Genomic DNA, 72,089 nt, shown 5'->3' with positions numbered 1-72,089 from the left:
GAATCCCTCTATATGTTACCTAGACAATAAAATACAATAAAAGAAAAGCCTTTGTTTTGGTAGTAATTATAAATAATTTTATGTTATATATTTTGGTTTAGTTTGAAATTATATCATTACAGAAGAAAATAAGTGACAGCAACAACAAATTCATTTTGTTTGTGAAAGGTTTTTGAGGTAGGAAATATGACCAGAGAAGTTGACAGTAGTTTGGATGTGCAGGGAATTCCTTTCCTTCTAAGTTCCTCATGTAATTCTATGCAGATCTTCTGGGCTTAAGGTCACCCTGAGGTTAATCTGAATTTTGACACAGGTAGACTGACAGGAAATGAAGGGCAAACCCTTTTGATTGTTAGAAAGGGGCTAGGGAAAACATCACTGCTTTCTCTGAATGTAGTGTATAGACTTATTTGTGTACCAGCAGCTGGATTGGAAGATTTGAGAGTCAGTGACTAACCTCAAACATACATCAGTCTTAATTTATAATACAATCTCTCAATGTTTTATGATGAACATTTAGGCATGAGGATGCCCTCTTGCTTTTTTTAAATAAAAGATGTGTCAATCTGTGTATTTTAATGTTTGACAAATCTGGTTGCTAATTGTACTTATTTGAATAATCTGTTTATTATCCTTGAGCCTTTGGTACATTGCTAATAAGTTGACTGGGCATAGTCTCAAAAGGAAATGAAGCCATGCCTGTACATCTGCTTTTGGGTAAGACTGACAAAATAGAAATAAATGTTCTTAGGGACTACTGTGGTAAGAAACAGGAGCTTAAGAAGCAGGGAGTATCTGTTCCAGCTGCAGGAGATAATGAGACACACTGCATGTTCAGGGACCATAGATAAAGTAGAATGTGTGAAGTCCAGAGGTACTGGCACAGACCAATGTGTGAATTGATTCAATTCCATGGTATAGTTATTTTTATGCTTTGGTTCTTTGCACAGTGCTGCAAGATCTTTGGTTAGAACCAGGAAAATCTTTTTTGAACTAACTTGAAATAACATGAAATAAAGCTTCTTGATATTGTGAGTTATATTATTCTTCGGTGTCATTATACTATACTATGTATGTATATATAAAGTAATCTTCAACTTACCCTGTGGCATTTTATACAAAAACCTATTTTTCTCATAATAAACCTGCCATAATTGTTTAGTTCTCCATTCATACCTTAAGGTGAAGAACATAATATTTTTCCTCTCTTGCGTATGTTAACTACTCTGAGCATTTTTAAATATCTAGACAATGACTATCATTTGCACAAATCTTTCATCTTTATGACCAGTGTGCTCTTATCAAGCATACACATATAATATCTCCTTCTAAAGAGAAAGAAGAATCTGTAAGGTAGTCACATCCTATGATCTAAATGGATTTTAGAGCTACAAACAACTCAGAGAATTGAGCTGGGGAAAAAAAGTCATGTGAAGTGTTTACCAAGACTAGATCATTGACTGATGCTTAAATGAGAGGCACATAGCAAATACATTGTAAAATGAATTAAATGGTAATTGAAAATTCCTTCAGAAAATTTGATTAGAATCTGAGAAATCTACAAGGGTAACCAGATAATAAGAAATGCATTTCCAAAGTCCATTTAATTCTGTCAAAGTACTTTGTTCGGTAAATCTTCAGTAGTCTCATTAAAAGATTTAATTGAAATACATTAAACTTTTCATAGCCGTGTGGCATTGCAGAAAACTTTGGGTCCAGTCAAAAGTACTTGTTTTTTGGATCCACAGAGATAGGTCATTCCATCAGCCTTTTAGAAACGTTTTATTTTTATTAAACATATCATGCCATATATAGAAAAATTGGCAAGGCTAGAATGTCATTTACTTTTCAAGAATCAACTTATATACTTATGATATATTAAAGAGTTATATGCTCCTGAGACTGTTGCAAAATATTGTCTTGAACCTTAGTGTTATTAGAAATTTAGTGCTGGACTCATTTATAATGAAGACATCAATGTGTGGAAATTGGTCTTATACAAATAAATAGGAAAAAAACATATTTCCCAACATAATATATGGAATTCAATGATGGGAAAGTGGCCAGGACTTTCAAATATAAAGACATCAGTTAGGCCATCAATGAACTTCAGTACACCCAGGTAAAAGTGAATATTATTGAGACAAAAATGACTTCAAGATGCTAGTATTTTCCAATTTAATGAAGTTGCAATTTGTGATTGACTCTTCAAGAATATGGGCAAAAATGCAGAGCAGAATGAATGAGGTAAGATCAAGTTATCTGTATTTGAGGTCCAAGAAAAAAATACAAATTAGATTCAAAATAACAGGGTAAATCAAGGAGAGCAGCTATAACAAGAGGGTTTAAGAAATATAATCTTTATCCATGATCCCTTTTAGAGAGGCTAGAAAATATAGTAGTATTGGCACAAAGGGATGAGGGAAAAGAGATTGAGAGATGCAAGTATGTAGGTTAATAACCATAGATTAATTAGGATCAGGGTGTTAAGGGTTTGAAAATCAGAATTTGTTTCACAATGCAATTAGATGAAAATTTGGGTTGCCAGTTTAGGTGAAACTCAGTTAGTTATGAACCAGTCTTTGTTTGGCCCTGCCTGTAAAATAGAAAGCAGCTGTATTGCCTCACATGTCTTATAAGGATGAAGCACATAAGTCACACCGAATAATGATCATGCTACTTGTATTAAAATAATATTTATGGTGATATAAATTTGAATCAACTCCATTGCAGAGGACAAAGTAAGCTTTAAAGGTTCAGCAACCAAATAGAGAAAAGTATAAAACAAGACTGGCCTCTGAGACGTATTCTGAAAAATATACTGACAAGCTCATGTGTTCTGTCATCTTCTGGGATGCGTCTTAGCTTAGTCTTTATCTGTATGTCCTTGGCCAATTACTTTATTTTTTGTGTCTTTGTATACTTTCAGAATTAGAATATCCTTAACTAATTGCTCTATAGAAAACCTAAGGTAATATTTTGTTGGTTTGGTATTATTATCGTGCTTAAAATTGTTAAGTGTAAAATACTGGTAAGAAAAAAACCAAACAAATCAAAAAATCTTTATGAAAAAATTCTTAATAGTACTACTATATTAATTTCCCCAGGGAAATATCCTATTAAGAAAATATGAGACAACTAAAAGGAACAGAGGACATGACTACAGATAGTGGTTATTAGAATTTCTCTGTGCTAATTCAAATGTAGCCATCCCCAAATCACCAGAATAATTCAATACTTACCAAAGCCAATGACAACAGCTTAACTCTCACAGGGTAATTGCCTAAGCAGGTGAATGAAGTTGTTATTGTCCAGATATAGGAGGCACTGAGGATTCAAACCTGTAAACTTTCAACATAAAAGAATAATTTAAGAGAAAAACAAAACTATCAATGAGGTTGTTTGAACGTTGTATGCAGTAGCAGAAATGGTCAGGTCATAAGGGAGCCACAGGTAGAAATATTGTGAAAACACAGATTGGATAGACACAATTCCTAGTAGAAACTCAGAAAGATACATGAAAACGCAAAAATTCTGTAGAACTGGATTCCTTTTATGTAGTTCATGATAACATTATTTCTTTTTAATATGAAATGAAGAGAAACTCATTTCAAGTTTTTCAATCTAATTTTTTTATTCCTTCATGATTTCTTTGAAGGGATATATGGGTTCCATATTGGTATTGCTATCAGCATTGTTTTACAAAACTAAATTAACATATAGTTTTTATTATATTGTTTGACCTACAAACAGTTCTACGGTAGACTTGTTCTGAACAAGTCTAGCAGGAAATGTTAATTTTAAATAATTTGTAATAAACATATTTGTTTGAATTGAACAAAATAGTTTTTAGTTTAAAACATTATGTAATTTTTCTTTTTCCTGCTAGGTACAGTATCATATACTTTTTAAGTGGTGTTTTTGAGAGTTTAGTTCAGACATGAAATTTATTCTAGCACTAACAAAGTGACCCTAAATAAATTACTTAATCTCTCTATACCTCTGCTTCATAATCTATGAAATAATCATTCATTTAAAATGATTCCTCTGAGAAATGAGCTAGATGTGAACTTATTATGAGTGCAGAGCACAAAATGAGCATACAGCAAACACTGATATTATCATAATTTTAGTCGTGAAAAGAGCTGATTTATCTTCAAAGGCATAATTTAATAGGCTTATCTTTCCATTGTTATGCAATTTAAGGAGCCATGACTTCTTGAGCTTCTATCAAAATTTATGGATTAGAGGATTTTTCTACATGTTATTCAAAGTTCTACACTTTATCATGATTCTTGCTATATGATTGATTATATTAAAAAAAGTTTATATCCAACCTTCTGTCCTTTGCAAGTACTATAAAGATAATTTCATATATATGAAGCAAGAGTAAAATGAAAATTTAGAAAACGTTAAAAAAAAATCCTCATTGAAAAGTGTGCTGATTGCCTGAAGGGTATCACGTTATTTCCAGTGTTCTAGAACTCCAACTAGGCAAGCAAAAATTAACAGCAGTAGCTAAGAATACAATTTAGCAAAACGATTATATCTACAGTGTATTACAGTCCTCTCTTTCTCTCTCTTTTCCCACTACCAACACGTATATTTCATATTTATTCTTCTCGTTCTTCCCACTTTTCCTAGGTGCCACCCAGGGGAATAAGTACTGAAATTATTAAACATTTTTGTCAAGTGATTTTGACATATTTTGACTTGCTACCTACAACTGGAGTTTGTTGGCATCTATGTAGTTGTTTACTAAAAAACTATTTCCCCTAGGTATCTATGTTTTCATGTATAAGCAGCAGGGCATGCTGTTTTACTTTCTTTCTTGGTTATTATTTCAATGCTTTGTGAGTTCTGTAGTGCAAAATACAAAGCAAACCTCAATTTGATTCAGTCTGATTAAACAGCAAATGTACATTTGTAAAAGGCAGAATAGCTGAATAAAATGACAAATTATTTTCATTTACTTTTATTCAGCACGTATATTTTATTATATAGTAGTTAGACTTTTGACATCAAGTTTAGAAAGCAATATAGATTTCTCCCATATTTGCTGTAGACACCCTTCAATACAGTGATGTTTATCATGATAGATGAACTCAAAGGGTTTACCTTTTCCACCCAAAGCACACAGTTAATGCTAAGTTTGTTTTTAGAATCATATCTTCTATGTAATTTGACAATTATATAATGATATGTGTTTAAATTTATAATGCTTTCTTTTTTTCTGTAACACAGCCTTTAAACTTGACATCTAAATCTTTATCCATATACTCAGAAATTTGGACATTTGTCCACATGTCAAAATCTAAAGTATCTTTAAAAAGAATAAGAACATCACAAAATACTTTAAAACGCCATAATGTTCATTTCAGTGAAAAATGCTCAACTGGAAACTTGCCAGTTTTGTGTCCTAAATAATATTGATTACTTCTAAGAAATATGGCATTTTTGAACTTTTTTGGTATATTCTACACATATACAATAGCTCACATTTTGTAGGCTGTGGTTTTTTATTGTAATTAATAGGATTACATTATATATGTCAGATAGAAGGTGAATTACTTAACAATCATTGCTACCCCTTCTCATGTTTTTGTCCCCATTTCCCTACCCCATCCTCTCCCCTCATCTTGTTTTCCCCCTTCCCTATCCTATTTCAAATAAACATATACACAATATATCAGATAACAATGTAAGTTACTGTAACAATATGAGATAACCAAGGGACAACAAAAGAGATGAGAAATAAAATAGTACATTAAGAACATTAAGCTCTTGTTTCTATATCTTGGAGATCCTTTCATTTAGGCTCATCCTATATGACCCTATGTATGTAGGCTGTGTTTTTAGCATGCTAACATAACCTTTATTAAGACTCTTTAAAAAAAATTCATGCTATCTTATTTACCAATTCTCTCTTCTATTGGTGTTGTCCTGGAAAGTTCAGAAAGTTCCTCGCTATACCAAAATATTCAAATGTTATTCCTGTTCTTTCTCATTGTAATTTCAAGGTTTCAGGTCTTACACTGATCCATTTTTAACTAATAGTAGTACAAATTGGAAGATGGATTGGTTTCAGTCATCTGAATGTGAATGTCCAGTTTTCTCAATACCATTTGTTAAAGAATCTGTCTTCCTCCTGCGCTGTTCTTTCTGCTAAGAAGTGTTTTTGCTATACGGGGTCTTTTATTATTCCATATGAAATTTTGGATTGCCTCTTCTATTTCTTTAAAGAATGACATTGGGATATTGATGGGTATTGCGTTGAATTTGTAGATAGCTCTTGGCAAGATTGTCATTTTCACGATGTTGATTCTTCCAATCCAGGAACATGGGAGGTTTTTCCATTTCCTCAGTTCTGATTTAATTTCCTTTTTCAGGGTTTTAAAGTTTTCATCAAAAAGGTCCTTTACATTCTTAGTTAAGGTAATTCCTAGGTACTTTATTTTCTTTGAGGCTATTGCAAAAGGAGTTGCTTTCCTGATTGTTGCCTCATTCCTCTCACTGTTGGTGTAGAGGAAGGCAGTTGATTTTTGAGGGTTAATTTTATACCCTGCTACCCTTCCAAAGTTTTGAATCAGCTCCAGGAACTGGGGAGTAGAGTCTATGGGATTCTTTTAATACAGAATCATGTCATCTGCAAAGAGGGAAAGTTTTACTTCCTCTTTCCCTATTTGGATCCCCTTTATGCTTGCTTCTTACCTTATTGTACTGGCTAGGAATTCTAATACTATGTTAAAGAGGAGTGGAGAGAGTGGGCATCCTTGTCTCGTTCCTGATCTTAGAGGGAACGTTAGACTATATTACAGAGCTATAATTATCAAAACAGCTTGGTACTGGCACAAGAACAGGCCTGAAGACCAATGGAATAGAACTGAGGACCCAGATATTAAACCACAGACCTATGGTCACGTAATCTTTGACAAGGGAGCCAAGAAATAAAATGGAAGAAAGATAGCCTCTCCAATAAGTGGTGCTGGCAGAACTGGTTAAGCACCTGCAGAAAACTAAAGTTGGATCCGTCTTTGTCACCCTCCACTAGAATTAACTCCAAATGGATCAAAGACCTCGAGGTAAAAGCTGACACACTGAAAACTTTACAAGAAGCAATAGGAGATACACTAGGCCTCTTTGGCACAGGTGGAAACTTTCTTAATAAGGACCAAGAATCACAACAAATCAGAGAAAGGCTGGATAAGTGGGACGGCGTTAAAGTGCAGAGTTTTGTATGGCAAAGGACATAGCTAGTAAATTAATTAGGAAGCCTACAAAGTGGGAGAAGATCTTTACCAACCATACAACGGACAAAGGACTCATATCTAAAATATATCAACAGCTCAAAAAATTGAATCAGTCCAAAACTATTCTCCAAAGTAACAACCATCCCATTAAAAGATGGGCCAAAGACTTAAAGAGAGTCTTCTCTGAAGGAGAAACAAAAATGGCCTATAGACACATGAAGAAATGCTCAACATCTCTGGTCATAAAAGAAATGCAAATCAAAACTCTAAGATTCTACCTCACTCCAGTTAGAATGGCCAGGATCAGGAAAACGAATAACAACAGATGCTGGAGGGGATGTGGCCAGGAGGGATCACTACTACACTGTTGGTGGGATCGCAAACTCGTTCAACCACTATGGAAAGCAATATGGCAGTTCCTCAAAAGACTAAATATAGAGCTCCCCTATTACCCTGCAATGCCACTACTTGGCATTTACCCAATCATCCAGAAGCAAAGACATACTACATCCACTAGCACAACAATGTTCATTGCAGCATTATTTACCATAGCAAAGATATGGAACCAACCTAGATGTCCCTCAGTTGATGAATGGATCAACAAGATATAGTATTTGTACACAAAGGAATTCTATGCTGCTGTCACAAAGAATGACATCACCATTTCCCTTTGTTAGGAAATGGAAAGACTTAGAAAAAATGATATTAAGCGAAGTAAGCCAGACTCAAAGGAACTTAGGCTCAATGGTTTCCCTCATTTGTCATAATCAGTAGAAAACTTGGGCTCTCCTAGCAGAGATTTGGAATAGAGCAAAACCTTGATACATAAGGACATATAGTATGACACTAAATGAAATCCCTTGTTTCTAGGATATAGAAACAAAAGCCATGTAATGAATGATTGTTGTCCTGAAGGTACTATGCTATCTCTCATCTCTTTTGCTGTCCCTTGTTTATCTCATATTGTTACAATATCTCACTTTGTTACCTGATATATCAGATATATTTGTATTTGGTTATTTGAAATTGGTTAGGGAAGGGGGGAAAACAAGATGAGGGATGGGGGTGGGAGGAGGAAAATGAGGACCAAAACATGTGAAAGGGTATCAATGTATGTGAATTAATACACCTTCTATCTGGCAAATATCATGTAACCCTTCTATCAATTACAATAAAAATATATGAAAAAAAAAGAATCTGTCTTTCTCATTCACTAAGACACATTGGAAAATAACTTTTATAAGATATTTATTGAACTAATTCTTGAATGAATGATTTTGTTAATATATTTTCTCTAAAAATTCTTATATATTTGAAAAGAAAGTTTTGAAACTTTACCTATGCTCCTCAATTCAACAAAAAACTATGAAATGATAACAATAATTCTGTTTAAACTCCAGATCCTTAAAAATAAAACAAACAAAATGTCCTGTCCAAAAGAATGCACTCTGTAGCATAATTTGACAAGAAAAGACACACTACAAATGAATGTAAAATGTACTATTAGATGCTCTCAAATCTTTATCCTTTTGAAAATCGTATATTTTCTCTTTAATATGAATATTTATATTAATTTTTTTATTTTTCATGCATCATTGATGAAAGCATTGATAGACCTATGAGAAATTTTTTCTCTTTAAATCTGTTAACATTAAGTTGCAGTCATTTGACCTAGAGAGAGATTAGCTTGTAACATCCACCATTTAAAAGTTGCAGATGCCATCTCTAATTTCAATTTGTTCTCTGGAAAAACTGGAAGGGTAGTGCTTGCCACAGCACAGAACCAGTTAACTGCTGCAAAGATCTATTTGCAGGACTTTAACATCAATAATTATTACCTAGCATTTTGGCTGTTGCTTTAATTGTAACTTTTTCTTTCTTTAGAAATCATAGTCCTAGTATAATGCCCCTAAGGTCAAAGGGACAATATATACATGTTTATTTTCTCTATTTCCCCTTCCAGATTCTATTTTTGAGAACAACCTAATGATGATACTGTTAGATCTATATGTAGATTAAGCAGCAGCACTTGGAAGGTAGTATGTTTCTGAATGATAACAGCATACTGTGGGTGGCATTAAAGCATAGCAAGTTGAAGACTCTCAATTTTATCACCCAAGGGTCTGCTAATTACCCAAAAATGCAGAGTCCTTAAGTGGTTGCTTCATTACTGCCAATGAGAAGAGCAGTTGAGTCTTTAGGTTTATCAGTTTCCAAATTGCTGACTGTGGATTTTGAAACACCAACTGTGCTTTCCATTTGCAAGTTTTCTCTTGTATTTAGCTGAAGTGTAAGGTCAGTTAATTACAGAATAGAATATATTAAGCCGTATCAAGTGTCTGGGCATCTGAGTCTGACTTCGGAAACTCAGCTCACTATACTTGTTGGCAGTTTCCCCAGAAGTTTAATTAAAGAAAGCATCTATATAAAATTCAAGATGGATAATTTCTTTGTATATCAGGGCAGAGATTAGTAAGAAGATGCACAGAATACTTTTGATATGTAATTGCTAATATTTTTACTTTGTTTATATTTTTCACATTTGATGCAAATTTTGCTCAGATGATAGATCTATATTGTATATATTAATATTTTTTCCTAATTTCATTGCAAAATATCATTATCTATAGAGTTTTATTAGGTATTTTGTTGAGTCAGTTACTACATTCTCAAGTTTAAGATATTCTCTAAAATGTATCAATAGAATTCTCGCATGCTTATTCCAGTATAAGAAATTTATAGAATTTAGGAAGCAGCCTTACTATATTTTTTGCAATAAATCTTATATCTTATTGAACAGATAACATAAATATTCATGAATTTAATTGCAACCCTGCACCAAAAATGCAAAGGTAATACAGTGCCACCTCTGCTTCATTACTATTTTCCTGGGGCTTGAACTCTGGGCCTGGGCAGTGTCCCTGAGCTCTTCATCTCAAGGCTACTGCACTACCCTTGAGCCAAGCCCCACTTCCCATTTTCTAGAGGTTAATTTGAGATAAGAGTCTCAAGTCCTTTTGTGTCTGGGCTGGCTTTGAACCTTGATTCTCAGTTCTCAGCCTCCTGAGTAGCTAGGATTGCAGGCATGAGCCACCACACCCAATATTTTTTTTTAATGACTGTTTTAGTCTTCAAATAATACAACCAGTGAAACTCACCAGGATTTGTGCCAGCTCATAGGCTGCTACTGCTATAAAACTTCAGTTTGACATCCTAAGTTCTAGTACTTATTCTTTTTTATGATACAGGATGAAATTAGAGCATGATGTAGCCCTGAGAAATCTGCTTGTTGTAATCTCTGGGCAAAGACAAGTCCTACCTTACTCCAATCATAACATATTTTTAGAAGTTTGTAGCAGGGTTCATAAATGACTCATGGCCCTTTTAGAATAAAATGGACAATGTGTTCATCTGTAATTTGGGAATTTTGGTACATCTTTCCTTTCAGTCCCCCTTCCATCTCTACACCCTTTCCTTTCCTTTCCTTCCACGGTGTTTTTCCTTCCTGTCTTGCTTCCTTTCCTCTTTCCTTCCTATGTTTCCCCTACCTTCTTCCTCCTTCTTTTCCTGTTTCAAAACTTCCCTTTGTGTTATGAAATCTGGTTGAACACTACTTACAATGTGAGAAAGTGATCAAGCATCACAAAACATATGTTTATTCTGTATGTTTTATGCTATGCTATGCAGCTACAACTTGCTACAAGTGAACACTGAAAAGTAGAAATGTGGTTCCATGGTGAGATGTACTGTTAATTTAAAGTCCAAACTGAATTTTTAAAATAGAGTATAAACCAATTGTCCAAAAAACAAGGACATACTAAATCCACTAGCACAATGATTTTCATTGCAGTACTATTTACCGTAGCAAAGATATGGAACCAACCCAAATGCCCCTCAGTTGATGAGTGGATCAACAAGATGTGGTATTATATACAATGGAATTCTATGCTACAGTCAGAAAGAATGACATCACCACATTTGTAAGGAAATGGAAAGACTTAGAAAAAATCGTATTAAGTGAAGTAAACCAGACTCAAAGGAACATAGGGCACTCCTAGCAGAGATTTACAATAGAACTAAACCTAGATACATAAGTCCATATAGTATGATGCTAAATGAAAGAACTTCCAGGATATTCAAACAAACACCATAAAATAAGTGATTGTTGTCCTTAATATTCTATGTTATCTCTCATCTCTTTTGCTGTACCTTGGTTATTTCATATTGTTACAGTATTTCACCTTGTTATCTAATATATAGTATATATCTTATTTGGTTATTTGAAGTAGGATAGGGAAGAGGGGAAAACAAGATGAAGGGTGGCGGTGGGGTAGGGAAATGGGGACCAAGACATGAGAAAGGGTATCAATGTTTGTGAAGTAATGCACCTTCTATCTGGTGAATATAATGTAACCCTTCTATTAATTACAATAAAAATATATGGAAAAAATCACAGGTGAGATTTAAGTAGGATTGTTACCAGTTTATTCATCAGAACTAACCAGACATTAATATTATCTAAATATGAAAGATGGAAATAGGGAAATGTTAAATAACTTACTATTGATTTTACTAAAATCCACTAACATGAAAAGATATTTATTTACAATGAAATGGAACAAAACATGTCACTTTAATAAAGCATTATTTTCAGTACTGAAATTCAGTTGTCCTTAGTAATGTTTTAAAACATTGCCAGAAATTCATTCATCTCTTCTAGGTTCTCAAATTTGTTTGTATAAAGTTTTAGAAATATTGCCTTATGATGTTCTGGATCTTGGTAAATTTCTGTCGTGATTTCCATGTGTTTATTTGGGTGTGTTCCCTTCTTTTCTTGGTAAGATTTGTTAAGGGTCTGTTAATTTTGTTAATCTTTTCAAAGAACCAACTCCTTTTTTTTTGTTGATTCTTTCTATGGTATTTAGACTCTAATTCATTTGATTCTGTTTTAATTTTAATAATTTGTTTCCTTCCACTGGATTTATGATTAGTTTGTTGCTCTTTTTCCAAGAGCTTAAGGTGCACCATTAAAATGTTGGTTGAGCCGGGAGTTTGGCCTAGTGGTTAAAGTGCTTGCCTAGCATGCACGAAGACCCGGGTTCAATTCTTCGGTACCACATACCTAGAAAAAAGCCAGTAGTGGTGCTGAGGCTCAAGTGGTAGAGCTCTAGCCTTGAGAAAGTCCAAGGACAGTGCTCAGGCCCTGAGCTCAAGCCCAGGACTGGCAAAAAAAAAAAAAAGTCCAAGGACAGTGCTCAGGTCCTGAGTTCAGGTTCCATGACTGGCACAAAAATAACAAAAAAAATGTTGGTTGAGATTTTTCCAATTTATTAATGTAGGCACTCAGAGTTATAAATTTTCCTGTGGGTACTTCCCTTGCTGTGTCCCAAAGGAGCTGGTATTTTGTGTGTTCCTTTTTGTTAAATACCATAAACTCTTTAATTTCTGTTCTGATCGCTTAAATGACCCACTGGTAATTCAACACTATGTTGTTTAATCTCCATGAGTTACAGGGTTTTCGTTGGTGGAGATTGGTGTTCAGTTCCAATTTGATACTCTTGTGGTCTGAGAGAGTACTGGGAATAATTTCAGTGTTTCTGAATTTGCACAGGGTTTCTTTATGCCCTGAGATGTGGTCTATTTTAGAAAATGTTCCATGTGCTGCTCGGTGGTATTGCTCGGTAGAATAGTCAGCAGATTAGGTCTAGTTGGTCTATGCAATTGTTCAATTCTGAAGTGTTTTTATTGAGTTTTTGCCTAATTGATCTATCCAGGGGTGACAGTGCTATGCTAAACTCATCAACAATCACCGTGTGTTGATCTATGTGTGTTTTTACTACAAGCAAAGTTTTCTTAACCAAAATGGATGATCGGCATTAGATATATAGATATTTAGGATGGTTATATTCCTCTGAAGGAGAGATCCCTTTAGTAGTATGTAATCTTTGTCCCTTCTCACTAATTTCAGTTTGAAGTCCATTTTATCTGATATGACGATGGCAACTCCAGCCTCTTCATGAGGGTCATTTGCTTGATAGATTTCATTCCAGACTCACTCTCAGAATATGTTTGTTTGGAGGGGCAAGATGTATCTCTTGAACACAGCAGAACAATGGATCTTGTTTTTGATTCAGCTAGTCAGTCTATGCCGTTTAAGTGGAGAGTTAAGTCCATTGATATTGAGGGTTAGGAATGAAAAATATTTACTAGTTTCTGCCATTTTTTTTTATTGCTTAGGTCCTGTGACTTATCAATTCTTGCTGCAATTACCTGGTATGTTTGTGTTCATTTTCAGTGTGGAAGACATCTTTTTGAATTTTCTGTAATGCTGGTTTGGTGGCTATGTACTGTTTACATTTTTCCTTGCTGTGGAAGGGTTTTATTTTTCTCTCAGCTATGACTGAGAGATTTTCTTGGTACAATATTTTTGGTTGGTAGCTATTTGTCTTTATGGTATGGCATACTTCATTCCAAGCTCCTCTTGCTGTGTAGTCTCTGCTGAGAAATCTATGGTTATTTTGATTTGTTTCCATTGTAGGTAATTGTTCTCTTCTTCCTGGCCTCTTTTGAAGGATTCTTTCCTTGGTCTCTATAGATCCTGTATGGATATAATTTGGCAGTGGGATATCTTTTTCTGGTCAGGTCTATTTGGGGTTCTAAAAGCTTCTTATATCTGGATGGGCCTGTCCTTCTGGATATTTGGGAAGTTCTCTGAGATGATTCCCTGAAGTATGTTACCAATTCCATTGACCTCCACCTCCAGGCACTCCACAATAGCAATTAGCCTTAATTTAGGCTTCCTAATTATATCTTAGAGCTCCTGAAGTGAACTGTTATATTTCTTGGATTTGGTTTGAATCTTTTTCTGGTCTTTCTCTATAAATTCTAGGCTATCTTCAACTCCGGAGATTCTCTCTAGTGCATTGTCTAATCTACTATCAGTAATCTCTACTCTCTTCTTTGTTCTTCATCTCACTTACTTCTAGTTTGTCATTTCTGTTGGCTTGCATCTCTTGTTTTAGATCTTGTATAAACTGCTTTAATTCCTTAATTTAGATTTGAGTGCTCTCTTTGAAGTTCTTTAGCCCAGAAACTGTATTCTCATTGGACTTTTGTTGGAATTCATCCACGTGTTTGTGGATTCTATGAATTTTTTCATTATTCTTTGATTGGGTTCATCACACTCACGTTCATGTTTATCCTTCTTCCTGCTTTTGAACTTTTCATTGATCATGTTAACCAGTAACATTTGTAGAGCATTTTGAGGATTTTCCTCCAGGTTTTCCATTGACTTCTCTGCTGCCTGTTTATTTGAGTGGAAGATGAGATTCCCTGAAATGCCATTTTTCTTGAATTTCTTGTCAGCCCATTTGGAAATAGGAAGAAGATTAATGCCACACAAGCTTATGTCTTTAAGATAAGAAACAACCTATTTATCTTTCGCTGCCTGGACTATAGAGGTTCGCAGTCTTATACTGATATTCTCTCTCTCTCTCTCTCTCTCTCTCTCTCTCTCTCTCTCTCTCTCTCTCTCTCTCTCTCTCTCTCTCTCCTTTTGTGGACTTACAAACAAATCTAATACCACCACTGAGCAGTTTTATGGCGAAAAAAAACAAAAAACAAAACCAATCCAATCCCTATGAGATTTAAATCACACTGGACCTACAATATGATTCAAAAATATATATATACAGTCTGGGTCAACAACAATCAACTGTAGATCCACAAATTATGGTAATCCAGGAAGGAGCAAAGGATCAGATAGAAATGTATTTTGCAATACAAGAGGGGAAAATAAGAAAAGAGTAATGTAGGGGAGGAAAGGAATAGAGTGAAGTTAACTGTGACTTAAAGAGAGAGAAAGGGACAATAAATGAATTAAAAAAATTAAACTTTAAAGAAAAATAAAAAAATATATAAAAGAAAAAAGAGGAAATATATAAAAGAGATCAATATTAAGAAAGTTTCTACCTGTGCTATGGAGACCTAGTGTATCTCCTAGTGTATCTGCTTTTACCTTGAGGTCTTTGATCTATTTGGAGTTAATTCTGGTGCAGGGTGACAGAAGAATCCAACTTTAGTTTTCTGCAAATGCTTAACCAGTTCTGCCAGCACCACTTGTTGAAGAGGCTGTTTTTCTTCAATTCTATTTTTTGGCTCCTTTATCAAAGATTAGGTGGCCATAGTTCTGTGGGTTAATATCTGGGTCCTCAGTTCTATTTCATTGGTCTTCAGGCCTGTTCTTCAGCCAGTACCAAGCTGTTTTGGTTGCTATAGCTCTGTAATAGAGTCTGAAGTTTGTATTGAAATTCCTTGTATGCTGGTCTTTCTACTAAGAATTGTTTTTGCTATATGGGATCTTTTATTATTCCATATGAAATTTTTTATTGTTTCTTTTATTTCCTTAAAGAATGACATTGCGCTATTGATGGGTGTTGCACTGAATTTGCAGACAGCCCTTGTCACGATTGCCATTTTCACAATGTCAATTCTTCCAGTCCAGGAGCATGGGAGGTTTTCCCATTTCCTCAGTTCTTCTTTAATTTCGTTTTTCAGGATTTTAAAGTTTTTATCATAAAGGTCCTTTACATTCTTAGCTAAGTTAATTCCTAGGTACTTTATTTTCTTTGAGGCTACTGAGAAGGACTCAGAAACAAAACAAACAAAAGGAAGTTTGGATAAGTGGGACTGCATCAAACTGCAGAGCTTCTGTATGGCAAAGGACATAGTTAGCAAGCTAAATAGAAAGCCCATAGAGTAGGAGGAGATCTTTACTAACCAGATAACAAAGGCATCATATCTAAAATGTATCAACAGCTAAAAAAATTGAATCGCTCCAAAACTAATCTCCAAAAAAACAACCATCCTATTAAAAGATGGGCCAAGATTTAAAGAGAGATTTCTCTGAAGAAGAACTAAGAATGGCCTAATAGACACATGAAGAAATTATTGACATATTTGGCCATAAAAGACATGCAAATCAAAACAACTCGGAGATTCCACCTCACTCCAGTTAGAATGGCTATGATCAAGAAATCTAATAACAACAGATGCTGGAGGGGATGTGGCCAGGAAGGATTACTACTACACTGCTGGTGGGAATGCAAACTGTTTTATCCACTGTGGAAAGCAGTATGGCGGTTACTCAAAAGACTAAACATAGAGCTCCTCTATGACCCAGCAATTCCAATGCTTGGCATTTACCCAATTGTACAGAAACAAGGACATCTTAAAGCTACTAGTACAACAATGTTCATTGCAGCCCTATTTACCATAGCAAAGATATGGAGCCAACCCAGATGCCCCTCAGTAGATGATTGGATCAAGAAGATGTGGTATTTATATATAATGGAATTCTATGCTGTCATCAAAAAGAATGACATCACCCCATTGGTAAGGAAATGGAAAGACTTGGAAAAAAGCCTATTAAGTGAAGTAAGCCAGACCCAAAGAACATAGGCTCAATGGTTTCCCTCATTTGTAATAATTAGTACATGTCTAGGAGTCTTCTAGCATAGGATCACAATAGCTGAAAAGCTATGTATATTTGGTAATACAGGATGAAACTAAAGGAAATGAACTCTATGACATGGAAACAAGAGTTTTATCTTTGTTATTGTTGTTCTTAATGTATTATGTTATTTCCTTTCTCTTTTTTCCCTTCATGGTTAATCTCATGTGGTTACTGTATCTGAATTTTTTACCTGGCATATTGAATATGTTTATTTGTTTATTTGAAATAAGGAAGGGAAGGGGGGAAACAAGATGATTGGGAGGGGGTGGGAGATGGAAATGGGGACAAAAAACATGTGAAGGGATATCAATGTGTGAGAAGTAATGTACCCACTACCTGATGAATATAACTGTAACCCCTTGTATATCACTACAACCATAAAATAATAGAATAAATATAAAAATAATGATTTCCAGGGCAATAAAAATAGCATATATTGTATAGACCATATTTTAAGTGTGTCTTTGTTCCTTTATGTGTACATAGGCCTAAAAAGATATATGATTGAATATCCATTTATTTATTGGCACTTTCCTGGTCAAACATTATTATAGATGTCAATACATGAATATGTATGTTCGACATTTAAATTACTCATAAATATTAAAAATTGTACAAATTTGTATGTTTAAATTGAAAGTGATTAACTTAAATGGTTCAATAAAATGTATTTTTGAATACTAAAATATCAGTTTATAAAGGGACAATACTCAAAATTACCAGTATTCAATACAAAATGCTCTAATATTCAATATAATATTCTTTTATATAGAACCTCTTTCTAGGTTCTTACAGCAATTTCTGAAATCAAAGTCAAAATTCTGTACTCTCTCACCCAGGATATAAATCTTTACATGTTGTGCCTTCCTCATGTCATTCTTTTATTCATTGTTTGCGTGCTGAATTTCAAATACTTCTTAAAGACTGCTCAAATAGCAGCTGTTCTCTGAAGCTTTTCTAACTCCATCAGATGAATTAATCATTTTCTCCTTTTAAATTCCCCAGAGACTGTGTACTTACCTGTTTTTCACTGTAATGAGATATCTGCAGTGTCTAGCAAACAGAGGATCCTCAGTAGCAATAATTACCTTTTGTTTTTCTCTACCATGGTACTTGTTCCTCATTACTACATTCTTAAATAGTCCCCTGATTCTCTGTGATCTCCAGATGTCGGTAGTTTTATTCCCATTGCTTTTTCTAGATACTAAAATGTAGCAGGGTTTATTCAATAAATGCTTGCTCAAGAAATATTGGAATCAATGATGTCCTTGCAGGGTTATATGAAAAAGATTACAGAAAATGGCTTGTCTACATGAAATGCCTTCCCATTTTTCAATTGAAGTATTTGTGTTATATTAATAAAGATTCATCATTATGAACATAGAAGTGAATGAAGAAGAAAATAAAGTTACATCTATAAGAACATGGGATTGGAAAATATAACTAGTATGTTATATCAAGTCAATATATTTCTGTTAAAATGAATTGATCATTTATCATGTGGAATACACTGTGTTGATGTGGTAATTTTAAAATTGAATAAAATCTGTGTGGTAATATTTTAAAAACCGAATAAAATGTGCATCTGGATAGGGAGATAAGACACATAGGTACATATTGAAGTCTAATGAAGTATATTATTCATACCATTTTTACCTGTTTGTTGGCAATAAAAGAAAATCTACAAAAGAAACCTGTTGCATATACATATATATATATATAGAGAGAGAGAGAGAGAGAGAGAGACATTTTGCTATCTTTGCCACTTATTTAAACCAAATGAATTAGAATATATCATTGAATGTATGATATGTCCATATATTAGTAATGTATATTTATACCTCTATCTGTTCAAAGAAGCAGATCAACTCTGAAGTATACATTTTTCTAAATTTTTTTAGCAAATTTTGGGTTTATTAATCATATAATATGGATTTGTTCCTAAATGAATAGTTTGTTGTTCCTATTTAAAAAAGGTAGGATAACCTTTGTAGGTTTTGCTACACTAAACACAAACCCAAGATGATGAACTCACATGAACTGAGGCATCAAGGATCCCAGAAGGAGCAAATTAAGTAAATATTCTCTTAACTCCTTTAAAAACATCTCATGTGAGTGATGGAGATCGATAGCTCAATTAGGAAGGCTCTCAGCAATTGTTAAAATAATCTGTTTCTTAAAAGTTTAGGTCCTGAGGGGACAACTTTTTCTAATTTCCTGCTGTCGCAAATGAAAATAAAATGTATACCCATTTATTTGAACAAATAACATCTGCTCAGGTAAAAAGTAAATAGCATTACTTTTTTGACAGGTTCATCCAGAATGAAAAGGGCTCTCACAAAGGAACTCAGAGTATTCAGGTTCTTCACAGCAGCCGAATTCTTCATCATGCTTCGACTCCCAAATTTGTTTCTGAGGCTCAGATATCTCCTCAAACCACACAGGTTAGTCAATTCACTTAACCCTCACCCACTATGCATTTTTCTTTTTTCAAATAAATTCATAATGACTTTATAGTATTTTTTGAGGTCCCTGGCAAGGTAGTGTAAATTGTCAATAGTAAACTACCTTGTTCCTTTCCTTTTCCTCTCTTCAGCTTTTTCTTTTCTTTGTCTTTTTATTTTGCAATGCTGAGGATCAAACCCAGGACCTCACATATCCTAGCTAAGTACTCTACCACTGAAATATATCCGTGTGTCATCTGTTGATTTTCTTCTTCTTTTCTTTTTTACATTGAGAAAAATATTGTTTTTAATTCTAGGAGGTCATTTTTAATAAGCATCATCTAATATGGTCCTATGCACTTAGCTGTTGAACCATTGTGATCCTCTCCTAAGAAAATCCTCCTTTCTTCTAACTATGTGAATATATAAAGTGCTGTTTAACTACACTTGAACATCCAAGTGTAATTGTCTGTCTTTTACTATCTATTGGATCTAATTGTAGATTTACAGACTTATAGAATTACTATCAATTTGTACTTATTACAAATGAGTGAAACCAAACAACCTGTTTTGTGAGTCTTGCTTACTCTACTTAGTATTTATTTTTTCCAAGTTTTCCATTTCCTTATGAATGGGCAAAACCACTCTTCCTGACTGAAGCATAGAATTTCATTGTTCATATATACCATATTTTCTCTTTTTTAAGAATTTATTTATTTTATTGTTATTATGAAGGTGATATACAGAGGAACTGCAATCCCATGAGTTGGGAAATGAGTACATTTACTTTTGCACAGAGGCTTCTGTCCTCTCACTCTCTTTCCGTCCCAGTCTCCATCACTATCCATGAGTTGCATAGTTCATTTTCATCAGTGTTCCGTGAATTCCACTTTTTCATCCTTTTACTCTCGTTTTTATATTAGATTCAAAAGTAGAAAACTTAAAAATAGTTACATGAAGCTGTTGGTAAATATAAAATCAAACAAAATTTTCCTTATTCATTGATCAACCATTCTGGAAAACAGTCTAGAGGCTCCTCACAGACTAACCATAGAGATTTCCTATGATCTAGCAATTGCACTCCTGGACATTTACCCAAATGACCATAAACCAGCTCTCACTAGAGCCACCAGCACAGCAGCCAACCATGCTCATTACAACATTATTTACCATAGCAAAGATGTGGAATCAACTCACTGATTTTCTTTGATAACTTCCTTTGCAAGTGTTTCATTCACAGATATTGGATTCATTTCCCATTATACCTTGAATGATTGAGCAAGTCATTAAAGAGACAATCACCATATATCTTTCTGAGGAAAGTTCTCTTGTATGCTAGCCAACCTGATGTAATTATTAGCATCTCTTCTTTTCCCTTCTCGTTATGGTCTCTATATGCTTATATACACACTAGCTAACACTGAAATGTGTTTTAAAAGGTGAGAGATCTCACTACATCTTGATTTGATTAATTAAAAGCTGCTTTTATGATATAATTCCAATAATTCCTATTCAAGTATTTCTAAGTATTATTATCATATAAATATTTGAAAATCAAAGCCTGTTCATGCTACTCTAAAAGTTTAAAGGATTACATGAAGTCCACATGGTAAATTTAAATTCTATATTCATTGTTACTAAGATGTAAGTTTTCTGATAACATACAAATATTTCTTGCTTCTCTAATAATTCCTTAAGCATATAAACTGCAGGCATATTTAATAGCTGTGCAATATCAATCATACTTTATTCCCCAGCTTCTGGGTTTTTCTCTTGCAAACCTGTCTTGAATTGCCTTCAGTCTGGTCTATATTCTTTCTTATTATTGACCTTTAAGACTTGACGCAAAAGACACCATTTTTACTACTTTTAAATTTAATTATTTTTAACTAGTTGTACAAAGTGGTTACCAAGAGTAGTCCACCATAAACATTTTGGTCCTGGGATTTGAACTCTGGGTCTGGGCACTGTCCTTGAGCTTTCTAGCTCAAAGTTACTGCCCTATTCCTGAGCCACAGTGCCACCTCTGGTTTTCTGGTGGTTAATTGGACTTTTGTGCCTGGGGTTGGCTTTGAACCGTGATCCTCAGATCTCAGCTTCCTGAGTAGCTAGAAACACAGGTGTGAGCCACTGAACCTGGCTAAGATGAAATCTTGTAAGTTTTCTACCAAAGGTAGCCTGGTATAGTGAGTCTTCTAATCTCAGCTTACCATGAAGGCAGGATGACAACCATGGGCCACTGTAAACAGCTATGGATTGAGAAGGGATGTTGTGCACATTTATACACTGGCTGATCTTAAATCATGATCCCCCAAGTTTCAGCAACCCACATAACTAGGATTACAGAACTGACCCACCTTTGACAGAGTATTTAAATATTATGTATTAAATTGTTTTTACTTTTAAAGACAAAATATATGCTGGTCTACATTGCAGGTAGTTCAATTTATTACAGATTTGGTGTAGTGTATCCAAAAACAAGCTACAGAGAAACATACTGAGGCATCCTGTTCATCTCAATGTGCATAGCTCTGCTGTTTCCTAGAACACATAGACCTTGCACATTTTTTGTTAATAGTTTTTGTATTTTTGATGAAGGAATATGCTTTTATTCTGTTTCCTGTTCACTAGAGAAATGGAACAATTAAACTATATGATAACATGTTCTGGACAAGAATTTATCAGGAAAAATAGGTTAAGGTGAATCAATGACAAGAAGAATCAGTGAAATAATGTAAACATTTGATAATACAAATGAGGAATAGATAAATAGAGAAAATATCCCAAATTGAATATAGGTTCCCAAAACTTGGCTAAAATGATCTATGAGTTATACATGAAGACCACCGAAAAATCATGAAATGTTAATGGAATTGAACATAGTAAAGGTATCAAAATTGTGGTTATTTGCTATTCTATCACTCCAAGGATTATGAAATTTCCCATATTACCCAAATCATAAATTCTTTGGACACAGAGACAATATTTCTGGATCTATTATCATACATGCTTATTATGTTTTGCAAATTGTTCCATAAACACATGAAGAGAAAGTTAAAAACAATTTCCCATGAAATAGCTACAGGACAAATTCAGGACAACAGTGTTTTAATATTTGAAAAAAATCACTGGAGAAACACAGACATGAGAAAGGGTATCAATGTATGTGAAGTGATACACCTATCTGGCGAATGTAATATAACTCTTCTATTAATTACAATAAAAATATATGGAAAAAAACACAGGCAGTTTAATTTAATTCAGTGATAAGATACCACTACACAGAACTATACCTATACCAGTATTTTTTTAAATAGCATTGTTACATCCTTAAAAATATGTGTCCATGGGAGAAAAATCATTGGAAAGGGTTCAAGAAGTAATGTACTCACTACATCACGAATGTACCTGTAGCCTCTATAAAAAATAAACCAAAACAAACCAAACAAGAAAGCAACAAAATTCTCTCCATTTTCAGTTGACCAACATATAGACAGACAGACAGACAGATAGATAGATAGATAGATAGATAGATAGATAGATAGATAGATAGATAGATAGAAAGATAGATAGATAGAGATATATCCATGCCCTGGTGGTAGAGATATTTCTGATTCATACTTGGCATATGCCTTAGGCCTGTGGAGCCAAGAAAGAAACATCAATAATATTCCATTTTAATTAACTGAATAATATTCTTATTTTAAGAAACCCTGCATATTATTCTTTTCCCTGTATTTGAAACATACCCTTTCCAGAACAAGATCAAGGACTTTTCTGAGGCCCTTACACAGTCCATAAATAGTTACTAGGGCTGGATGGGAAAGCAGATGTGCAAGGAAATTGTTTTGCATCTGAATCTAGATTTTTATGAAGCTACATAGCTTTTGTAAATAAACCTGGAAAAATCCCACACCTGCCTTCTCAGAACGTTGTGAGAACTCTTAGGTGGCATTTTTTTTTCTTTTTTTGGGCCATAATGTACTATTGCAAACTTGCTTTGAGACAGATCTTTTTTTCCTTGGCATTGTCCCATGTGTTTGAGAACTGTAAACTCTCAAACAAATGGCTCAACAAATCTTGAAAATGCTAATGGCAGGAAAGAAGCATCACAACATTTCAAGGACAGGATAGGAAAATGTGATGCTGTAAAAAAGACTTCTCAGTGAACAGAATAAAAATGTATTTTTATTAGCTTCAAGAAAGTACATTGCAAAAATGGCAAAACAATGCTCTGGGATAATGTGCCCTGGGTTCAGAAGTTAATTACATTCAAAACTCCCCTATGTGCAAACTACCATGTTAACTTCAACCTAGTTAAATATCCTGTTTTTTTTATTTCCAATATCTTGTCCATAGCATTGGGTATGGAAATATTGAGTCCTCGCTCTTGTATTGTTTGGATCTAATAGCCACATACTAAGGATACCATGAGCCTTTTGTTCCTTTGGTCTTGACTTGTCTCACTCAACATGATTCATTCTAGATTCATCCACTTCCCTGCAAGTGCCATTGTTTTATCTTGTCTGTTGGCTATGTAGAATTCCATTATATAATATATATATATATATATATCACATTTTCTGTATCCATTCATATGCAGTATGGCATCTGGATTGTTTCCATCGCCTGGCTATTAGGCAGAGATAAACATAGCTGAGCAGGTGTCCTTATCATATGTTGGGTTATGATGTTCAGGGTAGATGCCCAGAAGTGATATGGTGGGATCGTAGGGAAGGTCAATTTTCAGTTCTTTAAGAAACCTCCACATTGCTTTACCGAGTGGCTGAACTAGTTTACAATCCCACCAGCAGTGTAGTAGGGTTCCTTTTTCTCCACAATTCCACCAGCAACTGTCATTGTCTCAATTCAAAATCTTGGCCATTCTTCATGGGGTAAGGTTAAATATGTTATTTTTTAAAGTGTCTGTTAACTCCTTTTAATTTGCCATGAATAGTTTGTATTATATTAATTTAAATGAAACCAAGTCTCAAACTCAGTGTTGTTAGCCAATAAATCACATATTTTTATTTTTGCCAGTCTCTGATGATCATGTGATTTTAATTTTTTTGCAGTAATTAACCATGCCTGGCATGGTACTCTGGAAGAACTTGGCATCTTTACTGCTTACATCCTTCTCTATCCTATGGTACTAAGGTGGTGTGCTTCCTTCACTACTATGGAATTTTCCTTTCCATCAAGTTAGGAATTTTGCACAGAATATTAATGTTTGGAGCTTATAAACCTATTATCATAAGATATAGTTGGATGATAACTGCTGATTTCCTCTAGGGTATAGATTTATAAATTCATTTTTAGAGTTACTATATACTTTCTCTATGTATCTAATATATATGTATATCTAATTTTTTTATTCTTGCATACTTTTTGATGAATTGTGATCCTTAACTCCTGTTTTTGAATAGTTATCATTATTGTTAGTTACATCTTCTCTTTATGCTTTACTAGACACACTGAAAATCTTAACATGGATTTTAAAATACAAGATTACATTTTAATTGTTTTCCCATGATAAATGCACTATTTAATTAAGTGAACTTATTTCCATAGGTTAAGCAACCTATAATCCTAGGTTTATTTGTCTTATGTGTGAATTATTTAGCCAAACAATTACAGTTTAATTACTGTAATACTTTTGTCTTTATACTCTTGGACATAACATTTCTCATTTTTACTATATTTTGAGTATCTGTTTATGTTAAACAGAATCCATAACTGGCTCCTAATGATTCTATTCCTATTATATTTCTCTTGTCTTTGCATGTGCTTAAACTCATAAATAGGATGAAATACCTTGCCTATTATTATTAAAGTAAGCCCTTAGACTGTACCTAGGGATAGGCATTTCTCACAGGTATTTATCATTTTATATTACGAGGCAACAGCTGGCCACGAGACAAGGAAAATGCAAAAGGGCCTCAAAATGTTGAATGAAAGGACAGATCCTCAGAAAAATAGTGGAATTAAAATTCTCAACTCCTAGCCCTTATATGGGACTTAAAGATAGGAATTTCTTTTAGGCAATCTCAATAATACTTAAAATCTGAACAGATACTGTAGTTCTTACTGTAGAGTCACACCACTTCTAATTTGTTCAACTTATCTTTTAGCAAGTACTTACACTGTTCTTTCTGCTACAAATTAACTGAAAGCATCAGAAAAGGCTAGGAGTCTCTTCTTCCATTTTCTAAATTCTTTCCCAGTCACTTTGCAATCACCTTAGGTTACAGTGGGGACAGAAATGATCAATAACTCCTATATGAGAAGGACTGAAACAATTCCTAAGGAACAATGGAGTGTCTGTCACAAGACAGATCATCCTCATATGAGGATAATTATCCATAATGATCAGGCTGCACCTTGCAACCAGAAAAATCATCTTAGGAGAGCCAGATTGCTCACTTCAAATGATGACAGCAATAACAACTTTTGTTCCTGAAAAAAACAGAACTGAGATAATGGCTGTCCATGCTACATCTGTACCCCACCTTTAAGTCTTCTTCTATTTAAATTTAACACTCATGTTTGTACCCAGAAGGTGGCCAATGATTATCTGAAGTGCTGTCTTTCTGTGGCATCATGCTACACAATCTTTTTCTGTGCTATACTTCTTTCCTAATGAACTTTCCTATCATTTTTGCTATATTTGGGGTTTGTCTGCAATTTCCTCATTCTAGATAAAAAGGTTGAGATTGATGAGTGGCACAAAATTCCTGGTTAAAAATATGACACAGATAATTTAGAAAAGAAAGCCTTAAGATGTCTTTCGGTGATTGCAAATGTTGGAATTCAGAGATTCAGAATGTGATGGGGAGTTGATATCAGTATTTTGAGTAGGCTCCTTGCTCAATACTATATGCTGGAGTTGGCCACTAGATAGAGAAGAAAGGGAGAAACATCTAAGAGGAAAGAGCAACCCCTAACCAAGAGAAAATGGGGACGCCAGTGCTACAGTAGGAAGGGTTGAATTCTGCACAAAAGACAATGATCATAGAAGTAGATTCCTTAGAGTCTAGCTGAAATATCAATTCTAATCTTGTGAGAGAGCCTGGAGAGGAAAATACACTCAAGCCTTTATGTTCCATGCACTACGCTAAAATTTATGCTCACACTTGGGGTTGTTCTAAGATCCTAAGTTAGGGCAATTTGTCATAAAGCAATAGAAACTAACACATCTATAGCTATTGCCAAGAGATAACTTAAGAATCGTATAAAGTCAATACAGAATTTCTATTGGCACCTTTATGGCTGTATTTGTTAACTATTTTGGACCATTTTATTGATTATATGACAATATCAGTAAGTATAAATTTCCTTTGCTGTCTTTCTTTTCCTATCTCCATTATACTTTCTGGTTTTCTTTTTCTTCTTTCCTTCCTACCTTCTTTTTATCTTCCTTCCTTCATTATTTCTTTTCCCTCTCTCCCTCCCTCGCTTCCCTCCCTCCCTCCCTTTCTTCCCTCCCTTTTTTCATTGTTTCTTCTTCCTTTCTCTCTATTTCCGTTCATCTCCATATCTCCTTTCTTTTTTTTTCATGTATTATATTTGACATTTATACATTTTAGCTCAGAAATTTCCCTGCAATTAGTAAATAAAGTATATTGTATTGTCTAAAATTCCCCTAATTTAGGAAATAGTTTCCAAATTTAACTTAGTTTCATGCCTATTTTTCAAGTTTTTATTTATTGTCTGTTATGCTGGCTTCTAGCAATCTGCGTCTTTAGAATTGTTTGTGGTCTCTCAGAAAACCCCTTACTTTTTTTCCAGATCACTGATAGCTGAAATAAAATGTTTCACTAAAATGGTTTCTGACATGAAGCTTTCAAGTTATCTATTATTTCTATATTAACAGATGTAGCAAAGACATTGTTTTCCATTTGCTTTATAGGCAGGTTATACAGAAGTTTTACTTATCTTCTCTTTTTGGCCCTTTGGTTAATCTCATATTGTTACTGTGTCTAACTTTGTTACATGGTATATCATATATATGTTTATTCGATTATTTGAAATAGGAAAGGAAAGGGGAGAAAACAAAATGATTGGGAGGGATTGGGGGAAGGAAATGGGGATAAAAGCATGAGTAGGGGTATCAATGTGTGAGAAGTAATGCACCTACTATCTGGTGAATGTAACTGTAACCCAAAAATAAAAAATAAAAATAACAAAAATTAAAACCAAGGAATAAAATAACCACAACCCCATTTTTTCCAGTTCCAGGGCCTGTGCACTGTCCTTGGCCTTTCTGAAGGCTAGAGTTCTACCACTTGAGCCAGAGCACCACTCCTGGCTTTTTCTATGTATGTGGTACCCAGGAATTGTACTCGGGTCTTGGTGCATATTAGGCAATCACTCTTGCCATTAGGCCAAACTGCCAGTCCACAACCACATTTTTAAAGTCACAATATCAGTAATGTGGAGATCAAGATGTAAAACAACTCCAAATGTGGTAAACTCAACAAAAATTTTTACATTATTGGGTTGAAATGTCAGGAGAAGTCAATTTGCTCATATTTTATTTTTTTCTTTAAGTAGTTGCACTAAGAAGAAATTTAGGGGTAAAATGTACCTGATGAATGTCACCTCTTTGAACTGTCTCATCTGCCTCTCCCCTAATAACTCCTTCCTTAACTCCCCCTCATTTTGTAGAATGTACCTTGATTCTTGTCTACAATTTTTCCCTCTTCCAATCTGCCCATACTTAAACTCCCCAATCCAGGATTTACATTAGAACAAGTCAGTGACCTCAGAATAACTATCTTACTAAGAATGTGTTGATAGGACTGTGGTAGCAAACAAATTATAAATATTGTAGTACAGAAGAGAAAACAATGCACAAGTGAGGTTTTTTGTTATTTTGAAACTTTAGAAATACAATATATACTAGGAAATGGTACTTGTAAGAATGGGAGGGTGGTCAGTGGACAGGAGTAGAACATGAAGGGGAAGAAAAGAGGAGGAACACTGTCCAGAACTCATTGTGTATATTACAAACTTGAGAAATATAAGGGAAGGGGGTGAGTTGAAGGAGAGTGAGGATGTTGTTCCTGAGTGATATTGCCACTCTTTGTGTTTAGAATAAACACAAAGATGCAAATGTTTCTATACTATCAACATATATTAATTATACTTTATACAACAAAGATTTGACCACAAGGAATGTGAAGAAAGTGAGATTTCTCTATTCACTCTTCATTTATGCCTAAAGAGTCCCACTGTTCTCATTTTCTTTCTGTTCTTTATGTTTTCATGCCATTGTTCTTCCAGAATGTTTCCACACCTTCCAATAAAACACTGGAACCCATGAGATGCAGCTTTACATGTTTTGAACTGATTTTTCTCAAGAACATTTTATATTGAAACAGTGCTTTGGAACTGTGTTTTATCTCATTATTTGAAAGTTCAGTTCTAGATCCCAATGAAATCTGTGAATAAATTGCACATTCTTGTGGACAGTGATAGTCTGTATTTTTCTGTAATCAAAGCAGGGTGTTTTCCATGGAAACACTGTATTTCCACACTTGTCATGAATTCTGTGGAAGAGAATTACTACTGCTCTTGCGAAGCAGGATAATTTATCCCACTGCTAAAAATACACTGAACTTGTTTCTCCCATCCATAATTGATTAGAAATATTGTTCAGAGGACATTTGATCTCTGAAATTAAGTAAACCTTATAATTATAAAATTAAAGATGATAGTAATATAATGCAAAGAGAAATATTAATAGCTTTAACCCTTATTTCCCATTTTTGAATAGCATATGTTTAACTTTTTTATAGGTTTTTCTAGCAGATGCTACTAATATATAACATCATCTACTGAAGTTAATTGATGTTTTTCTACTCTCTCAAATAATAACAACAGTCACCTCCTTTCATAAAACTTCTTGTCAACTTACAATTGTACAACCTAATATACCACAGGAAACCAAAACTTCTTTCAAGACTGAGAATATTTTGTTCAATAAAATATATGTGCCATCTTAAAGTAAGAGCAAGAGCCAGAGCTGGGCATAGTGACATTCACTGTAGCCCCAGCTATCCTAGCTTCTGAGGCAAAAGGAACCAACATGATGTTTTTGTGTGGTTTGTATTTTTCTTAAAAGAACTCAGATTAATCTTTTTAGTTTTTTAAAACAATATTCTCTCAGAGGATTACCTTAAGACAAAGACGGGTGAGAGTTTCATATTTAATTCTAAGAAACACCATCAAGTACATCAGATATATGGATGCCTGGGGCAGGGGCAGGAAATTGATGGGATAATTTTAAAGTCAGTTTTCAGTATAGAAACTGAAGCCAGTACACCATTTTAATTTTAAAAACAGTGAAGAATGCACCCTGGAGTTATATTGAATGAAAATCAAAGAGTTTGTGTGTATCTTACAACTGTCCTCTCATTAATTCAGTGTCCCTGGACTACCACATTACCGGTTCTTATTCAGGGTTCTCCTATAAGAAAAAAATATCCTGTGTCTGACATTTGCAGCCATTTGTAAAATCGACACAGGTACCATGAATGACCAAGATTACTCTAGGCGTTTCTGAGGATACAAATACAATACATCATTTTCCCTCTATTGTTACAAAACATTCACTCATTTGAATTTTAGCAATCAAAAAGAATACATGCTTGTTGTAGTAATGAGGCTTATAAAATAAATTGTCCATTCATATCAGATATAAATAGATAACTTGCCCCTTTTCCATTCTTCTGCTGTAATGATTTAGATGTTGCAGTCTGTAACTGTAGTATGTACAACCATGATCTAGCTCTTGTACTCAGAATCACCCTGTAAATGACAGCTGTGCAACATCTGTCACCTTATTTCTTTCAGTTTGCCAAGTGTTGGGCACCATGAGTGTTGCTCCTCTCTGGGGCAGCAACACAGGAACGGGGAGGGACACACAGGGCCAGCCTGTAGTCCCCCGGGGGCCGAGCAAGATGGTAAGTGTCGAAGACCCAGCCCTCCCCCAATCACCGGGGAAGAAAAAACCACGCTGAGTCAGAAGCAGTGTTAACCATGAAAGCGCATCAGATCTCTCTGCTGATCTCTGCTGATCTCTCGTTCTCTCTGATGCTCTCCCTCTTTATTGCGTCCGACAATTAGTTATATACTGTTAGGGTAGGAGAAGGTGGGCACTGGGAAGCTAGCCAATAGGAAGAGGGCCCCTGTGCTACCACTAAGGGTCTGGGTGGGGCTTTCAGGTAGTGGGCAGGACAGGTGCAGGAAAGCGCGCGAGACTTGAGCTGCTGCGAGACCCGCGAAACTGCGGGGGGTTCAATCGAGTCACGTACACAGAAATGCCTTAAGAGAGGTATGCAAAAGACCGAATGCCTAGACAAAGCCCTTTAATTGCAGCTGAGCCAGAATCAGGCCTCAGAGATGGAGGCTAGGCCCCAACACATGAGCCTTTTCACTATTTCACATTCAGAAAGAGAACTAGAGTTGTGCTCTTCCTTCCTAATCACTGATAAACTTGCATGTCATCTTATTAAAAAAGACTAACTGGAAGAAGAAATGTACCAAAAATAATACAAGAGTAGCCATGACACAAAAATTGACATCAAATTGAAATGGAGCTTGAATAGAGTAGGAGATGAATGGATGTCCAAGGAATATTGGCACTTCCAGAAATGCTTGTAGAAATAAGTAGAAATGTGCTTTTGTGGAGAAGCCTGATGCTCTAGAATAAAGGATATCATTAGATATTTCTTCAGCTATATATGAGGAAAAAGATTCACAGGTAGAAATTAGATTATTATTTACCAACACTAGACCAGATGCTCACTATCTGTCACATTTTGAGCAAGAAACAAACCAGTCATCTTCAAACTGTTCTTAGCAAATTTTACAAAGAAACCAATTTATCAATGATATTAAGTGAAGTAAGCCAGACTCAAAGGAACTTAGGCTCAATGGTTTCCCTCATTTGTCATAATCAGTAGAAACCTTGGGCTCTCCTATCAGAAATTCACAATAGAACAAATCCTAGATACATAAGGCCATATAGTATGATGCTAAATGAAAGGACCTCCAGGGTATAGAAACAAAAGCCATATAATGAGTGATTGTTTTCCTTAATGTACTATGTTATCTCTCATCTCTTTTGCTGTCCCTTGGTTATCTCATATTGTTACAGTATTTCACCTTATAATCTGATGTATTGTATGTATGCTTATTTGGTTATTTGAAATAGGATAGGGAAGGGGGTAAAACAAGATGAGGGGCAAGGTGGGGGCAGGGAAATGGGGACCAAGACATGAGAAAGAGTATCAGTGTTTGTGAAGTAATGCACCTTCTATCTGGTGAATATAATGTAACCCTTCTATTAATTACAATAAAAAATATGTGAAAAAATAGAAACCAATTCAATATTTGTACTACAATCTAAAATTAGATATAGTTGTGATAATTTTCATTTTATTATATATAATTACCAATTAGAATGTTATTAAAGTCTTGTCTAGACATTTTAATGACTATAAACAATTAATTTTTAGAATATTTTTTGTTTCCATGCAATTTTTATTTATTTTTATTATGCCTTTTGTTGTACATACTCATTAATCATAGTAGCATTTTTACTACTGTTATTAAATGCTGTGATCATTTTAGAATATTTTTATTGTATGTTTGGAGGGGTTACAGTTACATTTTCAGGTAATAGGTTCATTAGTTCTTGTACCTTGATACCCCTTTTCATGTTTTTTCCCCCTTTTCATCTCCCAACCCCCTCCCCTTTATATAAAGGAATCATCATTCACAAAGCAGTTATGAATGCAATGCACTTTGATCAATGTCACCTCTTTCAACATTTAACCCATCCTTCTCAACCCACCACCTTCCCTCACTGTTCTTAATCTTGTAGGGTATATATTCACCTCCCCTTCTCTTCATTCTTCTAACCCTCTCTCCTTGATTCCACCCCATTCCTTTCAAGTACTTGTTTCCTGATGTTTATTTTTGTTGACATTTATACTACAATTATAATTATTCCCAGTAAGGTATCTGAACCAATCAACTTTCACTACTATGTTTTTGATCATGCACCAATATACAGGAAGGTAGAATACTGTCTAAATAAAAAGTTATTACTTTGTGGCCTCAGTGGCTGCCACCTGTAATCCTAGCTATTTCAGGAGCTGACATCTCAGGATCACAGCTTGAAGCCAGTCCAGGCAACAAAGACAAAGAGAATCCAATAAGTCACCAGAAAACTGGAAGTGGTGCTGTGACTCAAATTTGTAGAGCTAGCCTTAAGCGAAAAACTCAAGGACAGCACCCAAACCTTGAGCTCAAGCCCCATAACTGAAAAAAAGAAGAGTCATTATTATACATTTTCTTTTTTCTATGTACATACATCTGTGTGTGCACATAAGTGCATTTAAAAACAAATATTTTTTTTCCATCTCCCTGACTTTCAAACCCCTATTCTTCTTCCAACTAATTTTTAATTGGTCTGGTATAAAGTAGACATTTTCTGTTAATATAAAAATATATATCTCATCTTATTTGCTTTTAACAATTGAAAAATGGTAAGTTATGGTATAATTTTCATTGCTTTACTAATTTACAAGAATATCATAAAAATACACATCTGCTGTAACTTTCTTGATATTTGTCTATATTGCAAACAAATATCACTTATTTACATATATATTCCTAATGATTTTGTTATGGTTAATAAAGGGGAATCATATACACATTCATATAATTTAAATATCAGTAATAATCTGTTATGGGTACCATAACTCTCCCTGAGACACTCAGTATTAACTTAAAAAATAATCTCTATAACTCTATTTTCAACAAGTAATTATAATTTAAGTAATTTTCTGCCAAAGGGCATTAACATACAATTTTATTATTAACAATAATCAATAATCTTTGATTTCACTATAAAGAAATATGTATATATGTTTCTCTCCATATATTTTATATATTCATATGTACATGTATTTTCCTTTTCCAAAACACTTTTTACAATTTACAATATGATATAATTATATAATATTTATAGTATAATTTAAACATTGTTCTGCTATACTTAATCTCAAACTCATTCTGTATTGATTATATACAAATTTTGCTAAACTTCTTTTCAATTTTAATGGATTTTTTTCTTTATGCACAATTATTTTTCAATTTATATACAATCAAATTTATATAGAATTCGTTTGCAATTCGTTGCATAGTTTTTAAATTCATTTTAGTAGTCTTAATCTGGTGATTATATCCATTTTCAAAATTATGTTTACAATTGGATATGTTTCAAATGATACATCCTTGACCTAGCAAGCAGGAGGACATAGGTTCAATCCCCAGTACCTCAAGATAAAACAAAGAAAAACTTACAATTATGTTCATTTACTAGATTTGTTCCATTATGATCAAGGCATACAGTGTGTTCCATCACAAATGTATTTAAAGAAGAACCCTTTGTATATCTGACACATTTCACTGCAGCATTCACCTAATAATTTGATGTATTCACTGGTAAGATTTCTCAAGTATTTTATGAGCCTCTGAAGAAATTCAGGACTTGTTATTTCAAAGTTTTACTATAGTGTTAAAGAGCCACTCTTTAAATATTTACAAAGTTTCATTATATAGTAACTCTGGATTAATCTGGAGTGTAACCACAAGTTTCACTTCCATTGACATTATCTTCTAGCTCTTTCTTTTGCAGAAGGAATAAGGTCCCACTACAATGTGGACCAAGCATGTAAACAATAACCTAAGAATATTGTTCTTTAAGAAGCTGAAGTATAGCTATATTGTTATAATGTTTACTAAATGTACTTACAGGGACAGTTGAATCTGAAACATGCCTAAATCACCTTTTATTTTTCTTTCTGGTATTTCCTAGCAGGCTTACTTTTCTCCAATTTTTCTTCTGAATCATTTTATTATTAAATCTTCTTACTTGGATACTGAGAAGATATTACAAATCTAAGGATTTTATGATATACATCAAATTAGTTATCTGACTTTAAATATTTTGTGTAAACACATAGAATCTTTTATTTCTTATTCATTCCTGAATGAATCTCCTCAAAAGTATTGTTCCCATGTTAGTCAGGATTTTAGAACAAAGAAAGATTTTAAGTTTTCTATCTATACCTGTCACCTATTATCTATTTGTCTGTGTGTCCATGTGTGTATCTATGTATCTATCTGTTTCTATGTATAAATGTATGTATGTATGTATTTATTTGTCTGTCTTTCTATCAATCTATGAATCACTTATCTGTCTACCCATTACCTAATTTATCTCTCATGTATTTATCTCTCATTGTCTATCAGCTACCTATCTCTGATCTATCAATCTACATATCTATAATTATTATCTACCTGTATATTATCTATCATTGTTTGTCTCTCTTTAGTCTATTCTTTTAAATGATTATCTATTTGGTTACCTTTTGGTATATTGTTCATTTTCTCATAGTGCAAAATCCTTCTGAGATTCAGAAGAGAAAGGACTGTTACCTTAACATATCTCCTGCCCGGAAGGTCAGCTACACGCTGAAACAGTCACTGCAGAATGTGCCAAAACAACTACATTCCAATTTGTTCACTTCCTTATAGATGTTTAACTTTTATTATTAAACAAGTACCATAATAATTCTTCTCCCTGATGGTCATAGAAAACTTCTTTTTTTATTGAAGGAAAAGCCATAAAATAATATAATCATCACATTTATAACATTGTTATTCACCATGCTTTTATTAAGTTTGCTTGTACAACTTTCACTAAAATGGTTTTGCAGTGCATTTGGTTTTGGCAAATGCTCGATAATTTCGTAACATAGATGGAAATACAAAATAACACTTTCAACCTTTAAGGCCACACACTTCGGTAAATGCCACAGATGCCAAATTGCTCTAGCAGGTGCTAAATTGCTACTGGTGTATCACCTTGGGATATGATGAAGATAAATGGAACACTGCACATTTCCCCAGTATTCTACAATTACTGGAACACCTGTGCTAAGCAATGTGGTGCTAATGCACTATAAACATCTTTGCAAGGCTCAAAGGACCTTGTAGTCTCACATTTCAACTTGCTTAGCAGGGCCTTAATTTAATGGAGGTGCTGGAAATGTTTCACCTATCCCTGACACTGCTACCACAGGCTAACACATCAGTGGCTCTTCTCTTTGTCCAGTTTTATTTCTCTCTTCCCTTGCCTGTTCATTCTCATTTACTCTTAATCAGTTTATTTCCCTGTGTTTTTCTAGAGGAATATTCATATCTTCTTTTCTTTTGTCAGATGAATTATCTTTATCCCTGTGTTTAACCGGAAACACCTGTATCATAATCAGCAGCGAGTGTTGCTCTTACTGTGATCTCAACACCACTATTTCTGAGCAAACTGACTTTGACATAAGAAAGCTTTCACAAGTAATATGGAGGCTTCAGAAATGATATACAAGTTGGACTGCAAACCTATTTGTGGTAGTTATGGATCTAGCAATTGCTTTAATATATGGCTTTATTTTACCAACTGTAGCCATTATGGGAGTCTCTTTGTGTTTGTGTACGTGTGTGTGTGTGTGTGTGTGCATGCACACGTGTGTGTGTGTGCATGTGTGTGTAGCAAAATGTCTATGTCTGCAATGTCAGTTAATTTGAAGCTAGCTTCTGTTCTATATCATAGATCACTTAGAGAGCTTTATTGACATATAATTTGTATGCCACATATTTTATTATTTCTAACTGAATATTATAGTGATTTTAGTGTACTTACCAAATATGAGAATCTAACTTTAAAATATTTTTGTCTTAGAAGGAATATTCTAATTTCCCCTTAGAGTCACTCTTCGATTTCTCAAAGGCTGTCTCCTTCAGCCCTAGGCAAATAAAACAGGTCTTAACCCAGAAATGATGAATTTAATAGTGTCCTTACCAGCTTAGATCTATCATTTCAGGATTGAGCTCTATCTTATTTTGAATACTCCATTTCTATCAGGATATGAAACAGCAGTGTAAAAGCCAGAGAAATTCTGCAAAGCTGTATGTTTTATGCAGGCTAAATTACAAACTATTTTTATGGATTAAGTTTGAAATACTCTCATAGAATTTGCAGTATTCTCTGAAATAAACACAAAGAGATCTCTGTCTCAAAGACTTCTCAAGTGTTTGTCTGTAATTGTGTATGTTGCATTTTTTGTTGATCAATCATGATTTTTAAAAAGCAACTTTTGTAGCTTTCTATACAATGTTAACATGTACAGTAGCAAGAGTTAGTTCATAAATGCAGTTGTCAATACTATTAAAAGCTGAACTATTTTTAAAAGTCATGTTCCATACTCACCATCAAGGATAATCTAGAAAGTAATGATTCTTCCAAATTGATGATCCAGAGTAGATGAAATATAAAGACAGATTTGACCATCCCTGAATCTACAGTGCTACCCAAACCTTGAAAACATTGAACTCTAAATACTATTCGGAATCCACAAATATAGACCAAATACCCAATTTATGGAATAACAATAATCTCTTTTTCTCTCTGCCTCTGTCTGTCTGTCTCTCTCGATCCAATGTCTCTGTTTCTACTCTGTCTGTCTGTCTGTCTGTTCATCTGTCTTATCCTGGTACTGTCCCAGAGGAGATTTTGTGTACAAGAGTAGTCCTCTCTTACTAGAGCTATGGCTCTACATACAGATTGTTGGTGGGTACTTCGAGACAAGTATCTCTAGGTCTTTCCTGTGAGGGCTGGCTTCGAACTGTGTTCCTCAGATCTCAGCATCCTGAATGGCCTGGATTATTAGGATGAGCCACCAGCACCTGGCTCTAATCTCTTCTCAGTTAGTTGAAGCATTTTAATTTTGGATTCTAATATCTGAGACTTGTCTTTGTAAACTATTGTTTGGAATGAATAATACTTAAATAAGGATTTTGCCATATACTCATGAAAACATAAAGAGGTATAAGAAACTCATGAGAACGTAGTGGAATTTTGTTTGAAGATAGTATGTATTGGTATTTATTTGAAAGCAAAACCTGCTCTCTTTAGACACCACAGACACTTGAAGCAAACACATATGATTCATGGTTTATGAACTAGTCTGTTATGCCAAATTACTGCTTTTTGAGTCTGCTTTAAGAAATGATGGATGAACCAGGTCAGTTCACATAAAGGTCTATGATCAAACAAGCAAATGACTATAAGCTGAGTTGTTAGAGCAGAACTGACAGGCCTATCCTGTATTTTATCACCATAATGCTGCTCTTTTTCTGAAGAAACATCCATTTCCTGAGTGAATTTTAATGACTTAATCATGTTAAGGAATGACATGAGTCAAAATAACCACCTTGGAAAGTTAAACATATTCAACTAAAAAGGTAATGAAGTGAAAAGAAGTCGAGGATTCAATTCTAGTCTGGGAAGTCTGCCCAAGTTTTCAATAAATGAATAATGGAAATGTTTGCATAATAATAATCAATCCTTCCAATAATGAGTTTGCTGTCAGTGTATAATCATGTTGAGTAATTAAATTCCAATGAATTCAGTTACTAAGTCAGGCATATGTTTTGAGTTATCAGAGTAGCAGGGACCTCTCCTATTGGCCTGCCTGGAGCCATTGGCTGGGTCAGAGTAGGAAAGATTCTTCTCTAGTTGCAGCAGTTCTTTTTCAGTGGCTTTGCTCATTAGATCATTTTTCATCACTACTTATGATGAGGAGACAGATGGATGAATCTGTTAGTTTGGCAATCTGGCCACCTCAGAGGTCCCAGCCTGAATCTGAGTACTAGTTCTGTATCATGTCTCAGGATAAAATGAATACTTTCCTCTTATAATCCCCAGCCCTTCCCTTTACTTTAATATGTTCCATCTCTTTCAGAATATCTTGAAAATTTCCCTTCTGTAGATTTTGTCTGTTTATGACTGTATAGTCTGTCTGCATATGAGTCTGCATCCATGTCTGGCCTTCTCTCTCTCTGTCTCTCTGTCTCTGTCTCCCTCTCTCAGTCTCTCTCTCTCTGTTTCTCTCAATCTCTCTTTCTCTCCCCCCATGTCTCTGTCATACCCTCAGACATATATAAACAAATCACCCCCACTGCTTGTAATTTTCTCAGACTCACACTCTTTATTCTTCATGGAATTACCTAAATCAAAATACCTTTCTACACAAAATTCATTATACTAAAAGAGAAATGCTGATGGAAATTCACAGTTAGCATCAAACTTCATACGTTTTAACTCTAAATATCCAAACACATTGCAGTTCTGAGCATGCATTCGCCTAAATAGGCCAGTGTTCAAGACATTGTCCTACCACTGATTAGATGGACAATTTGACAAAGTTATTTCAAAGACACTCAGCTTCATTAAGTGCATTATTAGGAAAATCATGCTATTACTTGGTACAGTCATTTGGAAAATTAATAGTAATAATGTATGAGAGACCCTAGCTCATTGTTTGAAACAAAAGAAATGTTTATCTTAGCTAGTAATCTACTTAATCAACTCCAACTGTATATGCTATAACAATGAAAGTAACTCATTTGAAATGCAATCAAATTTCATTCAATGTTCTTGTTTAAGTAAATATGAAATTATTTTTTTAATTTTTTATTAATTTATTAACATTGATTTTTTACATTATATTTCAAATGACATGTTTAATAAGTATTCAAGAAGGGACTCTCTATATACAATCACTGGCCCTTAGTTTTTAGAACATAATCAAAATTAGGCTAAGGGTTTGTATATCATAGATACATATTAATTTATGAAATAAAACATTATGTCTATAGAGTCATAAGTTTTTATGTCTATGTAGTTATGTTTATATTTCCAATACCATTATTTTTAAATATGTTTTAGTAGTTAATGCCTTTACTGAGACTTAGGAAAGAATTGTTTTTTTTCTCATATGTAATTATCCCTTTACTTTCCTAGAATATTAAATAAGTGAGCTTATATTGTGTACATTTTGATGTCTAATTTCTATACATCACATAAAAGAAAACAAATTTTGATTAATACATTTTTATTAATTTGGGGTTAAAATGTTTATTGTAAAGGGTGTGTACCATTGTACAAGCCAGGTAATGAGTACATTTCTTTTAAGTCAGTATCACCCTTCCCTTCAATCTCTCACAATTTTATCCTGCCATCCTCTCCCACAAGTAGTTTAGCTCATTCTCAACACAGTGTCTACTGAGTAAGTACAACTGCTGGATTTGTTCATCTTCTGTCCCTCCATTTCTATTTCCCACTCTTACTACCCCAAAATGCAGATGAATGAACAAACAAAACAGAACAAAAAGAAAAAATAAACTCTTATTTCCATTTTTTGGAGTTGATTTTGATAAATGTGATTTTATATGGTCAAAGGCACAGAGACATTGTGTCTTTCTGTTCCTCCTCTAAATGTATCCTCCTTTTATTCCCTGTGGGTGAGTGCCTATAGTCTTATATAATTTATCATGTCCCAGTGTATTTTAGATCTAGCTTCCTCATATAAGAGAAAACATGCAGTGTTGGTCTCCCTGAGCTTGGCTTACCTCACTTTGTATGATTTGTTTTAGGACCATCCATTTTCCCTGCAAATGACATGTCATTCTTCCTAAAGGCTGTGTAAAATTCCATTTGTATAGGTACCACATTGCTTTTTTTTTTTTTTTTTTTTTTTGCTGATCTTGGGCTTGAGTACAGGGCCTGAGCACTGTCCTTGGACTTTCTCAAGGCTAGGCTCTACCACTTGAGCCACAGAACCACTTCTGGCTTTTATGTATGTGGTACCAAGGAATCAAACGTGGGTCTTCATGCATGCTAGGCAAGCACTCTACCACTAGGCCAAACTCCCAGTCCTGTACCACATTTTTTTTAGATCCATTCATGTATTGTAAGGCAAAAGTTGGGATTGTGAATAGTGCAGCAATTAAAACAGATGTGCAAGTGTCTTTATGGAATCCTGGCTTGTGATGTTCTGGTGAAATACCCAGGAATGGTTTTGCCAGGCCATTCTTTTAAGGAACCTCCAGACTGCTGCACTAACAGTGCAACATGGTTCCTTTTTCTCCACATCTCTACTAGAATTTTTTTGTTCAAATTCAAATTGTTGGCCAATATTATTGGGGTGAGATGGAATATCAGATTTATTTTGATTTGCATTTCCTTTATACTCAGCAATGTTGAGCATCTCCTCATGTATTTATTTGCCAGAGAAGTTGTTCCTTAGCTCCTTTGCCCATTTGTGATTGGCTTACTAGCTTTGCTAGGGGTTAGTGTTTTAGGTCAATGTCTATGTTGGATATTCGGTCTTTGTAGGGTGAATTGTTCTTTGGTCTTTGTAGGGTGCAAAGTATTTATCCCAGGCTGTTGGCTGTCTTTCTAGTTTGGTAACTATTTCCTTTGCTATGTAGAACCTTTCTTTTTTATGTAATCCCATTTACCAAGACTCTCTCCTTTCTGCTGTGCCCCTGTAACTCTTCAGAAAAGTTTCTGCCTATGCCTATGAGTTCTAGTGTTTCTCGTAATCCCTCTTACAGAATTTAAGTTTCATGTTTGACATTAAGGTGTTTGATATTAGTTCATAGTTACAAACAAGGATCTGCTTTTCGTTTCCTGCACATGATGTCCAGTTTTCTCAACACTGGTTATTGAAGAGGCTTTTTCCATTACATATCTTTGGCTCCTTATCTAACTGCAAGTATATGGTTTTTCCCCAGGACTTCGAGTCTGTTTAGTTGATCTTTTGGTCTAGTTTTGTTTCAATACAAAGTTGTATTTTTTATAATAGCTCTGTAGGAAAAATTGTGATACCACCAGCATTGCCTTTTAAATTTTCATCTTATTTTATTTCACCTAGAATATCTTTGGCTGAGATCTTTTGTTGTTCCATATAAACTTTAGGATTGCTTTATCTATCTCCATAAAGAATGTGTTTGGAATTTTAATTGAGATTTTCCTAAATTTGTAGATCATTTTTGCCAGTATTACCACTTTTCACAGTATTACTTATACTTTTTCCTGAAAGGAAAGACATTTACATTTCCTCAACAGCTGATACCCTGTTTTCTACTTCATTTATTCTACTACCCATGCTTTTAACTATGCTTTGCAATAGGGACATGGATCTTTTCATGTTTCCAGGCTCTTCTTTTTTTATGCCAGTATCATGATGTTAATTTTGTCTTTCATTTCCTTCATTGAGGTGTATTGAGCTTCTATCATCTTTCTGATGTCTTCTTGGAGATTCTGCGCTTTCTTCATCATTTCCGGCCTGTATTCTTCTATTTGCTTATGGATCTATCCTTTTACTTTATCAGCCAATTCTATCATTGGTTTAATAATGTTTTGTTCTTCCTCTCTTCTTTCCTCTCACTAGCATCCCCTAGAAGTGCTGTTTTTTGAGAGTGGCCCATTGTCTTGGTTACTCATGAATTTGCTGAACTTTTCCTGTGATTTATGCTTCCCCGTTCAGGCTTTGTAAAGTCCATTAAGATTAGCTATTAGGATTTGTGGTAATGGGCTGTAGTTTTTCTGGCTATCTTGCAGGTGCTGGGCTATTGGTGTTCCCCAGAAAGGTGTTTGGGTGGAGCTGAGTGAGGGCATTCTCTGTGGCTGTGTACAGGGGTGGGAGGATTCACACCAGGCTTTTGTGCCTGGTTAGGCATGGACCATCGCGCTGGGGCTGTCAGCATCTTTCCATGCTCCAAGGAGGGCTTCTGGGGTTGATTGGGCCTGGATCTCATGCTGTGGACAAGGTCGTGGGCACAGTAAAGCCTAGACCAGTTTTGGGGTCCTGGCTAAGCGTAGCCCTTAGATGCTCTGGACAGAGATGTCTTTCATAGGGATGCCCCAGCAGACTTCTGAGGTAGTCTGGGCATCACCCTCCATGCTATAGGCAGGAGCTTCTCTGAAGGGAGTGCAGGAGCCATTCCTTCTGGCGCAATATGCCACTGGAAGCATCCTGCCCAGATGCAAGGGCAAGCTCTGGGGCCTGATTGAGCACAGACCCTCGGATCCTTGGCCGCTGGAGGCATGGCTCTTGATGCTGCTCAGGTGAGCTGTGTGCACATCAGGAGGATGTGCCTGCAGAGCCCTGCAAGGTGAGGCATGTCTTCCAACTCTGTCTGCTTGCCCACATGATTTTCCTGGCTTTAGAGGTGCCTACCAAGACTGGTCTCCGTGTTAGACATCAAAACCTCCACACCCCAACCCCCAGTCCATTCCAGAGTTAGGGGACCCGCTGTTCCACTCGGGGTTAGAGGCTTCACCAGACTTCTATACTTATCTTGTGGAATTTCTTTGTCTCTGAACATGGAATTCCCATGCGTGCTGCTGTGGCTACTTTATTCGGTTTGCAGCTTCCGTTGTGGATTACAAGAGGTGTTTTTGATGTCTTCTGGGGAGGTTGAGTCACTAGAGGGTAGAGATGGGAAAAGGTGCGATGGAGAGGAAAAGAAAACAGATTGGGATAATGCTTCAGCTAAAGCCTGTGGCTGCAGCTCATCCACACGGGGTGCCTGAGATATGTTTGCTCGGTTTCTCTCCCCTGCTAGTGTCATTTACATGGGAATCTCTTTGTTAGGTGCCGAACTCTGATAGTTTCTCGTTTATGTGGTGCAGTCTTTGGAAATAAAATAGTCTCAATGAAATGATGAGAAAGTAAATTTACTCATATAGTCAGATTATTGAAACAGCCCAGATGCCTTTCAAAGGATGAATGGATCAAGAACATGTAACACACACACACACACACACACATCCCATCCTTTAGTCAGCCCTTGGGAAGAATATTATATTATTGACAGAAAAATGGACAGACCTGAAAAAATTATATGAAGTGAAGTCAGACCAGAGAAACAAAAGACATATATGCTCCACTACATTAATTTATAATTGTTTACGAACACTCATTTCCATATGACCCCGTCTGTGTTCACAAACAATTATAAAGTATGGTATACGCAGAGGAGAAATCCATATCTGTAATTCATTTGAACAACTAAGCTTACTAACAAAATGGATATCAGGAAGCTGGGACTTGAATTGTCCATGGGAGGGGTTAGACAAAAGAAGAGAGGAAACGGGTGAGTGAACATAATCGTAGTGTCCAATGTAGATATGTGAAAATGGAATTAGAAAAATTGTTGCAATGGGTGGGCTTGGGAAAAAATGGGGGAAAATGATAAAAAGAGTGACCAGTCAAGATGTAACATAAACTGACATATTAAGCAGAAACTCCTTCTACAACTATTTAAAGATAATAAAAAAAATCTTAAAAAAAATAAAAATATTAATAAGTTAAAATAGAAGGATTTCAATACAGAATTTCATATATGATATAATATGCATGTGGGTGGGTATATCATTTTTAAATGATTAACGTCTCTGATAGGTATGTAGCAGCATCATTTTATAATTTTTAAAGCAAATTTCCCTGATAATCATTGCATTTTATCTAGGTATTAAATTATATTTATATGTTATAGAGATTAAATAAATAAAATAGTTATCAAATTTTATAAACATTGAGTTTGGGGCTATGATTTTTGTTTTTTTTTTCTTCTACACATGTCCAGGTGCTTCAGGAATACTGAGTGAACTAGCTATTGTCCTTGCATCAAATTTCTTGAGTAATTTTGGTTTAAAATTATTTGAACATAATTATGTGAAGTTGAACTATTTGTGGTTTCTTTATCCCCAAAATATTTCTTATAGTATTCTGAATGAGAGGAGGCAATCTATGTACTATAGTAATTCAATTATGATCCTTGTCTTTAAAGTACTCACCACAGAAGTATGGTATGGACTTCAGCAGAAGGAGCAGGCAAAAGAGAACAGGGCATTCTATAGAATACCTCTAAAGAATATGAATGATGGCTGACCAAAAGAGAGAAAGCAATTTAGGTACATGAAGAAGCTCATATGTACAAAGCTGTAAATATACCCATTTACAAAGGTCTGAAATAGGTCTGGGAATCTTGCAGGTGATCCAGGATGTTCCCAACACAGAGTCCATGAGGAACTGATGCGAAATGAAGCTGAAAGAAGGGAACAAATCATGGTATATGTGAGTGACATTCTGAGGACCTTGGCTGAAAGGAGAGAGAAAATAAATTCAATTTAGAAAGGCAGAACAAAGGAAATTGAACAGGGTTTATAGTAATTTCTTAAAAATCAATTGCAGCATGTGTTCTTTCCATTTCATTTTTTCCTAAATGTATTTCCTTAGCTTTTGCATTTTCTTGGTTTTTCCATACAAACAGGTCTCCCCATGGCTATGAAAAGTAAACACATACAAAGCAGAAGATACAGAAAAGATGACTGATTTTGGCACAATAACAAGGATATTCAAAATGAGAGCTTATTAAAAATAATATTTTAAGCAAAAATCAGAATAGCACATTATCCATTAATCAGTAGAAACCTTGGGCTCTCCTAGCAGAGATTTACAATAGAACAAAATCTAGAGACATTAGCCAAATCGTATGACACTAAATGTAAGGACCTCCAGGATAAGGAAACAAAGGCATATAATGAATGACTGTTGTCCTTAATGTACTATGTTATCGCTCATCTCTTTTGCCATCCTTTGGTTATCTCATATTGTTACAATATTTCACCTTGTTATCTGATATATTTTATATCTGCTTAATTAGTTATTTGAAATTGGATAGGGAAGGGGAAAATCAAGATAATCGGGGGGAGGGTGAGAGGGAAATGGGGACCATGCCATGAGAAAGGGTATCAATGTTTGTGAAGTTATGCACCTTCTGTCTGGTGAATATAAGGTGACCCGTCTATTAATCACAATAAAAAATTATTAAAAAACAAAGTTAATTATATCCTGTATTTAGGAGCCATAGTCCTTCCAAAAAATCTGTAAAAAACTTCAGACATAAATCTTAGTGTTTGTATGAAATTATTCAGTTCCTAACTGATCAACACTATTCATTTTTGGCTTTTCTTTGTGTTAGTTTTCCCAAGAGAAGGGTTATCACAGTTAAGAAATTTTCACGCAATCGGTTTTTACTTCATGGAAGTACCATATGTAAAGTCTTTATCAAACCGCTTGGGTGATTGTGTCCACACAGAAAAGTGTTCAAATCCCAAGAAGACCGTATGGGCATCTGTATGTTACCTGTACTTGGATAAAGAAATTACCAGCATCTCAAAGGCTTCATTCTTGCCTCCTATAAAGCTATACACTAACCTAATTTCCAACATCTTTGAATAATCTTATTTTTTATCTATCTGCAAATAGAATCACTTGACATTATTTGCTCATCAGAGGTATTTTCCATATCTTCTTAGCAGTTCTAAAAGTGAAATATTAACATCCAGATTTGTGACAGTAATTAGAAATCCTCAAGCAATTATCTGCACGTTCTCATGCCTCACACATAGACTATCATTTATTTTGATGTGATGATTGCAAAAACCTTTGCAGGCTCAAACTCAGTGGAGACAAAAATGCCTTGAAAAACAGGCTCATAATTTGTCTTCATCAAAATATATAGGTCTTCTTTTTGCAAAGGTATGTGTAGTGGCAAGGACAACTAAAATAAATTGCCGAGTCTAGGTCAGATTTCTGTATGTATCAGCTGAGGAGCCTGAAGGTACAGTAATGATTTTGGACATGCTGTTTCTAACGAGAATTCTGAGATTGTCTCATGAATTCTTATGTTCTAAATATACAGTGTAATTTGCAAAATCCCAAGTGCATAAGTCACTGGGAAACTTGTATTAAAATTTAGCTCTGGGGAGTGCTACACATTAAACCCAAATTTGATAAATTTGTAGATGATTTTAAAATGGTTCTGGTTCATTTTAAGACTATATATTTTAGAGAAAAGAATAATAAATGTCAGATTACCTAGTTGATACATATGATGTTTCTATCCTCAAAATGGTAAAGATAAATATTATGCTAATCCTGTAGGGCATTCTTGTTTCCTGCCTCCTTGATAACACAGGACTTTTGACATCAGTAGCTCTAACACTGTGTTTTGCTGTCAAGCAGAATGTGACAGCAATAGATCTAACAATAGATCTCAGGCACAGATCTCAGGACTAGAGATCTAAGAGGTTGTATAGGCAACTAGAAAAGTCTGGCAGCATTTACGTAAGAACTACAAGCTGGGTGCTGGTGGCTCACACCTATCATTGTAGCTACTCAGGAGGCTGATATCTGAGGATCACAGTTCAAAGCCAGTTGCAGCAGGAAATTCCCTGAGTCTCTTATCTGCAGTTCAGTACCAGAGAACCAGAAGTGGAGCTGTGGAAGCACTGGCCTTCTAAAAGTGCTCAGGAACAGTTCCCCGGTCCTGAATTCAGGTCCCAAGAGTAACCAAAAATCAGTAAATAAAACAACTACAGGTAAATATGTCCTATGGCCTTGGGCAGGAGAAAGGCACACAGATGCAAGAAAATGTGTTTCTTCCTTTACTAAATAGTACACATTGTCTTCATAATCTCTGAGTCAGTTCTGTGTTGCTGTTACAAAATACTCGAGAGTAGTTAATTTGTTAAAAGAAATAGATGCTTATGTGGCTCATGATTCTGAAGAGTGGAAAGCCCATAAGCATGGTGAAAGAGTCACTTGTGCTGCATTGTACAGCAGAGGAAAGCAGAAGAGCAATCAGGAATGAAACCTGATTCCACTACTGGGATCATTAGCTTACTTCCCATGATAATGATACTGCCCCTGAACAACTAGCACGCTGTTACTAGGTGCTTCTTCCAACAGCATTGCTTTGGGGATCGTTTCTAACACATGAAATTTGGAGGAATACTTCAAACCAAAGTTGTTTTAATTTTTTACTTAAAATTTTGTAACTCCATGACCAAAGGCCATACAAATGACCAGAAGTTCTTTTCCTGTTGTCTCTGAATTATACAATACTCTGATTTACCTCTGGATGATTTTGAATAATTAGTGAAGTGGATAAGCTTTTATTCTATCGCAGTTTTGATAGGTTAAAATATATGAAGTTGAATGATCTTTTGTGTATTTGGGAAAATTTTCTGTGGAAAATGCCTATAAATTAGTCCTCTAGTATCATCTTGAGGACTCACTTTACTGATGACAAAATTGGAAGATTCATAATATATAATTTGGTTAGAGTGTATAACTTTCATGAGACAAAGCATAATTTGTGAGCCAAATAAAAATGCCTGGTCATTATAGTACATTGTATATTCTGGAGAACATGATTTGGCTTTACAGAATTATGTTTTATATATAAAATTTTTGGTCTAATGGCTCAGAAATTCATGAAACAAATACTACAACTATCTATGCCCTTTCAGCCTAAAAGTCCACAAAAACAACTTTTTAAAATACCTACTCAAGCCAGTGCTTGTGGCTCATGTCTGTAATATTAACTATTCAGGAGGCAGAGGTCTGAGGATTGCTGTTCAAAGCCAGCCCCTGAAGTGAAGTCCATGAGATTCTTATCTCCAATTAAACACCAGAAACCTGAAAATGGCGCTGTGGCTTAAGTGGTAGAGCACTAGCCCTGAGCTGAGGAGCTCAGAGACAGTGCCGAGACCCAGAGATCAAGCCCTACCATACCACCAAAACAATAACAACAACAACAACAAAAACTACTCATTGGACTGGAAGTATGGTTTCTATGATAAAAGGCTTATTTAGCAAGTGTGAAGGCTTGAGTTCAAATCCAAGCATGTGTCCCTCAAACACAAATTTATAGCACATAGCAATAGCAAGTAAATAATCTTGAAAATGCACTTGTACACGTCTTCACTATTTGGAAATACAAGTGTACATTTCAAAATCATTTGTTAATTAAGATATAAAGTCTCACAGTAGTTCAATGTTGCATATTTCCCTTCTACTTTTTCTCTATATTTTTGACTGAGAGATGTTGATGGCTTGGACTCTGAAAAGAAGCAGTCAGCATTTTCATCTTTGAGTAGTTTGGAAAAGACAATTTTGGTAGCTAACAATGAAAAAGGATTAACAGATGAATTATGTACACTTCTTTTATTGGTATAAACACTATGCAAATATTCTTTGATATTAGCTGAGTTAATCAATGTCTGATTGCTTCCCTTTTCACCTTTTTTCTTTTTAGCATTTCAATGAACAATATGGATTTTTCTTTACAACTCTTGATAGTTCTCAATAAGTTAGGATGATTTCTAAATCATTAAGATTCAATATTAAATATGTGTATATATATATATATAAAACAACTCTGGAACAAACTGAAAATAGACCATCATTTGTAGAAGTGTAGAAGAGTAGTCAATATACTTAATTTTAATTTTTTCTCATATCCACCATCCATTTTTACATCACAAAGCAACTTTTTGTATGTGAACCTTATTTTTGCTCATTCACATAGTAATTATGAGTGGAAATGACTAATTACTCTGACTGTTTTTGGACTTCAGTCAGCACAAGTGTAGGAATTCTGTTTTTGATATCCCTTCAATATGTCCTTACTGCTATTGCTCTCACTACATTAAAAAGCTTCAATTTATATGCTCTGAGTATTCCAGAACCTCCTTTGTTTAAGAAAATCTATTCAATGCCTGGTTAAACAGCTCTTGGGTTCAGAATTTTCTCCTTTTCCAGATTTAGATGAGACAGTATATTTCTGAATGCCAGATATGACAGTTTGTAATTCTCACTAGGAGCCAAATGACAGAAACAGAATAGAAATCTCTCCACATGGTAAAAATCTAATGAATAGAAATGAGGAGAGAAATATCCACCCTCCTTCTACCTACCTGCCATAGACTATACCTTGAACTTCCTCTTATAAAACAAAAAAAACTAGAACTATATAAGGTCCAGCAATATCATTCATAGGCATTTACTTGAAGGAATGTAAGTCTGGATATAGCTGAGGCACTTGCACATCCAGGTTCATTGAAGCATTAGTTACAATAGCCAAACTACAGAAACAGGACTCATAGTTAGCCTGCAATGGTGAGTGGATCAGAAGGATGTATTCACTTAGACATTAATTCATTTTCAAGAAAATGGGTAGATCCAGGAGACAATCATAATAAAAAAGTAAGAAAGGTTAAGAGGGCAAAGTTTTAGGTCTTCTTTCATGTTAAGCTTAATAGACCTATAAATATTGTGTGTGTCTGTGTGTGTGTGTATGCATCACATACAAGTGTAGAGGGCAATTTTAGCAATTATCATACCATGAGTTTGGGTATTAGTGGGAGAGAATTGGGCAAATGGAGAGGGTAAAACAATTTGTATATTATCAAAATATGTTATGTCCATGCAGAAAAATTCAACAATGTCACTTGTTAAGAATGCATTGGGGAAAGCAGAAGGAGGAGAAGGGATAATGAAAGAGAGGTGACAGATCAAAAATATTAGATGCATAAATGGATATGCCAAAATGAAATCCCCTTAACCACCTAATGATTCTAAACAAGAGACATGAACACACAAAAGAAATGTAAACTGAAAATCTGGGGCTAGGGGTTTTTTTTGGGTTTGATTTACACAAAGATGTAAGAAGCCAAATCTAAGGAGATAAAGCAAGAACCATTTTTCTTAGCTTTCTCACATTATGCTGTTCTATTTCATAGAGCTAAACTCACTGTGGTAGGTGACCCATAAGGAAACCAATGAATTGCATCTGCAGAATTACCAGTATCCCTCATTGTTTTAATGAGCTGTAACAACTGTGCAATGAATCCATTGAATCCATTGGCTATGGGGAAAAGATGCCCTGGGGGGTGAGCAGCAGAGCCTGAGTCAGATCTCTTAAATGAAATGAAATCTTCAAAGCCTACTAATAATTTGAAGAAAGAGCAGTGTGGAAAAATGTAAAAAAAAAATTCCTATAACTGAAGTAAGCAATTCAGAAGTAGAATGCAGGGTGGTATTGGGTGGACTTTTTCAGATTTTTTTCACTAGACTTTTAATGATCTTGTAAGAAAGTATGACTTGATGGGGCCGGGAGTTTGGCCTCGTGATAGAGTGCTTGCCTAGCATGCAGGAAGCCATGGGTTCAATTCCTCGGTACCATATACATAGAAAAAGCTGAAAGTGGTGCTGTGGCTCAAGTGGCAGAGTGCAAGCCTTGAGCAAAAAAGTGTTCAAGGGCAGTGCCCAGACCTGATTTCAAGCCCTAGGACTTGCCAAAAAAGAGTGGCTTGAAAATAAATATTTTTTTAACAATTATGAAGGAAAGATAACACTTTGAGTACTATCAGAGGAACCTATAGAACTCCTCTATGACCCAGCAATTCCACTACTTAGCATTTACCCAACCATCCAGAATCTAGGGCATACTAAATCCACTAGCACAACAATGTTCATTGCAGCATTATTCACCATAGCAAAGATATGGAACCAACCTAGATGTCCCTCAGGTGATGAGTGGATCAACAAGTTGTGGTATTTGTACACAATGGAATTCTATGCTGCTGTCAGAAAGAATGACATCGCCCCATTTGTTAGGAAATGGAAAGACTTAGAAAAAATCATATTAAGTGAAGTAAGCCAGACTCAAAGGAACTTAGGCTCAATGGTTTCCCTCATTTATCATAACCAGTAGAAACCTTGGGCTCTACTAGCAGAGATCTGCAATAGAGCAAAACCTTGATAAATAAGGCCATATAGTATGAAGCTAATTGAAAGGACCTCCAGGATACTGAAACAAAAGTCATATAATGAATGATTATTGTCCTTAATCTACTATGTTATCTTTCATCTCCTTTGCTGTCTCTTGGGTATCTCATATTGTTACAGTATCTCACTTTGTTATCTGATATATTGAATTTATTTGTATTTGGTTATTTGAAATTTGATAGGGAAGGGGGGAAAACCAAGACGGGGGGTGGGTGGTGGGTGGGGGGGAGGATGATGGTTACCAAGACATGTGAAAGGGTATCAATGTATGTGAATTAATGCACCTTCTATCTGGCAAATATCATGTAACCCTTTTATTAATTACAATAAAAAATTATAAAAAAATAAAACATTATATCTATAAAAAAATAAAGTGTCTATTAATGCTTAGGAAGGCTTATGCCAGAGATTCACCACTGTATATACCATGAGCAAACTAATCATGTAAAGAAGCCTATGTCTCTATATATGATTACAGAGAGGTTGTACTTTGAGTCTAAAAGCCACATATAAGATAACTCGTGTGTCCTTTGTCCTGTCTTTGTGTGCCTGGTTCACTTCACTTACTATGGGATTTTCCAGATCCATCCATTCCTTTCAAGTATGGAAACAATTTGCCTCACAATTGCTAAATAGGTAAAAAAGATGATGCAGCTATTTTTAAATAAAATGTTTTTGTAAATGTAAAAAAAAAAAAAAGGAACCTAAACTTTTTTTTCAGAGATCTTCACAATCACAAGGCAGATATATTTTGCCATTTTAGATTTCTCACATTTTATAGCCTTATAGTATTTGAATTTGTATACTGGTATACTCTATATACACTTATTCGTTTATTTGAAATAGAGAAGGGAAGGTGGAAAACAAGATGACTGGAGAGGGAGAGGCGAAGGAAAGGGGGACAAAAACATGAGAAGGGCTGTCAAGGTTTGAGACACTACCTGACAATAAAATACAATAAAAATGATGAAGCCTACATTCAATCATACATTTGTGTGAATCCAAAATTTACTTCATTATATCCCATAGGTTTTGCATTTTCATTTATTCCTTTGAAACAATGAATAATTTGCTAGGAATGAACAGGATTTCAAATGAAATTGATTTAGTATATTTTAAAGTTAATGAATGAGTTGTTCAGCCATTGCCAATTTGTCGGGGTCCTTCATCTCCAGTCCCTCTTGTGGAGGGATGGGAAAAACACACCCCAACCAGTCCAAGCTGCGAGAGGAGAGGGCCCACTGTCCTCCCATACTCAGCCTTGCTTCTCTGGAGCACGAACAGAGACGCCATGCAGCTTCATCAAGGCAGGAATCGCTCTCTAAAACTCCCCTCCTTATATTGGGTGCGGGAGCCTATCAGCACAACAGGTGGGCAGGATAAAGAGGTCCACTTGTTTACCCCTACTACAGGTCTCAGCAGAAAGTTATTAGAATGGCGTTACTCGGCCCCCAACATCTCCCCGTTTTTACCTTAAAGAAAAAACTTAGTATATGTGGGGCTACCACCATATTAGACCGGCTGTGCCTGTCTTAGGTGTCTCCAAGCTCATTAGTCTTCTTACCCATCATGGGATCACCAAGTCCTTTTTACTTGGCTCCTGTCTTAGGTTGATTAGCTAACGGCTGGGACTTTCCAGTCTTTGACTACCAGCTGTCTATTTAAGCAAATCAGACCTGAGGGGATGCACCTATTTCCATGGGAGCAGATGCCTGTCGCAGTAGCATTCACTTTCTGCGTTGACTTTGTAGGCAGGCAATAGACATATTACAATTATAGTGCATAAAAACAAATCCAAACTGATCAATCCCAAAATAGTGTCAAGATAACAATCACCCAAAGTTAGAATATTGTCATTTGTGCACATAACAATTCCAGTCCTCACATTCAAGGCATTCACTGTAGGAACCACAATGGCAAGGACAATACTCGCAGCAGTAAGGGCAGGAAAATACCAAAGCATTCTCCTCTGCCTGTACAGGCACTAGTACATACTGAGTGGCTCTGACTACAACAGAGAAAATAGGGAAACAAGCCATAGGGAATAGCAGGGCAATGGAAGAATTAGAGGAGTCTTCCAGTCCCCCCGCCCCGCTTTTTGTTTTAAAAATGACTCTGGTCCCTTCATTTTTAGGAGGTTATGGGCGAATATCTATTTTCTGTAACTTCTTCAAGCTGACTCAGGGGCGTCGTCTCTGTATTTTGTCAGGGACTTTAAGAAGCTTTAGCCTGTTTTCAATTAATCTGAACCTGAGCACAGGCTTTCTACATCACTACCACTTAATTCTCTTTCTCAAGTCTGCGCTTTTCACCTGTTCTTAAACTGTTTACTCCCGTATAGACTTAGATTTACCTTTCACACACACATTCGCGGTCGTTCCAGTCTGAACCCATTCGGTTCTATCTAAAATCTCTTTCATTGAAAAATAGAAAATAGGGGCCTGGAGTTTGGCCTAGTGGTTAAAGTGCTTGCCTAGCATGCACGAAGACCCAGGTTCGATTCCACGGTACCACATACATAGAATAAAGCCGGAAGTGGTGCTGAGGCTCAAGTGGTAGAGCTCTAGCCTTGAGAGTCCAAGGACAGTGCTCAGGCCCTGAGCTCAAGCCCAGGACTGGCAAAAAAAAAAAAATAGAAAATAGGCCTCGCCCTCCGCGAGGTAAATTTTTTTTTTTGACATTTCATTAGAAAATAGGCCTCGCCCTACTGCTCTGGCCAGAGACTTCCGCGAGGTTCCTCCCTTCCTGGGACATTGCCTCGCCCTCCGCGAGGTTCCTCCCAAAGTGACCTGCGCTTTGGAGGTGATCTGGGACATTGCCTTGCCCTCCGCGAGGTTCCGCCCTACCATACCCGAAGTGACCTGTGCTTCAGAGGTGATCTGGGAATGATTAAAATCTCTTTCACACACATTCACTGGTTTTTCAGTCTTTGAGGAGTTTTGTCTTGGTCTTTCTCTTTGTTCTAAAATCTCTTTCATACATTCGTTGGTTTTCTTCCTCCCTGTCTTTTTCTCTTTCCTTGTAATTTCAGCCTGCATTTTCCCTTCAGGTTTTCCTGGCCTTTCAGTCCCTTTTTCCTTTCAGGTTTCTCTGGTTTTTCAGTCGTTTTTCTTCTTTGACTTTTGCAGGTAGTTGCTTCCCTTTCTCCTGTTTATCATCTTTTTCTTTTTCTTTCTCTTTGTTTCTCCTTGTCTTCCTGTCATTTTCTTTTTCCCTGTGAGCAACTTCAGCCTGCATTTTCTCTTCAGGTTTCCCTGGTTGTTCAGTCTTTTTGTGCCTTTCAGGTTTTCTCTGGTTTTTCAGTCTTTCCTCCGTGTATCTCTCACTTGGCTCAACTCACAGTCGTGCCTCTTTCGTGCCCCACGGCGGGCACCAATATGTCGGGGTCCTTCATCCCCAGTCCCTCTTGAGGAGGGATGGGAAAAACACACCCCAACCAGTCCAAGCCGTGAGAGGAGAGGGCTCACTGTCCTCCCGCACTCAGCCTTGCTTCTCCGGAGCACGAACAGAGACGCCACGCAGCTTCATCAAGGCAGGAATCTCTCTCCAAACTCCCCTCCTTATATTGGGTGCGGGAGCCTATCAGCACAACAGGTGGGCAGGATAAAGAGGTCCACTTGTTTACCCCTACTACAGGTCTCAGCAGAAAGTTATTAGACATGGCGTTACTCGGCCCCCAACACCAATTAATTCTGCAGTATTGACTGCAATGATTATTTACTATGGAAAGAAGGTAAATACATTTTAGGGAAAACATTATAGATTAGATATTTATTGGAAAGCTGACATTTTTGTAATTACACAAAAGAATCTATTTAACATCATGCTTTACTGTTATCCTTATCCAAGTACAGGTTGTGATTTCTCAGAACCACAGAAGGTAAAAACAGCACACATTTGCCTCCATGAATTATTTCTTACACTTTCATGCCTTAAAGTTCAAGGAATATTGTTTGGGTTTCCAGTTTCCATTCTTATCCTTATTATTACCTTCCAAAAGAATGAGAGCTTTCTAAATTCAAGTTCCTATGATGGGGAAGAGGCCAGAAGAGGATGGTAGAGAAAGGATGAAGGGGGGGGGAGGAGGAGAATATAGTCAAAGTAGTCAATTCATATCCTATGGAACTAAGAAAATTGAGGGGAGGGGATGGACTGGGAGGGATGGGAGAGAAATATGAATGGGATGACATAGAACAGGATGCATTATACTGATGAACTGACTTGTTGGATCGTAACTCCTTTGCACAATATCTTAAAGATAACCAAATAAAAATGTTTAAAATTCCATGGTCATTATAATTTTTCAATAAAATCACAATTGAAAAATGAAAATGTTTGTAATAAGGGAAATATAGAATATTTCTTGTCTCCCAAAGAGTACAGGGCAAGATGGTCCCTTCAATTGACAGCATATCTTTTCTTTTGCTGTATTACATATCTATCTTTCATCCCATGTTTAGGAAAAGCGGGAAAGTACAGTTCAGGACTGATAAGGTGGCTATTAACTTTGGACTTTGTTGAGATATGAAAAAGATTTTACTATAAGTTTACAGGTTGGTGAAATGTTTATGTTTCTTTAATGGGAAATGTGTTGGTGTTCAGAGCATAACAACACAATATGCATACTCACTGTCTCTAGCTTGTCACAGCAGGCTCCATCCTGCCTTTGGCTGTTTCTTTCTACTAGCATATAATCATAGAAATTCTTCCCTCGAATTCCCTTATCATCCCCAACTAGTTGGTATAAGTAAGTACTTCTTTCCCAACATGGCTCACAGCTGGTCCACAAGATCTACTCAGTCATTATCTTCCTGAGACGTTGCTAGAAAAACAGGTGAACTTCAGTAAGTATTCCCATCTAATTATGGAGCAAATAACTTCACAATACAGCTTGCATTCTCTCTTTTTTTAACCCAATCAAAATGTAATATCAGCAATTCTTATTCAGACTACCACTTAAAGATAATGCAATGTGACAACACTTTTTCTCCTACTAGCCTAGTTTTTTTTCTTTCATTGTTTGCCTAGATAATTCTGTCAACTTTTTCATTAGTCTTTCTGCTTTTGTGCTTGGCACAATCACCTGCCACCCATCATTTGTAATTGACTTGCATTACTCACAATGGACTTTAAAAATATGTGAAATGTTATCATTCTTAATTTTGTAAACATCTTATGTTTCCCCATTACCCTTTTTGATAGCACCCAAAACTCCAAATTAAAAATTGCTTGTCTGACTAATCATACTTATCCCTCCTCAGCCTCATCTACTTTCTAGTCACAGTAACTCTCGCATATTTCCATAAAAAATACCAAACACTTTTATCTCACAGACTTTTACTTGATATGCTGTCACTTTGTACATTTCCCTCCAGGATTACCATGATACTCATTTTGTAGTCAAGTCTCAATTAATATGACATTACCACGAGGATGATCGCCAATTAGTATTCAAGTCTCAATTAATCTGGCATTAATTTCAAGAGCCCTGATAATCTAAAACAAAGCACCTTCTTTAGAACCAGTTATTCCCTATTGCATCTATCCATTTTCCCCTCTCTTCCTAATAACTATCACATTTATAAAGCATTTTGAATAGTTTAGATTTACATTTCTTTGTTCATTTCTCCTCACTAGTAAGTTCAATTTTCAAAGACACCTTTGCCATTGAAAACTGCTATTCCAGTCATATTTCCATTTGTAAGCTGTATATTTCCATTTTAACTGTAAACACAGATAACTCGTATATATTTCGTTCTGTTAAAAAAAAACCAAATCTTTTTGTAGTGTGTTCACATGTTACAGATGAATACCTTTCATTATTGTAATTTAAGGAATTCATTTATTTTATACATTCACACTCATATTATACATGTATCATAAAATAAATACTGTATAAACACTTCCTGTTTTATATAATACGATGAAAAAATGAGAAAGATGCATAGATGCTATGAAAATTAATACATGAATAAATGATGAACATGATGGTAGATCAGATAGAGTTACATGCTTTCATTAATCAGAATTAATTACTCTACAGTGACTATCAAAATAAAAATTGGTTAGGATCATTCTAAATAATGAAATAAGGATTTACAGGAAATAAAATATACACGGTTTTTTCTTTGTTTCCAGGCCTAGATTACTTTAATGGTGTATTATTCTTTATGATTAAGGAAGATTAACACCAAGTTATTAAGTTTTGCCAGTATACAAAGGAAACTAACTTCCCTATTATTTTAGCGAGCAACAAATCCCTGACATCACAACTGGATAAGAATAGTATGAGAAAGTTGTATCAAATATAAATTTAAGTATCTTAAATAAAATATTGTATATGATGTCATGTTTACAGTTGTATATGATGCATTTTGGCCTTTTCACCTCCCATTAACATACTGTGCTCTTCCTACCTCTTTTCTCTTCCTCCTTCCTTCTAATTTCTCATTCCAATGGAAGTTAGTAGAACAACAGGAAGTGATAACAGAAATAATTTTTAAAGTTGCTTGAGACACATACTAACTAGAGAACTCACAGAGTGGGAGATCACTAACCATACAACAGACAAAGGCCTCATATCTAAAATGTATCAACAGCTAAAAAAATTGAATCTCTCCAAAACTAATCTCCAAAGAAACAACCATCCTATTAAAAGTTGGGCCAAAGATTTAAAGAGAGTCTTCTCTGAAGAAGAAATAAGAATGGCCTATAGACACATGAAGAAATGCTCGACATCTCTGGCCACAATAGAAATGCAAATCAAAACAATTCTAAGATTCCACCTCACTCCAGTTAGAATGGCCAGGATCAAGAAAACTAATAACAACAGATGCTGGAGGGGATGTGGCCAGGAGAGATCACTACTACACTGTTGGTGGAAGTGCAAACTCGTTCAACCACTATGGAAAGCAGTATGGCAGTTCCTCAAAAGACTAAACATAGAGCTCTCCTATTGTTGCTCCTCTCTGGGCAGCAACACAGGAACGGGGAGGGACACACAGGGCCAGCCTGTAGTCCCCCGGGAGCCGAGCGAGATGGTAAGTGTCGAAGACCCAGCCCTCCCCCAATCACCGGGGAAGAAAAAACCACGCTGAGTCAGAAGCAGTGTTAACCATGGAAGCGCATCAGATCTCTCTGCTCATCTCTCGTTCTCTCTGATGCTCTCCTTCTTTATTGCGTCCGACAATTAGTTATATACTGTTAGGGTAGGAGAAGGTGGGCACTGGGAAGCTAGCCAATAGGAAGAGGGCCTCTGTGCTACCACTAAGGGTCTGGGTGGGGCTTTCAGGTAGTGGGCAGGACAGGTGCAGGAAAGCTCGCGAGACTTGAGCTGCTGCGAGACCCGCGAAACTGCGGGGGGTTCAATCGAGTCACGTACACAGAAATGCCTTAAGAGAGGTATGCAAAAGACCGAATGCCTGGACAAAGCCCTTTAATTGCAGCTGAGCCAGAATCAGGCTTCAGGGATGGAGGCTAGGCCCCAACATCCTATGACCCAGCAATTCCACTACTAGGCATTTACCCAATTGTCCAGAAACAAGGACATACTAAATCCACTAGCACAATCATGTTCATTGCAGCACTATTTACCATAGCAATGATATGGATCCAACCCAGATGCCCCTCAGTTGATGAGTGGATCAAGAAGATTTGGTATTTGTACACAATGGAATTCTGTGCTACTGTCAGAAAGAATGACATTGTCCCATTTGTAAGGAAATAGAAAGACTAAGAAAATATCCTATTAAGTGAAGTAAGCCAGACTCAAAGGAACATAGGCTCAATGGTTTCCCTCATTTGTCATAATCAGTAGAAACCCTGGGGGTCTCCTAGCAGAGATTTACAGTAGAGCAAAACCTAGATAAATAAGGCCATATAGGATGACGCTAAATGAAAGGGCCTCCAGGATATAGAAACAAAAGCCATATAATGAGTGATTGATGTCCTTAATGTACTATGTTATCTCTCATCTCTTTTGCTGTCCCTTGGTTATCTCATATTTTTACAATATTTTACCTTGTTATCTTATATATTGTATATGTGCGCATTTGTTTATTTGAAATTGGATAGGGAAGGGAGGGGAAACAATATGAGAAACTGGGGTGAGGGGAGGGAAATGGGGACCAAGACATGAGAAAGGGCATCAATGTATATGAAGTAACGTTCCTTCTATCTGGTGAATATAATGTAACTCTTATATTAATTACAATAAAAATACATTGGAAAAAGTTGCTTAAAACATAAATATATCCAATATGTCAGATAACAAAGTGAGATACTGTAACGATATAAGATAACCAAGGAACAGCAAAAGAGATGAGAGATAACATAGTACATTAAGGACAACAATCACTCATCATATGGCTTTTGTTTCTATTTCCTAGAGGTCCTTTCATTTAGCATCATACTGTATGGCCTTATGTATCTAGGTTTTGCTATATTTGAAAATGGATAGGGAAGAGGGGAAAACAAGATGAGGGGTGGGTGTGGGGGGGAGGGAAATGGGGACCAAGACATGAGAAAGGGTATCAATGTATGTGAATTAATGCACCTTTTATCTGGTGAATATAATGTAATCCATTAATTACAATAAAAATATGTGAAAAAAACATAAATATAGAAAAAATGTATCCCATGATTTCATGTAAATTGTATCTGACTCATTTGCTCTTCAACTAAACTACCAAGAAGCTCCTGAATATCTCTTCAATGATGCCTACCATTGAAAAGTGCTTCAGTAACCTAAGGATGAAGACACCAGGTGAGCTGATTGCCTAGATGTGGAAAGAAAGTCAAGGCATACTCCTAACACTCAAAATTTTAAGTTGGGGTTATTACTAGGCTTCAAAAATGACAGAAAGATCAAGGACTGAAGATTAGTTTGTGGCTGGTAGAACACCTCACTGTGAGAAGGGGGTCACTTTTAAACATATTTTTGGTGTGCTGAGATTGATGGCTCAGTGATAAAGCATTTGCCTTTGCACCTCAAAAAATGAAGTAAAATAAAATGAGATAAAATATGACAAAATGGACAGGAAACCTGAGGGTAATTTGGTAATGTATTTGATTATTGAGGAAGGGTAACTCTAGAAGACCAAAATTAATAGTCAACACCACACGAGAATGGATGCTAGTTTACAGAAAAAATCTAGATGGTCTCTTTAACTAAAATTTGAAAATTAATGGTTTGAAATCTGAACAGCTATTTTAAGCATATTATCTGTAACTTCAACACTCGAAAGGGTCATATGGGTGAAGAACTTTTCTAGAAAATTCCAGAATTTGTGTTCTCAGGAAAAGATTACTAGATTTTATTGTAGCAATTTATCTGCGTGTTTCTAGAGTGGAGTGTGCTATATGAATGAAAAGTGTAATGTAGCACGATGGTTAAGAACATATATATGCATATATGTATAAGCATATTTTATAATAAATTTTATTAAGGTAAACATGAGTTGTGAGTTTTAGTAGAATGACGCTGAAGCCAGCAGCAGTACCTATATACCAAATGCAATTGTTCAAACTTAAATCACAGATTTGCAAGTATTTTGTGAAATTTATTAGTAAAAATCATAGTAGGAAGTAAAATAGCAATACTATTCACCATCATTGTAGCACTCCATTTTAATGAAAGAAGATTACTCATTTTACATAATTTCATCTTGGCTACATTTTACATAATTTCATAAAAAACTTTTATACTTATCTTTGGTCATAAAGTTTCTCCCTTGAGCAAAGAATAATCATCTTTTCCATTTTTAATCGAAGAGAAAATCACATAACATTAAATTAGCTTATCTAATATGAACACATTGGTGGTATTGGGACAGTCACAAACACAATCTCTATCTAATTCTGAAGGATTTGCATTATTAAAATAATACTGCATACTCATTAAGCTATTATTTGAAGTTTTCTTTGCCTTAGATGGCAACAAGCAACCTACTGTTTGTCTCTACGGAATCAAACAGTTACTGATACCAGTTAGTGATGGTATCACATAAACTTAATGATATGTATGGCATTTTATATTTACCTTTTTCATTTAGAAAAATGCTTTTAAGGGTCAGTGTTCTTATGCCATATATTTGTGCCGCAACTCTATTTCATCAGCGAATACTCTTTATAATATTACTTGGCATGCCTATACCAAGCTTCTTGACCCTTCCATTAACAAATGAATATTTTGGGTGATTTTCAGCATTGGTTATTATTAGTAGTACTTTTATAAATAATTGTGTGCTAGTATTCACTAGAATTCATTGAACTATTTGCCTAAGAATGAGATTTCTGGTATCATGGCAATTTTGTTTTATTTTTGGAGAACTAACAAATTATTTTCTACCGTAGTGGAAATAATCCAATACAGATTCACACCAATAATATACTGAGTTCAAATTTCAATTCACTTGTTTATTTCAATTTTGGTTTCCTTAAATAGCCATGCTAATTAGGTTCATAGCAGAATGAAATGCAAAGAACAAAACTTTGCTTTTTACTAGTGACTAATGTTAAGCACCCTATACATGTTTCTTTGTAATTAAAGTGTCACTTTTAAGGAAAGATGTTTTCATTTCCTTTGCCAAGTTTTAATTAGATTGTTCAAATTTTTCTGATTCAGATGGTTGTGTTTTTACATTCTTCTGAACAGGGACACACATACAAAGAAAACTGGGATGTTCTTACAAACATGAAGGTGAATAGATTTTGGAGAACCAAACAGACACTTGATATGCCGCCCTAATGTTAGACTTTCCTGCCTCATTTAATACAGGATCTGTTTTAGTATATGTTTTGCCAAATTGTTTTCTTTCAACTTAATAGTTGCTCTAAAATTCCTATACAGTTTTACTTTTAACAATAATGCTTTTATTTCATACTACATAATGTTGATTTGCTTGTTGATTTAGCAGAGATTAGATTACTCTTTGTGATAGTTGTGGATAGCTTTCTGTAAAGATTATTTTATCAGAATAGATAAATTCTTTACCATAAATGTCAATTCCTTCATTGAAAGAGCAGACATATTAGTGAAAAGTTTCAATAGAGAAATAACTGTATTGTAAACGTTATCTATTGGTTATTTATAGATGAACTTGGAAATTATGAGATGCTTGAATATGTAACTTGCATAGTGACAGGTGGCCAGGGCACTGAGCTACAGGGAATTATAGGAGCCTGTATGGAGAGGAGACTCTTTTAAGGTTGTAAGTGATTTTATATTGCATCAATAGAAAAGACTTTGAAATGTCCATCTGTGACAACCACAGATATTATAACACTGAAATTAGCTCAAACAGTTCTCACAATGCAATTTTTCTGAGTTTGTTGAAGTCTCTAAATTTTATTCAACCATAGAAGGAAATTCTAAATCAATTTAATAAGCCTGCCTTTTTATTTACACATACCTTTCCTCTTGCTGTGTAGATAAGTGAATTCAATACACCAGAACATTGCTTTTATGGGCTGTCATTACTATTCTAAACATAACCAGGTTAATTTTCAAAAGTTAAATCTTTATTGTGAAGGAAAAATGCAATTAATAAAATATTTTTATATGTTCATGGGTATTTTTTCATATATTCTTATTGTAATTAATAGAAGGGTTACATGATATTTGCCAGATAGATGGTGCATTAATTCCCATACATTGATACCCTTTCACATGTCTTGGTCCCCATTTCCCTCCCCCCACCCTCACCCCTCATCTTGTTTTCCTCTGTTCCCTATCCAATTTCAAGTAACTAAATACAAATATAACCGATATATCAGGTAACAAAGTGAGATACTGTAACAGTATAAGATAACCAAGGAAAAGCAAAAGAGATGAGAGATAACATAGTACCTTAAGAACAACAATCATTCATTATATGGCTTATGTTTCTATATCCTAGAGATCCTTTCATTTAGCGTCCTACTATATGGCCTTTTGTATCAAGGTTTTGCTCTATTGCAAATCTCTGCTAGGAGAGCCCAAGGTTTCTACTGATTATGACAAATGAGGGAAACCATTTAGCCTAAGTTCCTCTGAGTCTGGCTTACTTCACTTAATATGATCTTTTCTAAGTCTTTCCATTTCCTAACAAATGGGGCGATGTCATTCTTTCTGACAGCAGCATAGAATTCCATTGTGTACAAATACCACATCTTGTTGATCCACTCATCAACTGAGGGGCATCTAGGTTGGTTCCACATCTTTGCTATGTTCATGGGTATTTTAAAAATAAAATACCTATCAATAAATCAATGTTTTTCCCTGTTATTGAGATTTTAAAAATATTGTTATATTCCGCAAATCTATGTCTGACTTTAACAGCTACTAGTAAGCTCAGCAATTAGTCAATTCCCACAGACAAATGGCTAATATACTTTAGTGTTTGGAATTGGTACATCATGCTTGTGTGAATATTCTTGTTCTTTATCTTTACATTTATTTATTCCAATGTTTGCTTTTTTTTTCCTTTTAAAACTCTTATATCTTGAACTCACTACCTAGATACTGTTCCTGAGCTTCTTTTTCAAGGCCAGCACTTTACTAATTGAGCCACAACTCTACTTCTGGCTTTGTTCTGTTTATGTGGTACTGAGGAATCAAATACAGTGAAATATACATGGCAAGCAAGCACTCTACAACTAAGTCACATTCCCAATCCCAAATATTGGCTTTTTAGTTACTCTTAAGCAAGGAATGATATGGTTATCTAACATGGTAAAACAGATAGCATAATTTCCTGACTGTAAGAGGTTAATTTTTCAATTCTTAATATTTCGCAGCTTTGTAACATTGACGGATTACTTTCTCCAAAGTCTATTTTTTGACTGTTTAGGAAGAAATTCCTAGCTGGAAAACAGTTTGGAGGTTTCTTAAAGAACTGAAAATAGACCTTCCCTATGATCTGGCCTTACCACTCCTGGGTATCTATCCTAAACATCACAACCCAGGATATGATCAGGACAACTGCTCAGCTATGTTCATCTCTGCACTATTCACAACAGCCAAGCAATGGAAACAGCTAAGATGCCCTACTGCAGATGAATGGATACAGAAAACGTGATATATATATATATATATATATACATGAATTCTACATAGCCAACAGACAAGTTAAAATAATGGCATTCACGGGAAAGTGGATGAATCTAGAGCATATCATGTTGAGTGAGATAAGTCAAGACCAAAGGAACAAAAGGCACATGGTATCCTTAATACATGGCTATTAGATACAAATAGTATAAGAGCGAGGACTCAATATTTGCATACTCAATCCTATGAACATGGTATTGGAAATATAAACACAACTACATACATAAAAATTTATGACTCTATAGACATAATGTTTTATTACATAGATTTATATGTATCTATGACATATAAACCCTCAGCCTAATTTTAATTGTGCTCTAAAATCTAAGTGCCAGTGATTGTGTATAGAGATTCCATTCTTGAATACTTGTTTGTTAAACACGTCATTTGAAATATAATGTAAAAATCAATGTTAATAAATTCTTTAATAAAAAATAGATATTAACCATCCTATTACTCACAATTCCTGAATGGATAAACACCTCAACTCTAAGAGCAACTCATTCAAAAGAATAACATGTTGTGAAAATGGTAATGATTAAAATGACTCTTTACATGACAGTATTTTAGATTTGTTTTCACTCCTGTCTTATTTGAAAGAGTGTTCCATAATTTTTTCATTTGTATTTATGGCTAGAATAATTACACTACATGACTGTGTGGTTTCTCATTCTAATGAATTATCATTAACCTCATTTTATCTTTAAAATTACAAGATTGATTTATGCTCATTATGTTTTTAGTTTTACAGATTTTTGTTATTTTTAAGCAATTATACAGCATAATTACTACATAACAAAGCAGCTTTTAAATACAATGTATCTTGATCAAATTTATCCCTTTCCAAATTCATACCTATTGCTCCCTACCCACCCCTTCCCTAAGACTTAATGCTATATGATATATATTGGATTCTTGACTGCATCCTTTCTCTTTTTTCCTCTTCATTTGCCTACCTCTTCCTCTTACCCTTCCCCATCTTTTTTTAGTATCTGCTTCCTGGTGTTTTATTTTGCTTAACTTTGACTTTGTCTCTGTAAGAAATTACACTGAGTTGGCCCTTGATTCTACCATATTTTAGTGAATACATTTGTATATACTTGAATACCACCCAATGTATGCATATATATATAGATAGATGTATGTATGCATGTATGTATGCATAAGTTGGGTGCTATTCAAGTATATACATATGTATATATGCATATACATCTGTATGTGTATATATATATATATATACATATGCTAAATCTAGCTTCCACATAAAAGGAAAACACAGTTTCTTTGTCTGTCTGGGCCTGTATTACTTCTCTTAAAACTTTTCCCAAGTCTTTCCATTTCTGTACAAATGGTACAATATCATCCGAATAGATGAGTAAAATTCCATTGTGTATATCTGCCACATTTTCCTGACCCAATCACCCACTGAGAGGCATCTGAAATGATTCCATAACTTAGCTTTGTTGAATAATGCTTCAATAAACATGGTTGTGCTGGTTGAATTACTGTATCCTGATTTGTAAACTTTTGTGCAAATGCCTAAGAGTAGAATTGATGGATCATAGGGTAGTTCTATGTTTAATGTTTTTGACAAACCTTCACAATGATTTCCAGAGAATTTGAAAGGTTTACATTCCCATCAAGCATGCATTAGGATTTCATTTTGTCCACAACCTTGCCAGCACCTGTGATGGTTTAATTTTTGATAATGGACATTCTATTTGGGGTGAGATGGAATCTCAATATTGTTGTGATTTGCATTCCCATTATGGCCAGAGATATTGAACATTTCATCACATATCTATTGGCCATTTTCACTTCTAAGAAGACTTTCTTTAGTTAATTAGCCCATTTATTAATTGAGTTGTTAGTTTTAGGAATTAAAAATGAAAATTTTCTGTATCATGTGGATATTAGGCTATTGTACCATATAACTTTTTATGTTGAGTACATTAATCAAATTTAATTCTTTTTAATAATTGTGATTTATAATTGCTAGCTATTAAATGTTATGAAGACAAAACATTTATTAAAAATGAAAGTGTAGGAAACAATTATTTGTAGTAGACTAGAAATTTCTCCTATTTATACCTTCTCTACCAGAATAATTAACATGATTTTATTTTTATATTTACAAGTAGAATCAGCAATGAGCGAATTTGTCTAAAAATGTTCTAAAGCTTTTTTGTATTATGTAATTCTCCTATTTACAATCCTATGAGTTTACCACTAATTTTATTTATATTTTAAAAATGAAACAGAAAGGCCAGGAGTTTGGCCTAGTGGTTAATATGCTTGCCTAGCATGCACGAAGACCCGGCTTCGATTCCTTGGTACCACATATATAGAAAAAGCCGGAAGTGGTGCTGAGGCTCAAGTGGTAGAGCTCTAGCCTTGAGAAAGTCCAAGGACAGTGCTCAGGCCTTGATCTCAAGCCCAGGACTGGCAAAAAAAAATGGAACAGAAAGATAACTCTTCCAAAGATGAAAGTTACAGTTTCTGGGGCCTGGTAGTGTGGCCTTGTGGTAAAGTGTTTTGCTTAGCACTCATGAAACCCTAGGTTTTTATTCCTTGGTACCATCTATATAGAAAAAGCTGGAAGTGGCACTGTGATTCGAGTAGAATAGTGCTAGTCTTGAGAAAACTCAAGGACATTACTCAGGCCCTGAGTTCAAGCCCCAAGATTGGCAAAAAGGAAAAAGTTACAGTTTCTGAATAATCACTACTAAGATGTTAGTTTATTCCTAGTTTGCTAATAGTTGAAAACCATGTTTTTTTTAAAAAAATCTCCCAGATCTTACTTAGTTAACATGTAATAGAATTTCATGCAAATTGGTATTGGGAAACACTTTGACATAATTATTATCTCAATCATATTAAACCAACTAAGGAAATTCTGAAGATAGCTAAGACAACTTGATTAAAGGTGTACAAAAATAAGAAAATCAGTTGTGTTAATGATTTTTACTTTATTTTCCATTGTGGATAAACTTGGAAATGTAGCTAACAGTTGGAGATGCTTAAATTCATACTTTTGGCTCTTAATCACTTTTATGTTTGCATTTTCAAGCTTACTTGAATCTGATATTCTGGCTTGCCTCTTGAGGTAGTATGATTCCATCAACCTCTGTTTATGGTTTTATGTTTGAAATCTCTAACAATGTGCATTCAAATCTGAAAATAATTGTTGCATGTTATAGAATATTCATTGTTATATGATATAAAAATGTTTGATTATGACAACACTTACTAGAAAGAGGGCTAGGGTATAGTCCTGTGGGAAAGTATTTGAGATTCTGAGATCAATACCCATTACTACTATTAAAAAGAAAAGAAACATTTTCAAAAAAATCTGATCCTAGTGTGAGATGAAAGTAAACTGAAGATATGATAACCACCGGGCCCGTATTAATTTAAAGCTAAAGTAGATGTATGATTTAGATAGAATATATTTTCCTACTCATAACCCATTAAATGTATTATTGTTTTATAGAGATAACATTTAAATATTTTCCTGGTTTTTGCCTCTATTGGAGGTGTATACATGAAAAAAAGGAATCTTAGATGATTTAGTATCAAAAGGAGAGAAAAGAATATAATGTCTGGGGAAACAGATACATTTCTTCTGATTTGAACATTATATAATGTATACACATATGGAAGCATCAAAAGAGTAAATAAGTATGTATAATACCTATTAATTTTAGGAGAAGAGACTATTTCCTTGTGGAATACTGATCTTATTGTTTAATATGAAAACAAATGATTTAATACATCAAGCCTACTTTTTGTTTTAAACTCACCTTAATTTTTTCTAAAATATTTTATTATTATCTGTAAGTACTTGTACAAAGCAATTGTCATAAAAACAGTTTATATATAATGTATCTTTTTTAATTAAAGAATTTATTAACATTGATTTTTACATCAAATTTCAAATGACGTGTTTAACAAGCAGATATTGAAGAAGGGAATTACTATATACAATCACTGGCACTTAGATTTTAGAACATAATCAAAATTAAGCTGAGGGTTTGTATGTCATAGATACATAATAATCTATGTAATAAAACATTATGTCTATAGAGTCATAATTTTTATGACTCTGTAGTTGTGTTTATATTTCCAATACCATGTTCATAGCATTGGGTATGCAACTTTTGAGCCCTCTCTCATACTGTTTGGATCTAATAGCCACATATTAAGGATAGGATACCATGTGCCTTTTGTTCCTTTGGTCTTGACTTGTCTCATTCAACATGATTTGCTCTAGATTCATCCACTTCCCTGCAAATGCCATTATTTTATCTTGTCTGTTGGCTATGTAGAATTTCATTGTGTGTGTGTGTGTGTGTGTGTGTGTGTGTGTGTGTGTGTGTGTATCACATTTTCTGTATCCATTCATCTGCGGTAGGGCATCTGAATTGTTTCTATTGCCTGTCTATTGTGAATAGTGCAGAGATAATCATAGCTGAGCAAATGCCCTTATCATATCTTGGGTTATGATGTTCAGGGTAGATGCCCAGAAGTGGTATGGCGGGATCATAGGGAAGGTCAATTTTCAGTTTTTTAAGAAACCTCCACGTTTCTTTCCAGAGTGGCTGAACTAGTCCACAACCCCGCCAGCAATATGTCATTGTCTGAGTTCAAAATCTTGGTCATTCTTGTTGGGGTAAGGTGATATCTAAGGATGGTTTTTATTTGCATTTCCTTTATGACCATGGATGATGAACATTTTCTCATGCTTTTCTGCCATTTTACTTTCTTCTTTTGATAAATCTCTCTTTAGTTCCCTTGCCCATTTAGTGAATGGTTTGTTAGGTTTCGGGGGGGGGGGATTAGTTTCTTGAGTTCCCTGTAGATACTGGATATTAAGCAGTTGTCTGATGTATTATTGGTAAATATCTTTTCCCAGTTGGTTGGCTGTCTTTCTACTTTTGTGGCTATGCTTTTATCTGTGCAGAAACGTTTTATTTTTAGGTAGTCCCATTTATCGAGTCTCTCTCCAATCTCTTGTGACCTGGGATTCTGTTCAGGAATCTTTTGCCTGTGCCTATGAGTTCCAATGACTCTCATTACTGTATCATGTTCCAGTTTCGCTGTTTCCAGTCTGACATTGAGGTCTTTGATCCACTTTGAGTTAATGCTTGTGAGTGGTGAAAGGCTAGGGTCAATTTTAGTTTTCTGCATGTGGCTGCCCAGTTTTGCCAGCACCAATAATTGAATAGACTGTGTTTGTTCCACTGTATATCTTTGGCTCATTTGTCAAATACAAGTTGACTATAGGTATGTGGTTCTATTTCTGGATTTTCTATTCTGTTCCATTGATCTTCTGGTCTATTTTTGTGCCAATACCATGCTGTTTTTGTTATCATGGCTTTATAGTAGAGTTTGAAGTCTGGTATTTTAATACCACCAGCATTGCTCTTTTTGCCTAGAATTGTTTTGACTATTCTAGGTCTTTTCTTGTTCCATATGAACCTTTGGATTGTATCTTCTATTTCAGTAAAGAATGTCTTTGGGATTGTATGGGGATTGCATTGCATTTGTATATCTATTTTGGCAGTATATCCATTTTCACTATGTTGGTTCTCCCTATCCATGAGCATGGGATATCTTTCCATTTCTTGTGTCCTCTTTAATTTCTTTCATTAGGTTTTTATAGTTTTCATTAAATAATTCCTTTACATCTTTGGTTAAGTATATTCCTAAGTATTTTATTCTTTTGGGGACTATTGTGAATTGGATCATTTTCTTTATTTGGCCTTCTGTTTGTGTATTGTTGGTGTACAAGAAGGTTACTGACTTCTGAAGGTTAATTTTGTATCCTACCACTTTACTAAAGTGGTTTATCAACTCTAGGAGCTTGGGAGTGGAGCTTATTGGGACACTCAAGTAGAAGATCATGTCATCTGTGAATAGGGATAGTTCAATTTCTTCTTGCCCTATGTGGATCCCTTTGATAACCTTTTCTTGCCTTATTGCTCTGGCTAAGGGTTCCAGCACTATATTGAAGAGAAGTGGAGAGAGTGGGGATCCCTGTCTAGTTCCTGATTTTAAGGTAAATGGTTCCAGTCTTTCACCATTTAGTATAATACTGGCTGTAGGTTTGTCCTATATGGCTTTGATTATTTTATTATTCCTATTTTTTCTAGTGCTTTCAATATGAATGGATGTTGTATTTTGTCAAATGCCTTCTCTGTGTTCAGAGAAATTAGCATATGATTCTTATCCTTAGCTCTATTGATGTGTTGTATTACATTGATTGATTTGTGAATGTTAAACCAGCCTTGCATCTGCAGGATGAAGCCTATTGATCGTAGTGTATAATTTTTTTAATTCGTTTCTGGATTCTGTTGGCTAGTATTTTAGTGAGGAGTTTTGCATCTGAGTCCATTAGAGACATAGGTCTGTAGTTTTCTTTTTTTTGTTGGGTCTTTCCCTGGTTTGGGTATGAGAGTGATATTAGCTTCATAAAATGAGTTTGGTATTGCTCCTTCTGCTTCTATTTCTTGGAAGAATTTCAAGAGTATAGGTGTTACTTCCTCTTTAAACTCCTTGTTGAATTCCACAGTGAAACTATCTGGACCTGGACTCTTTTGGTTGGCATTTGCCTGCTTGTATACGCAATTTCATTGTAAGAGATTGGTTTCTTAAGTTTGTTTACCTCTTCATTGTGCAATGTGGGTAGCCTATATTTATTTAAGAAATCATCCATTTCTACTAGGTTTTCTTGTTTCTTTGAATATAGGCCCTGGTAGTATTTATTCATAATGGACTGAATTTCTTGGATATTGGTTGTGATTGTTCCCCTGGGATCTCTAATCTTGTTTATTTGTGTCTCCCCTCTCCTGTTTTTGATTAATATTGCCAGGGGTTTGTCTATTTTGTTGACTCTTTCAAAGAACCAACTTTTTGATTTATTAATTTTGTGTATAGTGGATCTTATTTCAATCTCTGATATTTCTGATTTTATTTTTTTATTTCTGTCCTTCTAGTTGCTTTAGAATTAACTTTTTCTTGCTCGTCTAAGTGTTTCAATTTCTTTAGGTTATTTACATGCTCTTCTGTCTTTTTAATATGCGCTGCTAGTGTGATAAATTTGCCCCTTAGAACTTCCTTTGCTGTGTCCCATAAATTCCTTTGTGATATCTCTTGATTATCATTACATTCAAGGAAGTTTTGAATTTCTTTTCTGATCTGATCTGTAACCCAGTAGTTATTCAGAAGTGTGTTGTTCAGCTCCCAAATATTTGAATGTTTTTTGACTTTTACTGCGTTGTTCAGAACTTGTCTGACTCCACTGTGGTCAGATAGAATGCATGGGATTATATCAGTCCTCTTGTATCTGCGTAAGTTTTCTGTATGAACTACTATATGTTCTATTTTGGAGTGTGTTCCATGTGCTGCTGAGAAAAATGTAAAAAGTTTTGCCATATATACAACGTATCTTGATAAATGTCACTTCTTGGAAGGTTCTCAGCCATCCTTCTCTTTGTTTGTATCTCTAGTCTGGAGACCTCCAACTGTAAAAATTTCTTTTATTTTAATTATATATTTAAATCTTTTGCAGTTCTATTTAATAGCAAAAAATACGGTTCATCAGTTTAACCCAATATATTGGGTAGGAATAGTTAAAAAATGTCTCTGTCATAGGAAATTAAGAAAAAGGCATGCAGTACCTAATGGCCTAGGAAACTTAATCTTATTCCAGATTTATTTGGCTTACTTTCTGGAACCTCTCCTCTCTTGTCTCATAGAGGAATATCAAGTTCAATATATTATTCTTGTAGACTTCAAATAAAATCAGATTGTCTTTTCTTGCAAATTTAAATCCAATAATAAATATCTGGTTGGTGGACTATGATATGGATTGTTTCTTGAACACATAGGACAATAATTGAGTTTAAAATGCTGTGCTTAACACTTCAGCATGATGCATGTTGAATGCAGTAGAAAATCTTTCTTGCCAAGGTGGATTTCTTAATGAAAACTTACTTCAGTGAGGGCTTATCAATTTGTACTTTGTTATCTCACTCTAGTTGAAACCAAGCTTCACTGAACACAGGCCCACCCCTTACACAGAATAAATTGCATGCTGGCACTGCAATTATTTTAAATAAATATTTTTCTGTCTTTTAATTTCAAATGAGCCTTTACCATCTG

The sequence above is a fragment of the Megascapheus bottae genome, chromosome 3 (genome assembly GCF_031878675.1).
Source record: "Megascapheus bottae isolate mThoBot1 chromosome 3, mThoBot2.hap1, whole genome shotgun sequence".
Taxonomy (NCBI): Eukaryota; Metazoa; Chordata; class Mammalia; order Rodentia; family Geomyidae; genus Megascapheus; species Megascapheus bottae.
Note: the sequence above shows the minus strand (reverse complement) of the source record.